Source organism: Aythya marila (assembly GCF_965140915.1).
Source record: "Aythya marila genome assembly, chromosome: 3".
Classification (NCBI taxonomy): domain Eukaryota; kingdom Metazoa; phylum Chordata; class Aves; order Anseriformes; family Anatidae; genus Aythya; species Aythya marila.
In genome coordinates, this window is record NC_139044.1 from 10,893,987 (window position 1) to 10,949,803 (window position 55,817).

General features: G+C 46.9%; 1 protein-coding gene across 1 annotated transcript; it reads right to left on the reverse strand.

The window, feature by feature from the left end:
* Positions 1-5,066: 5,066 nt before the first annotated feature.
* SLC1A4 (solute carrier family 1 member 4) lies at positions 5,067-33,462 on the reverse strand (the record flags this gene model as incomplete). The annotated part of the gene is made up of 8 exons (XM_082756899.1): positions 5,067-9,214; positions 11,676-11,810; positions 13,376-13,570; positions 14,631-14,864; positions 18,112-18,278; positions 23,926-23,988; positions 24,746-24,788; positions 32,912-33,462. 8 exons carry the CDS (start codon positions 33,460-33,462, stop codon positions 8,980-8,982), a joined length of 1,623 nt encoding a protein of 540 aa, XP_082613025.1. The 3' UTR covers positions 5,067-8,979.
* Positions 33,463-55,817: the final 22,355 nt, after the last annotated feature.

Here is a 55,817-nt window from a genome sequence, read left to right on the forward strand (position 1 = left end):
AATTTGGATTGTACTGGAGCAGATGGCAGTGAATTTCAGAGTTCATCCGTGTGTCACTTTATTAAAGTAATTAATCAAATGGCTTAGCATATAAAAATACAAGGATCCTCCCTTCTAATTAGAGCGGTTTGTGTTCATGTAGAAATAAAAGCATACACATACATATGCACATCAGAGGCAGGACTGCTGACAGAAAACTTAGAGGATAAAAGAAACCCACTTTCCCTGTCTTACAGACCAGGCTTTCGTCTCACATCAGGACATCTTGTTCTCCCTCCTGTCTGCAGGGACAATGGAGTCTCTTGCCTTTGGTGCATAGTTTCAATAAAAACCCAAACAAGGCACCTTTAAGGGTAGTAAGGCAGATCGCGTACCTCTGCGGCAGAAGGAGACACCTCGTGTCTTAGTGGTGGTCCTGCTGTCCCTGAATCTAGAGGGCTAATCCAAACCTTCCTCCTCCCTAAGTGTGAGTGAGTCAGTCTCAGTTTACCACAAAGAAGAAGCAATTCCAAAAACGAGGCACATCTCCCCTTAGCAGAGGTACACACGGTTATTTGTACTGCTACTCACAGTCTCCATCCTGCACAGCACACGCTTTGTGCATGACCTTACAGAAGTGCAGCCAGGATAGCAACGGATTTAAGCCTAAATAAGACTACATTCTTCAAAGACTGGAATATTCAGGAATGGCAAACATTACCTCTATGTTGGTGCTCAGGGAAGCAAGGTCAACAGAACATGCATTGTGGGGCAGATCAAGGAGGCAGTAAGGGATAGGTTGGTCACAAGTTTTCGACTTATTAAGTGCAAAATGTCACTAAGGTATTGCCTTCACATAGGGTTGTTTGTTTTTATTTCAGTCCAGCTCCTCCTCTGAAGTTGAATCTCTGTCTGTCCCCTCAATAACAGGATGTGAGATCGTCTACGTCCTCACGTGGAGCTAGAATATCTTTAAGTTTAATCCATGTGTTATAGAAGCCTGGTCCTGCTGGGATCTCAGCAGATTTTAAAGACTGCAGCAGACCCTGCAAGAGGGACACAGAGAAGGAAAACTGATCCGAATATCAGGAAGCCTTGATTCTGCATCAACACTGACCATCTAGAAAACACATTTTTCTTCTGTGAGGCACAAATTCATGAGAGTACTGTGAGCACATAAAATGCCTCTAGGTGTAGCCAGCAAGTATTAAAAATGTTCCTTTATTGGGCACTTTCAAGAACATTATCTTCTTAAGAGGACCAACTCAAACCCCTTTGCTGCTGGGGAGGTATCATCCCCATCAGAAGTCCATAGGCCACTGAAAGCTCATGAAATTACATTAATGCACGCTAGCAAAGGCCCTGGCTCGTGTATTTTGTGGCATTCCTTTGGGTTCTTATAAAGCTGCCATCCGTACCAGTTAATACTTGGGGTATTTTTATGGTTAAGCACTTTTTTTTTTTTTCTTCTATGGGAATGTACAGCAGGGGTTTCAGGCCATGTGCAAACAGTTTCCTTAAGAAAAGATTTCCCTTCTCAATTTCTTTGTGCAACGTGTAACAGAAATCAAGTTGTACCAACACGCCATACACAGTTTAACCTCGGTTACTAAATACATGTCTGCAAAGAAGCTGATTGTTTTTCCCAGTGTTGTTATCAGAAGGACCAAGTGAAAGCCACCTTAAGGAACATCTAATACTGAATTTCTCGGTCTCTGTGGCTTTAAACCACACCGTTAACTTTGCATTACAACAGGGTTGGCTCAAAATTCATTTCCTCGTGCTGGTTCTTGTTGGTATGCCTGCTTGCCTTGCAAACAGCATCTGTGGCCTTGTGGGAACTTGCAGCCTTGGCGAATACAAGTATAAAAGTCTCTCGGGTGGGACGCTGAGTCAGAGCAGCTGGCCTGCTGAAATGTTCAGAGCCATCACCTCCTGCTGCTGCTAAGATCAGTGGTTAAATCCAAATGAGATTTCACAGGTGATGAGGATGATATGTCTGCTGACACTGAGATAGAATCAGGCCCTTAAGGACCATGCTGTGAACTCTTGAATGAAAAAGCTTTTCCTTTCTATATTAAAGAATCCACCCTAGAGAGAAGATAACCCTCCTACTTCACAGAATCACAGAATCACAGTACTTCTACATGTACTTCTACATTTCTTGTCTTTCATCCTCCCTAAAAGATGAGTGATCATGATATCAATACTCAAATGTATTTATAAACCCTCAGATGTTAACTTCTTTAGGGGGGTGAAGTTTGTTAGCTACCAACAGCCCTTCGGGATTCGAGGTCTGCTCCTAGCCCACCTGATGATTCTTCACGTGATTCAAGAAAGCATCCTTTTCCTTTTTTCTGCGCATACTCACTGCTGGAGCTGTGAAATTAACTTGCTAAGATGGTGCTTCAGATGCAAAGAGAGAAAGCTATGGGAGTCCTATAAAGCTCTTGATCACTTTTTGTGCAAGTATTCAGGGGCAACTGTCTCGATGCATTGCCTAATGTTTAGAAAAAGTTTAAGACCATTTGCCCTAACCATTTCCTTCCTCCCTGAAACAGGAGCAGCAAGTGAACATGGCTTTCATCAATACGCTCATGTAGATAACAACAAGCTCGTCTTTGTTCTCAGAGAATAATGGCTACCACGCATTTATCTGAAGAGAATTTGTCTCAGCTACTGTGCGAGGAGGAATGTGGGTCAATCCCTGATCCAGAGCTGTACTGTCATTTCTCTGTGGTCACGGCGAGCAGCCAGGAGCAGCTTATCAGAGCCCCATGCTGCTCTGCTGTATGCTTAGCTGTTGCTCAGTGACAGTGTGCTTCAGAAATATCAGCACTCGGCCTCTGCCTCCCCTTGCAAAGCCTTGCCAGTCAGGGGGCAGGGATGTGCATCGTCTCTCATACATGCTGGACAAATGCCTGCAGTCTTTCTGTTGCCAACCATATCAAAATGCCAAGGAAAAGATGCTTCCTTCAGTGCCATAGCTTCTTTGAACTTTTAACTGCCCTATCCTTTGTGATGCTCTGCCTCCAATCCTCAAGATCTTCTTTTTCTCCACCTTTTCTCCCATACTGCCACTGAGATGACTTGTCTTGTTAGCTGAAAAGCTCTACCACTGAAGCTAGACAAAAACTAAGTTGACAAGGCTCTTAATTTAGGTGTTGAATCCATGGAGAGGCCTGTTGTTTTACCTAAACATGGGCTTTTGTGGCATCCTGGATGGAGATGGAAGAAGGAAGACAAAGCAGAGCAACTTGATCTGACTTCAGCTTCCACGCTTCCCATGAGTTAGCCCAGCAAATGGATCTCCTGTCAGGCAGTCATTCACATTTTAGCACAATGCAACTCTGACTTCATGATGCATACTTTAATTATTTGATTCCTTTCTGATTTTGGATAAATTTATTATTATCCAAGATTTAGTGCTCTGTATCTTAATGGTGCTTTACACTATCCTCCACATTATTGCCTGTGAGAGACTGGTAAGTATCTGTAAAGCTAATTTACACAAAAGGAAGCACAGGCAGAGAATCTGTGTGACCTGCCTAATTCTGTGCTGTTCCATCAGTCACAGGATCAGTCATTACAAGCATGTCTGGAAGTGACTGTAAGCTGCCATGGCCCAGTACAAATTCCTGAAAATGTGACATTTTTCTTTGGTGAGAGCTTGTCTTTTGACCCCTTGACTTCCTACCTCAAGCACATTGCTCATGACCTGTGGAAGGGTCAGGGAAAAAATGACTTCCACCAGAAGGACGTTTTCTAGGGACTGAAAAAATATGTGGTGCTAGCAGAAGATGGGAGTGAAAATTCAGCCCAAATTGTTGACCAACACTACAGATCCGTGCAGAAAGAAGCAATGGCTTTGTACCTTAGGCAAGCCCAAAAGGAGGCAACCTCCAACATATGCAGAGCTGAAAGAGGAAGCTCTCCTTTCAACAACGAATAGTCTCAGCTTTCATTATTTCTACTGTAAAATATTAAAGCACACACAAGAGAAGTAATCTAAGAATGGTTAGCACTGGATCATGTTTAACTCTGGCACTGCCCTTTAGAATTACTGAATCTTGCAGTGCAACTACCAACATGCTAGCAGGGACTCAGCTAAAGCTCAATTCCTGGTGATAATGGGTGTTTACTGAAAATATTCTAACAGCAGCCAAGTGCTGGCACCCTTCAATGCTCACTACTGCCTGTCAGGCAGCCGTATCATAGCACAGAACCTTTCCCAGGGTAAGACAGATGCTGCTCAGCACTCTGAGCAACTCTTAAAGAGTAACTAAGCCTCACAAATCCTTGCTGAGGTAAGGGCAGGAGCAAGGCAGAATGCAAAAGACGTTCCCAAGGACCAGCTGAAAACTACACCCATCACACACAGAAAAGCTTAGGGCATTTCAGAAAATGAAGTGAGATGAAGCAGTGACTGATAAAGCATGGAGTGGAAATTCTGTCCCAGAGAAGAAATAAAAGATGGTCCAAGCCAGTCAAAGGCACTTTACTGAAAAAGCGAAGGTAAAAGGGAAAGAACAGGGCCAGAGTGAAAAAAGCATTGGGTATGCCAAAGACTTGCAGACTTCTCTTCCATATTCCTGTATTCCTGTTCCTAAAAACCAATCATGGCACTAGAGGGTTGGGCATCAGCCATTTATCAGCCTGCTTTCCTAAGATGAAGAGGCTTTTCTGATCACAGGGCTGCTATGTATGTGCATCTTCCCTTTTCTGACCAGTAATACTAGAATTTATTATTATTTTACAGTCCCATTTCAACAACGCAGCATGAAAGCTTCCATCATGGTAATAAATGACGTATATACAAGGAGATGCCTCCAGTACTCCTCTTGAATTGAAAGGATGTGACCGGAGCTCCCCTTGAGAAACAGCTCTTAAAAAGGAAAAATACCAGTAGGAATTCACTGTTGGACCCAAGACACAAACCCATCAGAAACCTAAAAATGAAATGAAAACAAATTGTGGCAGGAAAGGCAATGGCAGCTCCCAGTTGTGAATACCTTGAAGAAAACACCAGAAGGGATGAGAAGGATTTGTACTTTCCAAAAGACTAAAACCAAGCAAGAAAACCAGCATTATCTAGATGGAATTTATTTCCTTTTGAAATAAAAAGCAACTCACTAAGGGATTCACTTTTACAGTCAAGTTGGGAGAATTCATACATCCGCTCAAAAGACACTGAAGTACCATACTTGGGACAGATTTGTGGAGTGCCTGGGTAAGAGCAGAGCAGGTGCCACCAGCTGCACCTGCACTGCTGCTGAGCACCTTCTTAGCCAGCTCACAGCCCCGTGGTATGAGGCCGCATGGGGACCTGAAGTAGGAAGCTCATGGCTTAGCGTTGCGGGTTGAGGACTGCATCTAAAGAGCACAGAAAAATGCACGTCCTCCAACAGCCCTTCCATTTTTCTCCCAGAGACCTTACCTGAAGACCCTGACCACTTAAAGCAAGTGGTGAAGTCTTCCATCTCAGTCAGGACTCACACTGTTACGAGGGCAGCTGTTGGAATGTGTCAATTATTTTTTTTTACAGTCCAAGAGAGTGCAATAACAGATCTTTTACATTTGTACCTTAGGTAAAAATAATCTGAAGCCAAGCAGAGAGCCCTAGGAGATATGACAGGGCCATCACAAGGAATGGTAACATCACAGAAAAATAAGAAATATAATTTCTGACACGGATAATAACAAAAAAGACCAAGAAGATATTTGGAAAAGCAGTCATTACCCAGCATTCACGCTTCCACAGAAAACTCTGGGATCCCTCTTGCTGTGTGCGAACAACAAAAGAACTGGCAGCTTTCTAAATCTAAAGTAGGACTTCTGCAAGATTACAAATTTCTGGCAAGATAAAAGACGGGTCCTAAATACTCAATGGTTCATATAAACCCTATGGCACCTGCTTCCAGGAGGAGGAGTATTAAACTTCCTTTGTTAAATTCCAGCTATAGGAATGATTTGGCCTCATAAAGCTGACTGCTCTACCAAGCTTTACACAGGACTAGACATTCGCCTTGATGCAAAACATGGCAATCTGTTAATGGGGACTCAGAGAGGCATTCTTCAGCAAACACATTTAGCTTGTGCATTGCTAGTGGAAAAGATTAAGACAACTCTGAGATAATTGGCATTAATTTAACCATTTTCTGGGATCTACTGCCAGAAAGAATGCCCCACAGCCTACATCATGCTGCTTAGAGGAACAGGGTACAATCAAGCAGCACCACAGGGAAGGAAAATCAGTAAAGCAGTGGCTAGGTGTTGTCTGTGAGGAAGCCCAGCCTTCACTCACCCCTAAAGTACTTTCATCTGTTGGCAACATTAGCTCTGGGGTGAAAAATCAGAACTGAGCAACTTCCTATTCTCAAATGTTGCTGTGATGCTTTACAGGACTTACTGTTTGGGTGCTGCCTGGTCTCATGTCTTCAGCTGAGCTGAACGTGTCATGGTGAGGGAGAGCATCAAAGGAGCTAAATGTCTGATGGGAGATAGAAATGCATCTACAGAACCCAGCCTGCAGGGAACAGTTTTGATTTCCAGTTCTCCTGAAGCATCCATATACTGTTTCAGGATCAAAATATTTGCAGTTCTGGTGCATTCACATTTTTCCATGAAACATTTAGACTTGTTAAAAAAAAAAAGTGGGGGGGGAGTGTAACAGACAACCATTTTTTCAAACCTCAAACATTTTTTCAAAACACTTCTTATTTGTTGACTTACATTGTCAGCTACAAAGCATGCTTTTAGTTTCCTGAGTTAAAAGGAGTTTGGATGATTCTAATGGGAGGAAATGCAAAGTTTCAGCAGGTCTTGATCTGCTGAAAATGAAATAATAAATATTCGCCAAAGGATGTCCCTAGAGAATTGTGTTTGTCTTCTTCCATTTTTAAATTGAGCCAAGGATTGATCAGATTTTGCAGACATGGCTATAAATAAGCTGGTTAAAAAGAAACTTCACCTGTAGTTTCACAGTGGGCTGACTAATCCTTTCTCACTTTGTTTGCATAGTGCTGCAGCACACGGTTAAACAGCCAGTCGTGACGCACTCACTGTGTTGTCCCTCAGAGGTGGCCACATCTCATTCTGAGCGTCTTTTTGCAAAATTCATTGTGTCCCTTTACCAGGAAAGGTGCTTTGCAAATGAAGGCTGCTGCTGCTCTAAAATTGGAGCTGCCTCTTCCTAGTGCCGTGAACATAAACATCAGCAACTGGGTATCTTTCCAAGATAGCTTCCTCTGAAGCAAGAGAGGAGAAAGAAAAGGGGAGACTTATCATTATTGTACATCAAAGCTAAGTGTAAATATATATTACTGAGTTAACAGTGTGGAGGACTGACCACATGCACTCATCTCGCTAAAGCAGCCAAAGGAAAGTGTCACAAGTCCAGGCAAATCTTGGCGTATGCACAGCCATCATTTTGTAACTACTTGCTGTCCAAAATGCCAAGAGAAATCAACAGGACCTTTGCAATGTTTGCCGGACTTTGATCAGGTTTGGGGTGCAAAATCAGGAAGTTTGTGGTAAAGGAAAAAAGGTGGAGTCAGAATCCAGAAGCATCTGGATCAGCTTCAAGCAAAGTTTACCATCTGCCATTAAGCATTACCCCAGCCCAGCACCACCCAGAAGTAAATGTAAGCTGCTGCTGGAAGTACATTTGTAGCAGGACCGAACTCCTAGCAGGATCGGGTATACAACTGTTCTAATGCTCAAAGATCACTGAACGTTTGTAACAGGACCAAATTCCTGGCAGGATCAGGTATACAACTGTCCTAACACTCAGAGATCACTGAACATTTGTAGCAGGACCAAATTCCTAGCAGGAACAGGTATGCAACTGCTCCAGAGATCACTGAGGTTAGAAACTCACCTCCTTTCTTCCCCTTTCAAGCCAACAATCAGACCTGCCTGTCGTCAGTTCCCACATGTGTTCAGATTTTTTTCTCCCCTGTTCAATTTTGCCGGAAAAGGGATATGGCTTAATTTGTTTGGACTGACCCATTAAACAAACATGAGCAGGACGTGGAGTGCTAGCAAAGGTGCATGTGTGTTTTCATGAAGGGAACTGACTTCTTGCTTTCTTGATGTCACAGGCAAGCCTCTTTTAGACATATTTATGCTGGAATGGACTCCACATTTTTCAAGCCCCAGAGGGATTACTTTAACAAAATTTGTGCTTCCTCTGGACTTTTTTCTCAACAGCTTGCTAAGAGGGGAGGAGAAAACCAGTTCCTGATCTGCTCTAAGATATCCTTCGTTTGGTTCCAAAATGTGGGAATTACTCACCAAAAGGCAAGAAAGCTGCTATGAGCTGCAATGCAGTGGGGGAGTGGAACAAGGTTTGGACCCTTGTGATTAATTCAGATATGACACTTTAAAAAAAAAAAAAAAAAAAAAAAAGCTACTTTCCAGGTTCTATTTGACATTTTCAAGTGACTGGAGAACAGGAGAGGAAGCGGAGTGGGAGAAAAATGTTGCTTCATATTCCGTGTGTAATTGACAGTAAGTGTTTCCAGGCAAGAAACTAAATTAAAGCAACATTCTCACCCACTCTGGAGTTTCTAAACTGCATCTCCATTTGAACAGCAGCACAATAAGCTTACTAATTTCTCCCTACAATAAGCACTTATTGGGATTTGCCTAATTCCCCACCTCCAACTCATTAGGGCCTTTACTAACAGATCTCTTGTAAAAACAGGTCTCAAATGGCATTGCTTTCCCCTACATGTATATGTGTGTGTCCATGCAACACATATATACATGTACACGTGGGAATTATCAGAACACTATTATAAAGCCAGCGTTCTTTCTCGTTGCCCCTTCTCTCCCCAACCCACCTCCCTCCCCTTCCCGTGGTCAGCAAATTTCAAAACAGACTGGAACTGAAAACTTTCAAGAGCCACCCAGCCCTTGTTAGCACTGCAAACGTCTAGGTGCGTTAACAAGTCCCCGGTCCACTTCTAGGACACGTGTTAACAAACGGCCTCTAGTTCACAATACTGATTCCTTGGATTCAGGGTCTGCTGTACTGGTTGCGTTGGAGACTTGGTTTTTGTGGGTTACCAAAGGCGACGTCTCCTCTTCAGACTTGCTGTTAGCAACTGCTTCTACGCTGACTTCTTTTAGCTCCTGCTCTTTTTCTTTCTTGTCTTTTTCATTCAGGTAATTGAGGATACCTGCTCCTAGGGCGTCCCCTTCCACGTTCACAACTGTGGTGGTTCGGTCCCTGGTTAAGATTAAAAACAAGAAAACAAAGCAGTGGCCTTTTAGTTTAAGAGTTACAACACCGTAAGGAGAACCAAATTCATCTCCCCAGATCCACTGACATTAATGGAGCTAGAGATGGGAGATGTTGTTACCGTAGGTATTTTCTACAGAAATATTATCACCATTTCAGAACTAAAAACGTGCACAGGAGAGGGTTCAAGGCAGGCCCAACTGTTACTGTCAACTAGTTCTGGTCTCTCAGCAGGTCGCAGCAATGCTGCTGCTGTTTCTCAGACGTCTTTCTTTTTCCGCCCTTCCCCGGGCCAGCAGGTTTCCAGTGCAAGTTCAGAGCAGGAACTTGATTTAGGCTTATTCAGAAAGTGATTCAGAGCACCCAACTTTGTTTTTAACCATAGAAAGACATCTTAGCCCAAACATGTACATAAGGTGTCCTCCCAAAGGCAGGCAGAATGACTGGGTTCTCTAGGTTTCTTGCTAGCAGCACCTGTCCTAATCTTCAGTCCTACAGCACAAAACCACTGTGTCTCAGGGTCAAACAGAAGATGTTTATGACTCAAAAAAAAAACAATTTCTCCAGTGCCTTTTGAGATTTCCATTAGTAATTCTGCAGCATTACTTCAGCATGTGCTTAACTTGTAACTATGGTCTTCTTTGGTAATTAAACAGCTGGCATTAAAACGAGATCCAGGGCTCTTCCGTCCCTCCTCCCTGCTTTTCTTACCACAAGGCTGAATTCCTCAGCTGGAACAACAGTGTTGACCACAGAGGGATACTACGTATTTTGAAACAAAAGCAGCCAGCGTGACACAGGCTAAGGGTAGCCCAGTGAGAAAGGAACAGCAAGTTTTACGCTCGTGCCTCCAGGCAGTTCCGAGTACAGCTTGTGGAAAGCACAGCTACCACTGTAATCCCTCGGGAGATAAGACACGAAGGGCCAGCCAGTGCTTTGCCTGCCTCTCCTGTCCTTTGGAGGTGGCTGGTCCCCAGGTGGTGACAGCAAGAAGGAGTTCATTAGCCCTAACAAAAATGCTGGAGCAAGATCGAGCTCCATAGATGTGTGTTGGTGTGTGAAAGGAAGAAGGCAATACAGCTGTCTTCTTCCTCAGCCTTGGCAACTCAAGACTGTCCTCAGATATCCAAATTTCCACATCTTCCGTGGAAGCAGGCCATCTGTATAGAGAGGCTGCTGTTTCCAAACTGCAGTGGGGAAAGACTATGTACATCTAAACCAAGAAGTGCCCCCAGACCTGTCAAGTGGAAAAAATCCCAGTGGGATCCAGATTGCTTTACCTTTACTGGCCAGTGGTTCAGCATGACCCGACTTCAACCAGCTGGCTTGAGAGCAGTTCATGCTTTTAAATTATCACGTTGAGCTTATTGCACTAGTATTTAAAGTGCAGGCATGCTGTAAATCATAGGTGCTCAGAGAAGCCCTTGCAGTTTGATTTTCTCTAGTATTCTAAGAACTCTTGATTTTCTAGTATCTCTAATGACTGCAGACAGACGGGCTTGTTTGAGAAGAAAAGCAGGGAAACCCTTTTCCAAGAGCTCATTTAAGCAATAAGAAAACATCTGCATGTGGCATTTACTTTTATCATGTGGCTCGTGGCTGGGTCCCCAGTACTTAAAGCAAATTTTCTAGGCTTAATCTAATTTAGGTGGGACAAAATATAAATTAAGGCTTTAATGAGGACATAACTACATGAGTGGTGAGATAAGCTCTTCCCAACAGAGCTGGGCAAGGAGATCATCTCTCATGTTTCAAGGAGGGAAACAGCTCTTGGAAAGGAGAGAAGGAGCTGAGCAAAGGTCTGACCTCTTAGGTCTTTCACAGAAGATGGAAGGGAAGGGTGATAATACCGTGTGGTAAACTTGTGATTCCCAGCAGCATGTTCCAGCTGTGACACTGCCCACAGTTGTGATGAATGCTGCAAGGCCTCTGTGTGCCTGCCCTGCCAACGGACGGCAGCTCTCTGTGATGCCTGTGTTGGTGTTTTGATCAGTCTTCCTTTTATAGTTCAAACAATAGCTGGCAACAGCTTCTGATGAAGACTGCTGCACACATATGGCTGAGAAAGCTTTCCACCACTGTTCAGATTCAATTTCCTTTTTCCTCCTCCCCTTCCAGTGCCCAACTAATTCCCAGCAGTGTCAATACCTGCTTGAACAAACTTTTAACAATTCTTCTCGGGGGAACTGAAACCAGGACGAAATATGTTTCATTAAGGGCTCAGTAAAAAAGCAGAAGAGGGATTGTAGCATTCTAACTGCTCTAACTGAGAAGGGACTGCCTTTTCCACCATTCTTCATCACCTGTCATGAGTTCCCTGTCCTGTAAACAGCCACATCTTGTCGAGTTTTATTTTATACTGCGCTACTTCGACTACCCTGAGCTGTATTTCCAGCTGAAAACGCTACGTGTCATGCAACAGCACACACATGTGGCCCGAAGTACTTACACAATCCAGTCCACTGCTAATATCAAAGACAGATCGTTGGTCGGAAGTCCAATGGCCTCCAAGATAATAGCGATGGTGAGGACTCCTCCGGCTGGAACCCCGGCTGCACCCACGCTGGACGCAGTTGCTGTCACACTGCAAACCAATTGGTGTTTCTGGTTAGCATTACAGCACACATTTCCCCGCTGCAGCAATTGTAAACAAAGTCTACAGCAAGGACACACAGATCGTTCGCTTCCCAGGCAAACCCCTTCCTGCTTGTTGATGCGTTGTAATGGGGATAGAGTACAGTTGCTCAGCAGGCATCTGCAGCAGCTACCAAGGTAATGGTTCTGTTTTTAACACTATCATTGCCTTTTTTTGGGGGAAAAACAAAACCTGAGCTATTTCCCACTGCCTTACTATTACATCCAAGTCATGTATCGGTTCAAAGATACCAAATACATTTTATCTTCTGGTCCAAAATGCAAAAAGGTAAACTGTGCCATGCACTGAAAAGGGTACGGAGGAAGCTTGCTCCACAACAGGGAGCAGCACCACCGAGGTAGGGCAATGCCGAAGCTAATTAGCTCTGACCAAGACTTCAAAACCCAGCCTGAGTGCTGTGTAGGATTAAAGTGCTTTAAGACTTCATCTCAAAAGTCCGAGTATGCTGTTCATAAACACATGCTAATGGCACTACCCCTGCTCTGTGTTTTGCTTGCATCCAAACAGACCTGAAAGCAGTGCATGTGCTAGTGGACATGGATCCTGCACCTTTTTGTTTGCAGATGTCTACAGCTGTATTTTCCTCGGGCTATTATTGCGTAGTCCTCAGGCCTGTGTTAACACCTGAAAGGCTAATTTTGCCATCTGCAAAGAAAATAATGCCCCAGCCCTGCCTTAAATAGACAAACAATATACTGAGAAATGCAGTAAGGAAGGAAATAAAACCTGGCCAGGAAGGGTAAAAAATGCAAGGTCCTAAGAGGTATCTGGTGGATACAGCTTATGGATTCTTGGCACAGTGAGGGGCTAGAGCTCCTAGGATACTCACTTCAGGGATTTGGGGGAGGGAATTGAAGAGAATGACACTTCACAGGATATGGGACCTGGGAGGCTGTTCTAGGCATGGAGAGGAGAGAGTCCCAGACAAGGAGGCAGGACTGAGGTGGCGGAGTAGATAATGAGGAAAAGCGTATCAGGAGGGGGATGATTATTATCTGACCTGGGAAACCTGTGATGTGATGTTAGGAAGGGCAGAGGTAAACAAGAACAGAGTCTTCAGTATGAAATTGATACGAAAGGAACTGAGAAGCTGGCTGGAGGATTTTCTAGGATATTCAGAGGGTAAATATGCGGTAGCTTTCTGCTTAGAGCAGCATGCCACAGTTATTCAGCTTAACAGCAAATGGAGTTAGAGTTGATCCTTAAAGAAGGAGACAAATTTGATGCGAGGAACAGCTTTAAACAGCTCGAAGTCTGTTTCATAATTCAGTTACTCCTCCCAGGTCCCACCTTTTATTAAATAGAGATTCTAGCCAATCTTCTAAAGCTTGAAAGATTCTGTTCTTTAATGACCCTATAATTATGTTGCATAGCAGTTTGCTAGCTTGAAGTCAGAGATGTGGAATGCAAACTGCTAGCTATTAACAGGGAGACCACAGGCTTTAATGTGTCTGGGGGCCAGAAGGATGTGGTTACAATAGCAAGCAACTTACAGAATAGTGAAGATTTGCCCAGCGTTGAGATCAACATTGTTCAGCTGAGCAATGAACACGGCTGCCATGCACTGAAAAATAGCAGCTCCATCCATGTTCACAGTTGCACCGATAGGAAGGATAAACCTGCTGATCCTGTGGTCGACTCCATTGTTTTCCTCGATACACTTAATCATTGACGGGAGAGTGGCCGAGCTAGAAACATAGAAAAGGGAAAAAAAAAATCAAACACAAAGCATCAGGGTGCACTGAATGGGAAGTCGCTGTCTCATGACTATCATGTTTCTAACACGCTGCAGAACAGACTGTCAAGAAGATGGTGCCATTTTGTAGTCCCTCTCTGTCATGACAGCGATGTCCCTCCTTGTTGGTCTTGAGCTACAATATTTAATAATCTGCTTCCATCCAGAAATAGCTGGTAAGGACTCAACCTCCAAGACGCAAGAACTCATGACCTGACTCAGTATGAGGCGTAATAGTGCAGTGGAATGATAAGGGCTCAAAACCTGCTGCACTATTACTTTCTCAAATGAACCAACACATCAAAAAACACTGCTGGACTTACTTCTTGCATTATAAACTCTAAGGTTTCATTCATAAACTCTCTCCTACTTTGTGTTTAACTGAGCTCCTGTGACAGTCATGCATCTACTCCTTTTGGAGATGACCCGAAGTGGTTTTATTTAGTTATGATCTTTGATCAGGAGCTTGCCCCTTGGGAAAAATGTAAATGACATGCTCAATAAATTGGCAAACGTTGGTTACGACAAATAAAAGCTGTTCAGGCCAGAGCTTTGAAATCAAGAACGCTAAGTCACTTTACTCTAGCTAATAAATCTGCTTTACCCCTGCAAAATCAGTCTACAGTTGTTCTAGATCCTGCTGAACTTGGATAACTAAACATCGCGGGACAAAGTCCCTCACTACTGATGCTCACTTTACCTAAAATTGAAAGGACAGCTGGCAAGATCTTTTTAAGGCAAATACTTTCACCTTTTCCCCCCAGAATTTCCAACTCAGCATAATGTTACATTCCCAGTATCTTGAGGAATTGTTTTCAACAGCTAATTATCAGTATTTCCTGTGCAATGGGCTGCTGACAACAGTGTGACTCCCTGTGCTCAGTAGCCTCTTATTGCAATCTCAGGAGCAGTATTTTCACCCCAAACCCAACACAATTTGGTGTTAGGATATAACCAGCTTGCAGCCACTAACACAATTGGTCTATAGTCCCAGAAGACGCACGGAAACCCACCTAGAGCAAGTGGCAAAGGCAGTGGCAAACGGTGTGATAAGTCCTAAGAGAAAACGGTATGGGTTTTGACGTGTGGATGCAAAATAAATGAGCGGCAGAATGATTCCTCCATGGATGAAGTGGCCCAGAATAGAGGCGAAGATGTATTTTCCCAGGCTGGTCACCAGGAGCACAATATCTTCCATTTCCACAATCTTGCTCCCAACAAGGAACATAATGCCAATAGGGACATACCTGTGTGAAGAAATATGGCCTGCCATTAAGTACAGTAAAAATAAAACACCTTGAAAAACATGCCGTTTTCCCCTCTAGAGATAACGTTCTTCTAAGAATATGCTGCTCCTACTGAAGAGAAGCACCATACCCCACCACATGCTCAGGTTACTCAAATTTGGAAGGCTTCTCTTACACATTTTCTTGGTGGAAGGCAAACAGTCAAACTGGAAAAGCTCTGTTCACTTAGACGCTCAGAGAAATATCCAGGAAAATGCAGAAAGAAAGCCTAGCAAGAAGTAGAAATGCTGGCTGAGGCTGAAGACATCAATGTGACGTTTTAGTGCATCAGGGAGGAAGGCAGGCACAGACCCAGAGCTAAGGTCACTACTGAAGGGAAGGTAGGTGTTCAGAAAGGAGCAGTATCATGTCAATGGAGTGGAGAAAGAACTGGAAGAGTGAGGTGAATTTAAAGTTCATTAAGATGGTGGACACACTGGGTGCCAACACGTTCAGTGTAGGAAAGAAGCAGTTATGCCCATACCAGTGACCCATACTGCAGAGCTCAGCTAAAAGCTGCTGAGGCACTTGCCAAAGCAAGCAATTAACTCTGCTATTTGCCTACCAAAGAAAGGCTAAGTCAAACGACCAGGCTTCCAGAGCCTCCCTCAAGCCAGCAGCCACGTAGGTACATTCCCACCTCTCCTATCTAGAAATGTCGTCGGACGTCAGCGTTTGTTTGAAGTTTCCTTTGTCAGAAAGGCTTGGAACTGTTCCAGGGGAAGGGCCACATGTGGGCCACAGCCACACCTCTGCCCGTAACAGTGCAGCTGAGAACAGCCCTGGAAAGACAGAACTGCTCTTACATCTGCAGCACAACAGCTACCGAGCGAACTTTTGAAATCACTTCAGGCCCAGCCTCATTTCCTCCCAAGCTGTATTTGGCAAGCCTGGGGCTGAGCATCTCTACCTATTCCTGCATCTGAGATTAAATAAAGACTAAAAGGTCACGCAGCTCTTCGAAATGCTGCCCCAGACACACATGACTGCAAAAGATATGCGTGCACATCTCAGGAATAAAGAAAGTTTTTATCCCACTCTTCCCTGCAACCCAGTGCCCGCATTCAGCGAGGCTGATCAGTGGAGTTGGGACAGACTTCAAAAGGTTTGGAAACATGTGCAAGCCTTAAGGCTGCCGAGATCAGCCTCTGCTTCTCCCTCAGCAGTTGTGCAGCTCCTCTGTTCTGCACCTCCTTACGTCCCAGGTCAATGTGAGCATCTTTTCTCTGGCCTCTACTGGCCAAATCTCTGGAGGGGGGTGTTGAACCTTCCCACCTAGCCTCTGCCAGACCAGCCAGGTCTACCTGAGCCCCAGTGCTGCACGAGCTCTGCAAACACAGACACTGGACTTGGACCTGAGACTGGATCCCTCCCTTTGAAGAAGGCTGGAGAGGAAGGAGCTGGAAGTTGAGACTAAAGTGCTGCTAAATACAAGGAAGGCTGATGAATGGGACTGTAAAAGAGCCTTTTCTCTTGGTAACATGATTTGACTCATTCCACAGTGTCCTCTGGAAGCACATGCAGCTCGACAGATTTTGGATAAATACCAGGATGACACAAGAGCCTTAAGGAAGGAAAGAGAAGTAAGGACTGTGGTGCACTACAATGTTAAGAGTCAGCTGTGGTCCCAATAATCCCAGAGTAAAGGATTACATATCATCTGATTAGCTTGAAGTGTTAGCACAGTAATCAGCTGAATACAAGAACTGCCTTTTATCAGTATTCAGTGTCCAAGGAATTACACTCCGGAGCAAAAGACTTAAGCTGCTTTCAAACTTCAAATTTTTCAATCCCTTAGGACAGCAACTAACAGAGAGATCTGCCTGTGTAAATTCAGGTCTTTTCTTAAAACCTTTCTGCTTCTTAGAGGGAGAAAAATAGTAGGAATCAAAAAATGCAGAAAGAGGGGAGAAAACACACCTTTGCTGAGGTAACCTTATAGCTTTTCCAGCATTACTTTAGAAAAGGAGTGAGAAATGCCTTACTGCTAATTTGTTAGCTAGCTGTGCTTATGAATATTTTTATTTTTGCATGTGAGGTATTATAAGTACCATTGGTTTCACAGGAGGAACTCCCAGCTGTACAAAAACAACCACGCTACTGCTCTGAGGCCGAGATTCACACTGCCTGACAGACAAAACCTGGTCAGGAGGCTGCTCCAGAGCTTAGGTGGCCTAAACCTATTGATTTATCTCCTAGTGAGAAAGTTCAGTGTACCCTTGTTCCTAACATACAGGCTTTTACTGGGTGCCAAAAGCTTTGTGAGATCTGTCAGAGCAACATCCACAACATAATTGTGTCTGGACTTCAGGGAATTGAGTGAAGTAATGGATTTGCTCATTAAGAGGCAGGAGACAAACAATCAAACCTTAGGAAACACCTATTCTTTGGCATGGGATAGCGAGAAGCATCCTTGGAGAAGCACAAACAAGTAACAAACTCTCTGCTAGTTACACTGCTTCCTGCCTCACCCAGGAAAATGAACAAAATCTTAGAATATGAACAGAGATTTCAAGATCCACTATTGTCTGCCGATAAAAATAATGGACACTCGATAGCCAGCACTACTGTTTCAGTAGGATGGAGACCATTCCCCTGTTCTATGGAAAGGGACGTAGGTTCTGTCACCCTGTGATCCAAGTGGACACACGGGGCTCTGTATTCCTGCACTCAGCAAGGCTCCTCTCAAACCACACAGCAGCGAGTGGGGCTATCTTCTGATCTCCTTGGGTATCTTTCAGGTCAGTACAAGAAACCACCTGACCATCAGAAAAACCGAGGCATGAAGCTACAAGTATGATTTTGGCACCGCATTTTGCACATTTGCAGGTGCACTCCAAGAACAAACAACCCTGGCTTTTACACGGCCATCTTCCACACTTGCTGACATCTCATTTATTCATTCAAAACCATTGCCTTTAGGCACATGATGGCAGCTAGCCATGGACTTATATTATTTTGAAACAGAGTGTTGAATTAATTGAAATGGAGTTCTGGAGAGGACTTTTAAGCAGCTATCTATCTGATACCTTAGTTATGCACAACAGGTCAAAGGCAAGAAGAAAATACACTACAGAGTAACATCATGACATTGACTCTTGCTGTGGTGAAAGATCTGGTGTGAAAAAGCTGGAGAGATGGATAAATGGTGGGATTCCTGGCTAAGCATAATGATCTAGTGCAGATGTACCTGCAGTCACACACTTACCACATAATCCAGGTGACCAAGACCATAGTTGCCTCATTGAACGAATTAAAGAAGCGGATGAGATCTTCTCCTTCCCGGCCAAGCTTCTTCAGCGCCACTCCTAAAACCAGAGCAAACAGCACGAGGCCCAGGATATTCATCCCTTCAATCTCATTACCAACAGGGATCTGTTGAGGTAAAATAAGGAGACTTATTAGATGTGAGACTGGTGCAAAACCCAACAAAAGGGTCACCTTGTTTTGTTGCTGACCTAAAGTCAACATGCAGAACTTATTTTGGGAAGGGCAGCACTTTACTGGAGACAGCTCAGCATTGCAGAATGGAAACGTGGTACACAGTTGAAAGGAACCAAACAAGATCTGGATTTAGTCCTGATACAAAATTCTTTGGTTCCAGCCAGCGTGGATTTACTGAGGAGGGAAAGGGCTTGCCGCTACCTGCCCTTACACCCTCCAATACACTACAGTATCCAAACACACTGTTATTTCCTGACACTTCTGAGAGGAATCTACTTTCAGAAACTGCTAGCTCCATTGCTTTAGTACAATTTTTATACCGAGGTGAAAACCATGAGAAGACATTCAGTGTTACAAAGTGGAAAGGAGAGAAAAGGCAGAGTAAGGTAGCAAAGTGGGAAAGCCACTCATTTACGTCTCCACGTCAGCCAGGGGAGACGTACAGAAAGCAGAAGAAATACCTGTTCTCCTTCTCAGAAATTGTGTGTCTGTGTGGTACAAGTAAGAGGATGAAAAACAGGATCTGTCTATTCACAAAAACCAACCTACTCACAAGTCTGGTCAGCTGCTCCTTCACGGTTTGCCTCTCAAGAAGAGCAGGGACTTTTTTTGGCAAAGCAGTATCGCATGAACTGAGGGAGTGCTCTTGTGGCTTCGTAAAAATACAATTGTTTTGACAAACATTTTTTTTCCTCCTACTTGGCAGTACAAGTTCTACATGTCATTTTTTTATTTTATTTGGAACGGCTTCGAAAACAAATTAGATTTATGGACAAGCTTTGTCCTTTTGGCTAGTTTAAGTAGACACTAGCTCAACACTAGGAAAGAAAAACATATTCTCAGCTAAAAGCTTAAAATGAATATTGACTAAAGAACTCAGGGTACTGATCTGCTACAGATAAAAGCAGCGTGCCTGAGATGAGACTTGCTCTGGAAATATACTGCTGAGCTGGACTGTCTCTTAGTGACAGGTGGAAACGCAGAGCTGCACAGAAGGGGATGAAATAAATGATACACAATGCAGTGTGAAGGTTAAACTGCTGTTAACAACTGTGTTTATGAGGACAGACACTGGAGGTTCTGGCTTTTTATTTGATAGCTACTAAATAATTAGATATAGGAGCTGCGATTTTTTTACGGTAGTTGCTTGTTCAGGGTGAAGTTGGTATTTATTTGATTTCAGACTGAGAGAAGTGAAAACATGGACAGCATATTAGCACTGGGACTCGGTGTATCTCCAGAGATGTCTGAAGTGTTGTTTTCTGCACACACAGCAACTTTTCTGTCTGCTAGTTTTGTCTACATTCTCTTTTGTGTGTCTGAAAACCCTAAACTCTTCTCAGGCAAGTTGGATGAAAAAAATGAGACCTTCCTAGTAATTCAATAAATGGTCTGTGTACACAGTACGTGCACATTTTCTACTTTTCACTTCTTTTGGTAAAAATAGGATAGGAAATCAGTTCTAGCAGCCTTATAGTAAATCTTAACTAAGTTTCATTGACAGTTCATCGGATCAATGTATGAGTGTTGAATTTATGACAGATTTATTCACAGAAAGTAAATAAATATGCAGTAAAATGATGCTGATTGACTTTTTTTTTTTTCTTGTAGGCCACATCATTTCATAAAAACAAAGCTTGCTCTGAGAAATGTCAACTCAGGCAAAAGGTAGGTGTTTTCACGTCAGAAAACAATTCACATGGAGCGAATGGAATACTTTGCCATTTCAATATGACTTTTCATCCTGGTATTTTAGACTTATTATTTTATTATATAACATCTCATATCAGGTTCATTTGATACAAGGTTAGTATGAAAACCCCTGCTTGGAACAAACTTTTACCATAATGGGCCCCAATTTTTTCCACCCCAAAGAATGTTTTTACAAAAACAAACCGAGACAAACAAACAAAAACAAAAACAAACCCACAACACTGAATGGTCTTTTTGTTTGTTTCAGTTCTCATTCAGGAAAAAAAAAAAAAATCTGTATCAAACTTTGCTATGCAACACACACACGGTGTTTCAAGCTGCTGAAAGTGCCCAGCATCCTGACCTGGATGTTAGCGGGAGGGAGTTTCACGACACTACTTACACCAGTGTTTTGCAAAGTATCTCTCTCCTTTAAACCCCTTCTGCTGGAGAACTGCTTCTCAACTCATTAATGCAGCAGCGTGAGCCTGAAGCCTAGCAACCCGCTGCCGTTTGGGCTTCCCAACGATCTGGTCTCAAGAACGAGGCAGAACTGCGCTGAATCTGCAGGAGGATCACGCAGCTTCCCACCAGCTGTGCAGGGCATCCAGGGACACAGAGCGAGAGCTCCTTGTGCCCAATTTGGAACATCATTTCCCTGATTAGAGTGGGTCAGCGCTCTTCTGGTTCATTCAGACCCCACAAGCATCAGCCGCTCCACCTCATTCAGAGCAACGGGTGTCAAAGGCTTGCCAGATTTTGCTCCTGGAAAGCTAGGAGGGCAAAACGTGCTACTCTCATCTCCAGTTAGCTACAGCCAGGGTACACGCAGCTTCTCACCTCCTGTTAACATTCACAGTGGCCTACTGTGCATAAACTGGCCAATTCTTCTCTAACTCCTTCACCCCATCCCTCTCAAGAGTGGCAATACATGAGGTTTAGTCCTCTTTCATCCTTGGAGATGTCTCTCTCCACCTTGCTCCCAGCTGCTGCTGTTCTCCAGGTGCTCACACTTCAGAGCCCTTTTAAGCCTAGCTCTTGTAATTTGGAGACCCCTGAGCTCCTTGTGGCAAGAGGGAGGGCTCTGTGCACAGCCACTGAGAACTTCTTAGCTGTTTCCCCCTGCCTTCAGGTCTCACTCGCGTTTTCTTCCTTTTCAGCCCATTTCTTTCCAACATTCCCCATCACCTATTATCACTGCGAATTTAGGCAGAAGTTGTCCCCTTGATTTTCAGGGAAGAGTCTGCAATATTCGGGGAATTGCATTTCCTTGCAGCAAAATATGGAAGAAGCCCAGCAGTAAATCCTCAGCGGAAGATCCTCTCAATCCCAGCCTCTAAAACTGGCAGATGCTGAACAGCCTTTTTGTACTCTAACAGAAGAGTCCATCATCCCAAAGGAGCTGTCAAGCCAAGTAGCATTGTGGACACCAAACAAAAACAGCTTTAATGAGAGCTTTGTTCCTGGGTAAACTATGGAGCGCGTTATTGTTTGCCTGAAATTATGTGTCCTAATAGAAAGATGCATAGATCTCTTCTGGTCCTTGAAGCCTCTGAAGATCCTATTGTTTTTTAGCTCTTAAAAACAAAACGTGTATTAAGGAAACAACTGCTGACATTGAGCTATCCCAGTAGTAGGTGGCTGAAAAGAAAATGCAGCCATGTGATGTGAGGAAGAAGAGCAATGAGCAGTTTGTGTATTTTTTCTACGGCCACAGGAGGAACTCGGCATCCCTCACAGCCTCCCCGTGCTGCAGCTGGGGAACTGAGATAGTCTGTGCCCCAGGAAGCCTTGCTGCCAAAGAGACAGAGAGGATGTAGCCATAAAAGCTAGGTAAACACGAGGGAGCATGTGAAACAACACAAAGAATGTGGCTGAGCAGACACCTACGTGCCCCACTACTCATATCAACAGCAAGAGAAGACAGGAATTATTAACCAGTGGAAAAAAAAAATCAATGTAAAATTTTGTTCTACACGGTTCATATGGAAAGAAGAAGGAAAAAAAATTCCCCTCTTCAAATATTCTGCTGATGAAAGAAAATATGAGATAGGAATACCATCTTGGTTCCTGTAACCCAGCTTCTATGGCTGTGATATTTATACTACTCGTTACCCAAAAATCATACTCTTTCTTTCCAAACTTAGTTCTCATCTATCCGTAACTAATGTAGTTAGACCAATACTGAAACTGAGCTAACAACACCGAGATGGTATTTTTTGTTTTTATTATTATCTGGTGCCTTCTTCCCTAGAGACAGGAGGACGTCTTCTGCAATTATAGAAGCTGAGATCTCGTTTAATTTCAAAAACTGAAGGAAGTTGTGGGAAAGTAATAGGAGAAATAACATTTACATCATAACCACTGGCAAAACCAGACACCAGTGACAAATTCAGAATATTTTTTGTGATATTACATCAATCTGGAACCTGCTAAGTGAGAAAAAAAAGACAGAAAACTGAAAAATAACCTCACATTTCAAATCGACTAAGGGTGCATTTTTATCTGTTGAGGAAGCATGATGACTTTTTAAAAAGAATTTTAAAAGTGCTCCATGTCTGAGCCTATGTCTAATGGATATGGTTGCCCCCGATCTGTGCTTGGTTGGCAAGAAGTTTCTCCAATGTTATTCACTGAAGATGAATAAGAGGAATCTTATCCACCTTCCATTTACCCCTGCTTAAATGAATAACTTCACACTCTGCAAGCAAACACACGTGCCTAAGTACACACTGTTACAGCCTTTCATGTTGAAATTGGTTGCAGCAGCACAAGGCTGCACAGGCATGTATTGCCTGAGGATATAATGGCATGAGAAAAGAAAAGTGCTCTTTTGGGGTCACATGGCTCTTCTGCAGTCATTCCCACGCACCCATGTCAGATCGGGTGAGCGCAGATCTGGGCTAATGCGATCTTACAGGCACGGGCAGAGCCCGAGCAGATGGGGCTGCCTTCTTCCCCAGTTAAACTGCTCGCTGCGGGATAAAGGCTTGACTTTTCCCCTGCTCGGCTCTTGTGCCATCGAAGTCACCTGCCACCCTGCCTCCAGGACTGGTGAAAGTTCAGCCCATGAGCCCAAAGCAGGGTTTGAAAACACAGCATTCTGCATCGCCTGCTCACACGCCACGCATGGAGAGGAGAAGGTGATGAGGACAGAGCTTCCTGCACTCGGGATTCGCTTCAGAGCAGAAACTGCCTTCCACACAGATTGGTGGAACTGGTGGGCAAGCCCCACCTGAGCCCTTCCACAGCAACATTACAAAGGTCTTGCCCTAGCGAGACATAAATCATACTGAAAATACAGTAATATGCCTAATAATCATTTCAGACATTCAGAGCAAACCTGAGAAATACAAAATAACTCAAAGTCAGTTCCAGGCTCAGTCCCGTCTCCCCAAAATCCCACAAAAGCACACGGGACGTTTCATTTGGAGTGAGGTGAAATGCTGTAGGGTGAGATGTTTGGTCTGTTTTGTAGCATGCTGTCTGTAAGGCAAATTTAATTACTGCTGGATCTGTAACATGTTGGCTCTGGCCAGTAATGAAGATGTTTGATTTTCTGATTGCTACTTAACTCCAAGGCTACAGAAAATTATTTGGAAATACGAGGCAGAGGGATTAATCAAAATTTAGATCAGGTGAGTCTGGGTCTCAGAAAGCATGTCTTAAAAATAAGGTATCAAGTGTAAGCTTAGTTGAGTCCAACTCTCTTGTCCATCATAGCTTTGTTTTGTGACTGTGATGAACTCATCAGGCTTGTGTGTCTAAGTTCCAGACAAAGAGAAGTATCTTGTTTCTTTCCTGTGAGTGCTGGAAGGGATTAAAGACCGTGAGGCAGTCAAATACTATAAATGGGTGTGTATAAAAACCTAAGAAGTGACCTTACCTTTTCCACCGTGACATTTCCAGAGGTAGTATTTCTGAGCACTGTCTTGTACTCTGTTACATACTGCAGGTAAGGAAAAAGAAAAAAAAAAACAGTTTATGCTGAGCAGATCACCAATACGACTCTTTCAGCCAGTATTCCACAAAAACAAGGCTACTGTCAGGAACTTTCTCTGGAGACCATACTGTGGAGAAAATGAGCCTGCCTTGTGCTGCAAAAGGGGAGCAGCACATGCAGCTCCTTCCCTATGTGGGAACAGAGAGGTGCTATGGGACAACTGAGCTCCCCGATTTGGGTAGCAGCAGAGGAATTCCCCTCTCCTCTACCCTGCTCTTGCTCATGCACCACATGTTTGCACTGGCTCCTGTGGAAGGCAAGTGGTGCTTGCACTGTTTCACCTGTAGAAAATGGTGAGACAGACATTACAATTGTCGGTAAAGCACCTGAAATCAAGGCCAACAGTTTACTTTGATAAAGAAGCTAGACACCTCACAAGAGCAGGGCGCTTCTTTGGGTCTTATTTCTTCAGATAAAGTTTTTGTGCTTGCCAATTACCTGTGCCAATGGCAGCACAGAGGCAACGAGGACCTTAGTTCATCCCTGAACATACAGAGCCCTGCAAAATCACACCGTTTGCCATGGAATTTGTATGTCTGATTACATCAGGCGCTTTTAGAAATTCCACCTACTGCAAGTTATATGACTTCTTTCTGGCTTTTTTTTTTTTGGTTGTTGCTGTTGTTTGGTTTGTTTTTAAATAACAGCAGTCACTTGGTCTGTCTGCAGTGTAATTCATGTCTAAAATCCGCACGTATCTTACCGTTCGGAAAGCCGCAGCAACGAGATTTGCAGGAAACAGGTTTCTGTAAAATACAAGCAAGAAAATGAAATATTTCTTTTAGAACTTCCAAAATAATTGCGTCAAGATGTTTTACTCTCAGAAACCAAATTCCTTTTGCAAAGGCAAGCACAGTGGCATTAGCGAGGAACATACGACAGCAGAAAGTCTGGCAGCATGGAGCAGATGCTTCTCCAGAGATGCGACATCTCCACACCCCCTCCTTTTGCTCACCCAGAAAACCCCTGCTTGCACCCACAGCTGACCATTTGGGTCGGATATCAGAGGCAATCAGACCCGACGCTAGTTAAACACGCCAGCCAGTGGCTACGCAAACTGGCTGCAGCGACAGCTTACGGCCTCCAGGGCTCGGCAGGTTTTTAACATTACTCATGTGATTACAGTTTGCCCACAGCACGAACACGAAGGACAATCCAATCAGCACAATCCACCTCAGCGAGCAGCTTAAGCCTTCGGCACAACAAGGGCGGCTCTCCCGAACGCGAAGCTGAGGCAGAACAATGCCACGGGCCGGAGCTGTCTGCGAGTGCTGGCGCGGTTAAACGGCACGGATGGAAGTCGTGACAAAGGACAAAAAAGCTGCAACACCCGAATCCACGGTGCCTTCACCCAGAAATGCAGATTGAGCAGCACATCTGTGCAGAGAGGATAGTGTGTGAGGAGACGAACGCCCGCATCGGGCACTCGGTGCATCCGTGAAGCAACACGGCCAGGCAAAATGATTAACTGGGGCATGTGCGGAAGAAGTTGCTTCTTGTTGCATTTCAGAGTTCACCGGTTGTTTTTAATGCCACGCTTCCTTTCTTCCCATACACTGGGTAAAGAGCATGAGCTCCCTGAGCCAAGCAGCAGCCTTTTTTTGCTGTGTCAGAAAGCAAAACGGGCAGAGAAGCTGCTCCTCGCCAGGCAGACAGGACCCTAGCTGCTGAGGGCAGGGAGGCAAGGGGGATGAACTGGAAACACTGCCGGCTGAACGCAGCACGGGGGGACGGGAATTCTCATGGCAAGGAAACAAAAGACCTTACCCAGAACCCATTAATTGTGGCAAAAAGAATTGGGGTAGCTTCTCCCCATCCTTTGCTCCTCGCACTGCACGGAAATGGGCTCAAAGCAAGCCACTTTTCTCTTCTATCTCTGCCCTGTTATCCCCCCAGTTTTGCCGCAGTTGTCCTGGCAAACACACTTTCACATCAGGGTTTTGGTTGCGATCATCCCACAGAAGCCCAAATCCAAACCACAGCAAGGAACAGAGCAGCAGAGTCAGATCTTCGAAAGCAAGAGGGAGAGGAGCTCAGGAAAGGTTAAGACACGGCACAGATAAGGCCGTCGGTCCTTTCCATTGCACAGCTGTCGCCCTGCCGCACGACGAAGGTTTTCCCACAGCCCTGGCAGCACCACGAATGCAATTTTTGATCCTTTGCCAATACAGCCGCCTGCCTGAAAGCAGGAGACAGCTCTAACCCTACAAAGATGCTTAAGAACTGGTCGTGTAGTACACACCGGGCTGCTAAAATGCAGAAATGCTTTAGCAGCTGTAACACTCGGGTACAGAGAAAGCTCCCCAAGTCAAAGCACTTATTTCTATCTGGAGTAAAATGCCACATGTATGAATGGGCCGGCTCAGTGCGTGTTTTTAACCAGAAGGAAAAGGAAAACATGCTGTTGGAAAAACCAGAGCACATCATTTCGATTTCTCATATCAGGGCGGTTACTTTCTTTTAAAAAAAAGATTTGACTGGATTTTGAAGAAGCAGAGAGATGAAAAAAGACGGAAAACCACACGAAAATCAAATTACTTTTTTTTTTTTAAATCAGCTTTTCCATCCTGACAAAACCAAACCAAAGGAAGCAACCCCAAAGCCCCAACAATCTGGTTCTCCAGCGTGTAAATGCAGCCGAGGAACCCAAGCCTCCATAATTTACACAGTACGTCAGGCACGGGCCCCAGTAATTAAACACCAAGTTCACTACAAGCATATACTTAGAGCACATACTTGGGTGATGTCAGTAGCCCTACTACATGAAGACAAGGGGCAGGTTCCTGCTTCAGAGGCAAAGCAGCGCGCTGAGCTATTCAAACACCAGCACACTGCAGTCGCTCTGCTTCATCCCTGCAGCACCGCTCACTGGACTCGTTTCTGAGGACAGAGAAGAGTGTTTTTGACAGTCCACCCAGTGGTGAATTTGGCTCTCACTCAGTTCAGCAGCTCAGGAGGACCCGAAGGTTCCCTTGCATCACCTGTTTTGTTCCATCCAACTTTTAAGCACACCTGACTAATTCACAGCACGTTAAAAAATGTTTTGCTCCTCTTTGTTTCAAAGCCTGGAGGTTAAGAAGAGCTCCGAGAGCTCGTAAAAAGCAATCCCCAAATACCCAGCTTATCGCAGAGACACCAGCTCTGCACAGCCCATGCTCATCCCTCACTAAGATCGGGCAGCACGCGAATTAAATTAAGCTTTAATTACGCGTGAGTCAGACCGCAGGTTTTCGGCTCCAGCACGTAAGATGTCTTTGTGCAAAAACACCACCCCAGCACCTAAAAAACAGGGGCCAGGACGCCGGGAGCTTCAGGAAGAGACAAAAGCCTCCTCGTGGCCTGCCTGGGCACAGCTGTGCCCGCAGGCTTCGCTCAGCGTGCGTGGCGAAGCAAAGCTCACCAACTGCAGCGCAGCAGACCCGGGTCTGTCCCCACGAGCCTGCGTCCCCAGGCAAGCACAAACACCCCTCCTGCCCGGGTGAAGCAGCGAACAGAAAAGCTGGCTAATTGGGCGTGCAAATTAAACGAGGGTGCCTGCCAGCTGGTGCTCCTGCACGGCCCGGATCTGCGGGTTTCTCGCTCAGGGTGCCCACACCAGACACGAATTGGGAGTTGAAGGAAATCAGCACGGCTCTGTCACGGGATTGCTGGTTACTGCTGCTCGTTTCTGTCCCCGTCCCTGCCACCGCTGTGCCCTTGCTGAAGAACATGGCCGGCTTTCCACAGCAGGTTATCACAAGAGCGTGCCTGCAAGCAAACCCTGAGTCTGGGTGATAAGGAGCCTGGCGCAGGGCTGTGGGATCAGGCAGGCTGGAGCCCGTGATGCAAAGAGGTGAAACCTTCGTAGTGGTGGAGTATCTGATACAGAGAGACTCTGTGCTCTCCCAGAGCTGCAGGCGGACAAAAAGAACAAAAATCCACAGCTGTCAGGAGGAACAGCTGCACCTTGGGGCCGGAGAGGCAGCTGGGCTGAGCAAGGAAACCCCCACGTACCTGCACACCGCCTGCTGTGAGGAAGCACCAATCTCAAATTCTCTTAAAATAGGAACCAGATGCAGTGACAGCACCGGCAGCAGAAGTTTCAGGGTTTGCATACTTTCTGTTTGGCTACTGTAAAGAGTAGTAGTGCCTGTAAAAGCTAAAGAAAGATGTATTTTGCCATGCCAGAGCTCACACAAAGGGGAAGGGGGTTATCGGAGGTGAGGAAGCACAGTACATCCCAAGTGTGCAACTGCAGCTCCACAGCGGTGCTCTGGAGGCTGTAGCTCCCTCCCTTATCGATTTTGACATTACGGTCAAATTCCTCTCTCCTCCTTACCCTGTGTCTTTCCACCAGTGGGGTATGACTGGCACAGGAACTCCTTTGCTGCATGTGTAAGGGATTATTATTAATCACTGTTTCTAAACGATCCTTTTGCTAGAGCTCTGCAAACTGCTTTGCGCTGGCAGCAAAACCATGAAGGGAAATCCAGGCAAGCAGAACAAAACCCTAAAATAACAAGCATTCCTCTTCTATGGCTTCTTACAAAAAGGTTCCACTTCTGAGGCCAAAAGCCTTGCTGTTGGAAAACATATTTTTCTGAGGACGCCTGGACCAAAGGGGTGAATGTTAGAAAAAAATATTCAGTGTTGTTATCTCCTGTTTTTCAATGAAGTCTTTTCAATGGTAAGACTCCACCGACAGCAACTTCACTGCCATCTGAAAGCCTGCCAGAACACAGCACAGTCTGGACTGCTCTAGTAGCTTTATTTTTCTTTCTGTCTCAGGATTTTCATTCACCATCACACAAGAATTTTTCTTGTCTGCGTTTTTGTAGGTGTGTGGATGCAGAATGCATGTCTTGGATATCTACGTTATCAGTGAGTGCGTGCATCTGCTTTCACTCGCAGAAACTTGAAGATGTTATTTATTTATAGCAGATATTTGATACTTTTTTTGTCTTAATGGTCCAGTCTGTATTTACTTTGCCTGGGAAATAAAGCATAAGTGTGAGGAGTCAGCAGCAAAAGGGAACTAGTTCGGAGAGAAAGGCACACCAATGTTCAGAAGCTCTCTACAAACAATTTAAAAAGTATAGACAGTGCAGGCAGGTGAACAAAAATGCCAAGTGCTTACTACAAAACTCAGTCAGCAACCCCTACGCTTCAAGGGAGGATCCAGGCTGAGGCAATGACACAAGTGAAGTTGGACAAGTGCTCTGAAGCCCACCTTCCCCAAGGTCCATCCTGGCCCTCTGCTCTGCAGCTCAGCTGGCAAAACGCAGCTGCTGCCTTTCCCTGTGCTCAGACTCATGCCTGCCTTCCCTCCGGCTTCGACGGCGCTTGGAGGTAATCCACAGGCTTGCTCACAGCGCCGTGGGTACTCCCTTTGGCAGCCCAGCTGGTAACCTCTGGCAGGGAGACAGAAAGGAGCAATAAAATTTAAACGGCAGCAGGTTTGTCTGTCGGCCCGAGAAACCCTGACCTTACTGCTTGAGGCAAACACCTGGACCTCTGTTACCCTTCCTATAAAAAGCTAATGATGCCACCTCCTTCCCACTCACGACTGCTACAGCTAGGGCTGGATTGAAAGCAAAAACAGAATTCCCGTCCCAAAGCCAACGCCATGGTTTCAAAATATGTTTTCATCCCAAAATAGGGCAAAGAAAACCACCATCTGAGACCTTTTTTTTCCACTAAAAATACTGTAAAATACTTTGTTGAAATGTTCTGTTTTGATGAGAGGGATTTTCTGCTCATGTCTTTTGTTTATAATTACACCAAAACATTGACCTCACGGAAACGAAATGTCAGGACCATCCGCCGTTGGAAATTTCGACCGAATCAATAAGTTCCCGTGAAACTGCTCGATGTTGTTGAATCAACAAATACACATCAGAGCCAACACAAAACTCTGACCTTATTGAAACATGCAGTCTTGACAATTGCCCATCGGAAGCGTTGACAAATCGATAGATTCTTGCAAAACGTTTGATCTTGCTGATTCCACCACCTTCCACTGAGCTACGAGTGGAGCGGGCCGTGTTAGTTGGCGGCTGCCGTCACCTCCTCCTCACCACCCCACCTGTCTCTCCCTGGTCAGGCTCTCTCCTCATCTTCTGCTGCTCTGATGTTTGGCACAGCAGAGCTGCTCTCCACGTCAGATGCTCTGGAGATGTTCACAAGGCCCATCTATAGCTGGGACCAGCAGCCTCTGGTTCACCAGTGAGTCACCATTCATTTATTTCTGAAGCCCAAGCAAGATAAATCTCTTTTCCAGAGGCCACGTCTGCATGCATAGATGTGTATTTATGTGGAAGCTTTAGACTGGGAGACAGAAAACCATGACCAAGTATTAAGATGACCTCCAGACATCGCTGCGACGACAGAAAGCAGCGTCTTTGGTCATTAATTAATAAACTTCCCAAGCGCAGAAAGGATCTGCATCCTGGGAAAGGACACCCTGTGTCATCCCTGCAGAAGCCATGGTAAATATTTGACTCACAACCAGACTTCCTTAGGCCACGTGTCGCATGTTTTCAGTGCTGCTGGGGGACTCAGCCCGGTTGCACCTCGTTTTCACATTTTATCTGAAAATGACTGAGCAGGAAAGCCTTGAGGGACACAGGGACTCTCGTAACACAACCGAAAAACGGAGTTCTCTTTTGTCTAATGGGAAGTTTCATGAACCAAAAACCTGAAAAGCTCAGAGCTGCAAGACCCACCCATGCTGAAGGCAATGGTTTCGGCCCTCCAGAGCTGAGGCCTCCTTAACTGAAGACAAGGCTGGTCTCCTTCTGGAGCCTTCCACCACCACAGGGACCGAGACCAATGCTCAAACCAAAATTCTCACGTTTTCAAGAACAGTTTAAAAAAATAATAATTAAAAGGGAGAGGTAAGTATTATCTCCAGAGAGTCACACAACTCACTCCATCCCCAGGCCTGTCAGGGATCTATGTTAAGACCAGGAGTTTTAGAGGACCATACAGTGATGGCTCTGTGTCCAAACTCCTCTTTTCCTGACTAAATTTCGCTGTCATGGCTCTGGCAACTGGACTGCCCAGCGTGGCCACCAGAGCCCTTGCCTGGAGCTCCAAGAAAAAGTTGATTTCAAAGGGCACCACACGTGTGTTGGGGGAAAGCCCCTGGCACCTCACTACCCAGGGGAAATCACTCTGCAATCGGCACATTTTCCCCAGGTCTCGCCATAATGAGCATAACTTTGGAGTGAAGGTCTCAACCCCATCAGCATTATAGCTTGGAAGATGAACTCCCCACCTGCACTGACAGCCCAGAGCAAGAAGCAGCTTTCTGCTCCCAAGTTCACAGGCAATGTCCACGGTCTCAAGCTCACTGGAGCATCCTTTGGCTACATCCTACTCCTCATGGCATGGCGACACAGCAAAAAAAACACCAGCTGCAGCAGCCACGCTAGGATGCACCCCAGGACAGCCACCACAACAGTCATCTGCTTCCCAGCACCTACTATCGTGCTGACTCCTTCTTTTGTGATTTTCCTTCACAGTGCTTTTATCAACTCCTTGTCACCTTCACAGCCAGGCCACCTACTCCTGCTGTCCTGTTATTACTCCTCAACACAGTCTGTCAAGAATTATCAGGGTTGGCCGTAAGAGGTTACAGATATGAAATATAGGATGGCCAGTGGGCCACTGGACTGGTCCATCCGGAGATGGAGGAGAAGCGGAAAAAAACATGGATTTCTAAATACAGATTTTCTCTTTAGAAACTCTTTTTTATCTTTGCTGTCACATCTGTTTACCCAGATACATCAAAAAGTCTCTCAGTTGAAGAACTGATCTCGAAAAGCAAGGATACAAATTAAGAGTCCTCCCCTCTGCTTTGCCATGACCAGGATACCTGCTAAGCACAGCTCCTCAGCCACTTGGCTGGTACCTTGTGGAACACCTCCCTTACACTTCTGTCTACATCTCGGTGAGCCCTGCCACCTCCAGGGCCCTCCACCTTCCAAAATTTCCACGAACTTCCACACCCCGTCCTCCATCACTTCCCATCACTCAGCTGCATCTGCCAGGGGAGCCCCAGCGGCACTTCCCCGGCTTTACCTTATTCCACCACTTCCCTCGGATGCCCGTGGTACTTCCCCGTGACTGCCCTCGGGTACGAAAAAGTGACAAAAATCTGACCCAGGATAACAAGACCCATCAGTGCTTCGTGCCTCAGGTTCTGCACCGCAAGCCAGCAGAGCGCGAACGCTGCTGCAAGTCTGGGACTCGAGCAGTTTGCCTGGATGCCTGCCCCATTTATGTAATTATTTCTCTTTTATTTAAAGAGCCGGGCAGATCTCGACAAGACGTGGGCTGTGAGGAGAAAGAAAAAAGGTTATGTCTGCAGCTCTTGCCCTTTATGCCGGGTGCCAACATGCCCCGTGATGTGCTGGGTACCTCCTCGATGGCAATACGGGGTTGTGTTTCCACACCTTTACCTGAGGGAGGTGAAGGTGCAACAAGAGGCAAGTTGGGATTCGCGTGAAGAGACCGAACAAAAGCTGGAGGGGAGGAAATATGAAAACACAAAAGAAAAAGGTGTGTGTGAGGGATGAGAAGGGCTCCAGAGACAGCGGGGCAGGAGAAGGTGCCCTGGGCAAACACTCGCCACCCTCACAACCACCAGGCCAAAAAAAAAAATGAGGAGAGCAGGCTGAGGGATGGGAAAAGGCTGAGGGAAGGAGTGCTGAGGGGTGGCAGGAGGCTGAGGGGAGGTGTGCTGAGGCAGCCAGCCCGCAGGAGGGAGGAGGAAGGAGGAAGGAGGGGGGTGCCCGAGCGGCAGCGTGCAACATCGCCGGGTCTGTCATCATCCTCCAGGGCTGGAGGGAGGGGGCAGGGAGGAAAGCATGGAGGGAGGTCCCACCTGACGAGGTCGAGGAAGGAGTCCACCGTCTTCTTGCTGGGGGGCGCAGCGCCCGGCAGCCCCAAGCCGGGCGTGTTGAGGGCGGCAGCCCCGGCGCCGGGGCGGATGATGAAGCCGAGGGCGACGGCGAGGCCGGAGGCCAGCAGCGTGGTGCCTAAGAAGTAGGCGACGGCGATGCCCCCCAGGCGGCCGAGCGAGCGGGTGTCGAGGCTGGCGGCCCCCGACACCAGGCTGCAGACCACCAGCGGCAGGATGACCATGCGCAGCATGCGCAGCAGCAGCTCCCCGGGGAAGGCCAGGTAAGCCACCTGCGCCGGGCTCAGCGCCGCTCCCCGCACCGCGGCGCCCAGCGCCACGCCGGCCACCACCCCCGACACGGTCAGCACCACCAGCGCGTTGCGCCGCAGGAAGCCCCGGCAGCCCCTCAGCCTCCCTCCTCCTCCTCCTCCTCCTCCTCCTGCTGCTCCGCCGCTTTCCTCGGCGCCCTCCGCATGGCCGTTGCCCGCTTTCTCCCCGCCGTCCCCCTTCTCCACACCGCCCGCCGGCTCCATGCTGCTGGCTGCCCGCTCCACGCTCCCTCGCTGCCTGCCGGCCCGCTAGCTGCCCGCCTCCCGCTGCCCGCCCCGGAGGAGGGAGGGACCCGGTATCCGATGGGCGGTGCTGCCCCGGCGCGGCCTGGAGCGGAACGGGGCGGCTCCGAGCGACCCCGGCCCGCGCAGCCCCCGCCGGTTGCCGCCCGCCGCCGCCCGGCCCCTCAGCGCCATGGGCGGCCGAGGGGCGCGCACGGCCCCTCAGAGCCCCCCGAGCGGTGTCCCCGCGGCCCCCAGTGCCCCAACGGCTCTCACATGGCCGCTCGGTGTCCCCCTTGGGGGCCCCACAGGTCGCATGTGTCCCCTCAGTGTCTCCACTGCTCTCACAAGACCCCTTAATGCCCCCATTGTAATCACAGGTCCCTTCAGTGTCGCCCTGTGTCCCCACAGCTTTCGCATTTCCCCTCTGTTTCCCCCTTGGTGGCCCCACAGCTCGCGTATGTCCCCTCAGTGTCTCTCTCAGAGTGTGTCTCTCAGTGTCCCCACAGTGCACTCACTCCATTGTCCCCACAGATCTCACATGTCCCCTCAGTGTCTCCGTAAAGTGTCCCACAGTGACACCACAGAACACACATCTCCCTGTATTGTCCCCACAGCTCTCAAATGTTCCCTCAGCATCCCCACAGTGTCCCCCTTGGTGGCCCACGGCTCCTCTATGTCCCCTCAGTGACCCCACCACACACATCTCCCTTCAATGTCCCCACAGCTCTCACATGTCCCCTCAGTGTATTCCTTGGTGTCCCCCTCACTGTCCCCACAGCTCATACCCCTCAGTGTCCTAGGGCTCACCCTGGCCCCTCCATGCCTACCCCTAGTGTCTCCACAGCACACACTTGCCCCTGGATTTGGAAAGAGACTTCATTTCTGTTAATTTCCTTGACATCAGCAAAACACAGCCTAGCAGAAAACATGCTGTAAAAATAGCCGGCAGCACATTAGCTTTTTGAGTAGCCCAGACTAATTAAACAGGCTGACAGGGTGTGATGGGGCCATAATCCGGATTTAATGAGAGTCTTTTCTACTTTCCAGACTCATGGATACATGTAGACCTACAGATCCTTACCCTGTGGCTGGAGCTCCTGGGAATTGTCACCACAACAGTGTTCACCACCACCTTCCTCAGAGCTCAATGAAGTCTTGACTTGCAGCTTGTTCACACATGTGACTCAAGATACCAGGTATATTTTCCTTGATTTTTTTTTTCCTGATAACTTTTAAGGAACACTTGATTTGTGAAACTATGAGAGAGAATTAATAGGACTAAACAGGAAAGTAAGCATCTGCAGACACTTTCAAAGACATTCAATTCCACCTATCTCAAAAAGAAGTGAAAAGATACCTGGGTGCTTTATTTTATTTTTCTTTTTTTAAAGCTATAAGCTATTTACTTAAATTTAATTTAAGTAATTTAAATTTAAATTTTACTTAAATTAAAATAAATTTTAATTTAATTTAAATTTAAATTTTACTTAAATTTATTTCAAAATACAACCTATTTACAGGGCATTGCAAATGGAAATGTGATTTTGACCTATTGCCATGCAGTCCTCAAATATGTACTTGAGGCCCTGAAGAGAGAGGTTTAACCTGTCTTTTTGCAAAGGTTGCACTATTTTTTATTATAGAGATAGAAGATTAAGTTTATTAGAGACATATCCAGTCCACTTCCTACCCTAGCAGAAAATTAATTCTCCTTACACCCATCATAACAAATGCCGGTCTCACCTGGTTTTAGACTTCTAGTGATGCAGATGCCACAGCCTCGCTAATCCATCCCTTGCAGAAACTCCACCATGACTGTTACAAAACATTTCTTGATGATTTCCCTCATTGCATTCTAAGCCCTCTGTGACTTACTGTACCCACAAGACCACTGAAAATTGTCCTCATGAGTCTACTCCCTGCTGCGTTGCAAAGCCCAATGGAAAAAAAAAATAATGTTACTCCTCTTCTGCCCTTGGCTGTGGCAAAAATCCTATAAGCTTTAGTAATACTCATTAATATCACACATTAATTAATTAGTAATTTTCATGGATTACTTTAATAATATGCAAATGGTGTGTTCCCATATGCAAATTGAAAACCTAGGGGAGAAATTCAGGGATGTGTGAGCAAGAAGAACATATGAAATCGGAAAACTCATTGATAGCAACACAGTGTATGATGCAAGTGCAAGAGTTAAAATCAAGCATTTTCCACATTATCAGTCAATCCCTCCATGGTCTTGCGTGGTTGTCAGGAGAACAGCCAGGTGACCCACAGGTGCACAACCTCACCCCAAAATCCTGGATCCCACTCCATCTTTTTCAACCTGTGCTAAGGCTGGTCAGTCTTTCTGACCAATGCCTATGTCAAACTTCCTTGTCGTGACCTTATGAGGCTTCAGATTTCCAGTATCCTCTCCATTTTATTCTCTTCATTTTCTGATCCAAACACCATTCTAAACAGTTATGCTACTCTTCATATTTCTTCTGGTGAACCATATGAATGACCATCATCCCCAAAAAAGTTCTAGGCAGAACTGTTTTTCTTCACCCTGTGAGAGTTCATGGATGGCTGCGGTGATTAACATTGAAGCCTGCTGACTTATTCAGTAGTAAGTGTTGACTGATCTATTGTGTCATGTTTTCATTTCAGCACTTGTAGATCTTGGTAGCTTTCCAGTGAATGAGCCTGCATGTTTCCAATGTCCACTCCCCTGGTGCTTCTAAATTAGGGTTTTTGACTTCCCCTATTGCAACGTTAAGATTTTGGTTTTGTCTTGGCTTTCACCTGCACTAGACTAGAGTCCTTCCTCCAGAAAACATCAGAGAGATCATAAGCAGGCAAAAACAAATAGACAAACAAACTGTTCCTTTCAAATGAAACCAAATTTCCTTTTGCTTTGAATGAGGTGAGAGTAAACATAGTTTTCACCACTGGCCCAGGAATTAAGAGGTCCAGCTGATTTTCAGTCAAATTCTGTTTGATACCTCTATTTCATGGTGGGTACTTGAAATTCCAGCCTCAGTGAAGGGAATGAAAAAACCCTGAAAACTCTAGTGGAATCAGGTCCTTCCCCTCTGTTTTTCAGCACCAAGCAAGCAGAGTACAGGACTTATTTTGAGCCATTTCCCTCAAAGAAAAAAATCCTACTTTGTTTAAGGAAGTTGATACAGAAACTTCCTCAGAGAAAAACCTCTGAGGAAAGGTTTCCAATTCCTTTTTCCTACTGCTCATCTATTCCCATTATTAATGTTTACCATGATTTTGCTGAAAAACAGTGGGGTGGACACTTAGGATGGGAATTATGTAATTTAACTAATTTACCTAGAAGTTTTATTTCTAGTCTAGGCAAATCTTGTTTTTTCCATAGTCAACAGAGATACAGGTAAGGTCACCCCCATCTAAGAGAGGCAGATGAGATGAAATTCCCATGGGGGTATCTACCACACTCCACTGCATATAGAGAAGACCTAGATGATAAGTATTTTCTGTCAGGTGAACCCCCCAATTCACAATGCAGATGTCACCATAAAAAGGACTGTACAACAGTACGGCAAAAAATCATTATTTACCTCCTGGTGTGACTTCTGTATATATTACACACATCCCACAAAGCAGAAAAGCCATGTTCTGCTTTGTGATTTTGTTTCTGGGGGTGGAAAAATGTGGAATCCACTCTGCATTTCCATGGATTTAGTACACAGAATCTGTCTGTCCTACTGAATATGTTAGGTGTCATTATATACTACCACAAAGCACACACACAATGCACTGTATGTAACAGATACTTTTGAAAGAGCAAAAGTACATGAAGTGAAGTAGTGATTGCTACACCCCTAGGTTTCCCAGAGGAGAAACTTCTTTTTACCTGGGCAAGGTCAACAAAATGTCTAAAAGAAACCATATTTGAGTTTCTTTGCTAAGGGAGGAAGCAGATGAAAGAAGAAGAAGGGTTGTTTTCAGCATCTTGAGTCTCACTCTTGATTCCTGCCCTTTTGACGCAGATTATGGCAGCCCTTGGACCTTATTTCCTACAAAACCTCTTCCCAATTGTATACAGCAAACACTAGTCATGCCACCTCTGCTTCCCTCTTTCCTCCTGCTGGTAGGTATCGCCCTCTTTGTACGACCAGCAAGTTCTTTTGCAGCTTTCAGGAGCTTCCTTGGGTGGGAGAAATTTTCTTCTGCAGAGATCTGGTTGCTGTTTAGCCTCTGTTCTTCTGAGACCTAACAGGAATGTTCCTCTGTAGGTTTAGAAATAGATCATCTGCCCATTTCCTGTGACTGCTTTAATTTGAAGTAGTTTGAAGACTGACGCCTGAAAGTCATGGTGGGTGGAGAAAGGAGTGAGATGAAAGGGAAGAGGGCAGGAAGGGTTTGGTTGTATATTTTTGTTTTTCAATTGAAGTTTGAATAAAGGTGCCCCAAAACATCTCAGCTGAGATGTTCTGGGCAGCTTGCAGTGTCCCTAGGGGCCATGTGACAGAGTGGCCTTGTTTCCTGAGGAGAAGGCATGAAAAGCATGTGGGAGAGAGCTTGTTTTCCACAAGGCAAATTGAAGTCCTCAGAGGAGCCACATCATGCTGGCTGAGGCAGGAAGGCCTAGAGCACTGCCTCGGTATGCAGACTTTAGCTTGGCAAGAAGACTTTGTTGGGCCTGGGATGCCAAGCGATTTGGACAGACTCCAGCCACATCACAGAAATGCAGTCTGCTGGCCTCTGGCAGGAAGGAGAAGTGTGCTGGAGGTACCACCATCATGCTCATCCCACCGCTGGCCGACTGCAGGGTCCAGCCACCTGCACGAAGCGACCTGGACCATCTGACTAAACCTGATTTTGAGACATCTGAAATCACAGAAACAAGTCCCAAGACTATTCCCCATAGAGATTCCTGGCCAGCACCCAAAATTAGCCAGCCCCAGACCTAATCCTATCACACTGTCACATCTGGATTCACCGTCTTTCCAGGCCTCGTAGGTTCTCATGCCTGACTGAAAATATTCTGAGTGTAAAAGAAAATCGGCCTTTGTGAGCATATTTTATAATAAGAGAGGCAGGCAGGCAATTTTGCAAATACCACTTGTGTGCCCAAACTCCAACAAAACATAAACTCTGCAGACAGGGATGGTTGATCTGGGGTAAATATTTAACTTTATTCTCCAAAGGCACATGCAGTTTTACCAACAAGAAAATAAAAAATATAGAATAATACCCTCCCAGACACACGACCTTGTTTACTGTTAGGCTCCTTTGAGTGACTTTGGAAACAAGGTTATATTGAACCAGGAGTAAATTTAAAACTGGGTGTGTTGCCTACTTCTTCAAAATCAGAATGGTTTAGAGGCCTAAATATAACGGAGCATACAGACATGAAGAAAAACAAATCTCCATGTGCTGAAAAAGAAGGTCCTCAACTCGTAATGGCATTTCCTCCTTTGTAGGGTCTCCATCAGGTTGTTTTTTGAGGGTGGAGAGGGAGAAGGGCAGGAAAAAAAAAGAGCAAGAACAAGCACAGCTGTTCAGGACTTGGACGCGTGACATCCTGTCGTAGCAGGGGACGTCACCGCTAGCTCACTGGGAAATGTGGGGTCAAGCTTTTCAAAACAAGCGGGTCTGATCTGAAAACAAGCTGTGTGATCTCTCACAGGGAAGCTTTGCTACTTGAGAAGAATGGGAAATGCTCAGAGGTGGCCTTTCAGCTAGGGGAAACGTGGTCGAATGAAGAGCTGGTGAGTGGTGGAAGTGGAAGTGCTGATGGTTTCTCCTGTGCTTGGAGGTAGGAGGCTGGTAGGCCGGGCAGCTGAGGGTTTCCCCGGCATTCAGGATCAAAACACTCCTTGATTTACAGCAGCTGTAAGGAATATGCTATAAAAAGCTACCCTACGGAAAGAAAAAAAAAAAAAAAAAAGAGTAATTTCTGAACACGGGTTGTGATTTAGTCACTCAGAGCACCACAGGGAATATCTGTTCTTACGTATTTTATCCCTACTGTGGTATGACAGTGAATAGTTTCCCTGATGATGAGTGACAGCAGACCAGGATGACAGTGAACGGGAGCAGTAACGCTGACACCACAGGACATGGGCCGCTGTGCAGCTGCCCTTTGCCCGCTGGAGAACATCTTCCCATGCACCCAGCTTGCTGTGGGATCGTGACAGTGGCCGCACCAAGGGGCTGTTCGTGGTCCAAACAGGTCTCTGAAAAATAACTACAGGCTCAGAGTGAGCAGAAAAGAAAAATATAAAAGCAAGGTAAGAACATGGGATATCTTCTGAGAATACTTTCCACGTGTCCCACAACCTGCAGCTCAGGTGTTTCCCATGAAACCTGTTTCAGAGGCAGCAGGCAGGAGCTAACGAAGGCAGCCCTTTACAGCCACAGATACTGTTCCCCTGCGTCCAGCTGCACTTCAGCAGTCACCCTGCGAGCGCACTGCTGCCAAGCCCCGTGGCTGCTGACTCAACCACCACCAACAGCTACAAGGCCCCTGACGGCTATGCATGGATTAAGCAGGAAAGTAACCAGACAAGAGCAAAGAGCAACTTCTCGGTGCGTGTTGGTGTTGCTGCACTGCTGTAGCAGGAGTAAAAGTGCCGAGGAGAAGCAGGCATTTCCATTTTTCAGGCTGCTTTATCCTCGTTTTGCCTGAGATTGCCAGAAGTGGTGTTGCTATAACAACTACACCCCTTCTTCGTGGGCATCCAAAATAACATTTCTGTCAGGGGTTGGAGTAGAGCCTTCTCCCTGAAAAATTAGGTTTACACCTGGCTGGTAGAAAGAAGCAGAGGCTGTTGAAGATAAATACTTGGTTATTTATGGCAAGACCCCAGGACTGTATAAATGTCTTTCAAACCAGACAACAAGAGATGGGGAGCTACCGGGACTGCATCTTACCTGCAGATGCAGGCACCTGGGCAGCGATGTGTTCTGGCTTGGTTGATTCACCAAGTGGGTGGATTAACCACCCGTGAGAAGTATCAAACCACGAGATCTTACCATGTTTGCTACAGCTGTGGAATACCTATTTAGGAAAAAAGTTACAGCTTCTTTGCCTCTGTCTTCCAAGACAAGTCCCCCAGTATAACTGCTCCCTTTGTAACAAAGGGCATCTGACATTTAGGCCTAGGAGATGCACTTTTCCAACCCATTTATGAGGTCCTCCTGCTTACTTTAGTCCCTGCTGCTCATGTCACCACAGAGCCATCTTGGTGCCATCAGAACAGCTTCCAGCACCATTCAGGTGCAACATCTTCACCTCCTAGGTGCCCTATCCCTGAGCTGAGGTCCTTCGTGTCCCTATATTTGCAGAAGTCTGTAGCAAGAGAATTAAATCCAGCTTTCCTCCCTGTGAGAGTCTCTGGGTATGGCTGCAGACCCCCCCTGTGCACCCTTTAACTGCCTACAAGCAGGGAAACTCAGCCCTGTGTTCTCCAAGTGAGAAGCAAAGAGAAATGGGAGATGTCAGTTTTCCCTTTTACACTGTAAAGATACATGGGAATCGGAGGAGATTTGGGAAGTGACACATGAAAAGGGTAAATGGTAAACACATGCTGTTTTCCTGGGCAGCAAAATCAAAGAGCCAAATACAAGAAAAAAAGGAAACACAGCAACTCATGTGATATGACTGCAGGTTAGAGTGAAAATAACTTCAAATGGTTGAGAAGTCGCAGCTCTGTGTTGTGTTGCTGCTCTCTCCCTATCTTCCCATCACATTTGCATCATAGGAAATGAGCTTTTTGCTCCTAAGTCCACAGTTTCAGAAGTGTTTCTTAGCCAGATCTGTACAGGCACCTAATGTGGGTTGTAATTTTCATTGATCTCAAAGCCTTTGAGAATCTGAGCTTATATTATCTATCCTTCCACTTTCAAAGCTGTTTAGGATACTGACTAATGTGGGCATCTGGGAGAACTGCTGGGATGTCAAAAGGCTCTTTTACTAACCTGCATTAAAGCAAGTTGGACTACCTAGTTCAGCAGCATCGTTATCAAATCCAGAGGAAAAAAAGCCAACAGCAAACCCACACAGAGTATATTACACACTACCTTGGCCGTGTAAGAGTCGGTCAGTGCAGATTTTAGAGTATCAGCCCTACTGGGACACAGGGAGAGGAAAACAAGGCAGGAGAAGCATATCGCCTGCCTTACAGCAGAGCCAAGACCTCCTGCATCGGGGAGTGTGAGCGCAGCCCTGTGCCCCAGGCTGAAGCCCCCTGGTCCTGCTGACTTGTGGGGCACGTGTGGTGCTTCTCGGGGGGGTAAGGAGGTCCAGCCTCTGCCTTGTAACCCCCAGCTTGCAAAGGAGCTTTGAGAAAATAAACGAGCAGCCCCATTAGCAGCAGAGGATATGTCGAGCAGAGCCACCGCATCTTGCTGGTGGACACGGCGAGGCAGAGGAGGCAGCAGCAGGAGCGGGCTGAAAGCTTTTTCCGAGTGCCACAGGAAAAGCAACCATTATGAGAGTGCACTAAAAGCCCATTCATTGCTAAGGAAAGGGCTACTGAAGAATGCAGGACCCGTGCCGAACGCTGCCAGCCAGAGCAACAGGAAGATTGTTAAGGCCTTTGCAAAGCGCCCCGGCTCCTTCCTTTGGCAGTGGTGATCCTGGACATGGAGTCGTTTCAGACCTCCCCATTGAAATCCTGTCAATAGCTGTCTGCAGGGAGGGAGAAGCTGGGTTACAGCAAAGGGTGTTCCTTCTTGTGGGAACCGTAGGTAAAACCCCCCTAGCAGGGCCAGATCTGGTCGGGAAGGGGAGCGAATGCACACCCTGGACAAGATCTTCTTGGGGTTTTGGGTGTTGCAGTGACCTGAACCCCCAGAGGAAGCAAACGTGGCTGTTTTCTGCTGTGCTCCTCAGCAGCAGGCAGTGATGTCCTAATCCTCGCTGGCTGCTTGCGTGGGGTCTGTGCACGCTGGAGGCTGGGACTGGGGAAGCTTTCCAGTCTTCAGACGGGAATATTTCACCTCGAGTCCGCACCTACCTGTTCTGACCGATGAGAGAGCCATCTTTTGCTTTCTGCCTTCCTTCTCCTCTTGCTCTTCTATTCCCTTCCTTTTCCCCACCTCAGTTTTCATCTCCTTGGAGCTGTTTGCGAAAAGTGCCTGCCAGGCAAATCCTAGCCAAGGGGCACCCGTCCAAGGAACAAAGCCCCCGAGAAATGCCTCCTACAAGCCAGGCTCTCTCTGTGCTCTCTACGGTGATGCTGATCCCGAGGCCCTTGAAGGAGATCGTTTTGCTCACAGCCATTACTGAAAGCAAGGCACAGCCTGTAGGGGTAGGTGCTGCACAAACAATGGAGAAAATTCCTGCTATTTCTGAGCTTTTTCCCCCACAGCCACAATATCTAGATATACATACCTCTCCTGCCCTTTAGTTAGAAAACACAGAACGTCTTCCCTGCCTGCTCACTCACAGATATTCACAGACCTGAAGTCTTCTAGCCCTCCAACTCTCTGTCCATCTCCATTAATGTTGGCCAACGGCTTCAAGCTAAGAAAGAAGCAGCAGGCAGAAAGAAAGACATGTATGTACCACACACACCACCACTAAAAGCACCTTGCATCCTGAGAAACTGGGACAGAAGAAGAGATGTAAAAGGTTACTGCAACTTTTTTGAAGGATAAAACTGGATCTTGTCAAAGTGGAGGGGAGGAAAGCCATGGAAACGTGATGTGTTGGAAAAACAGCCTGGGGTATGGATCAGGAGTCTCTCTGGAAAGAAGAGAGGACATTCGATAACCAAGCTCAGCTGAAGCAAAACCCTAGAAAACAAACTGCCTGTGCCAGGAATTTAGGGAAAGGGCCAGTACTGGGAGAAGGAGAGAAAAGAGCACAAAGAAATATTTAGCTCAAGTAAAAACAGAGCCGAACATCTAAAGAACATAACAGGGATGTGCATGTTACAACCGGCCGGGATGAAAAGAAAAAAAAAAAAAAAGAAAAAAAAGAAAGAAAGGAGAGGCTTTAGAAATAATGAACGAGAAATCAGATTTTCAGGCAGAGCTCAGACATGTCAGCTAAGTGGAGCCTTGTGAGCGCTGCATGATGCTTAATCCGAAAGGAATCCCAAATTCCAGTAACGATACCCACCTCAAGCCAGCAGATGCATGGTCTCACCCACACCCTTGGGGCACAGAAAAACACTGGTGTTTGGTGGTTTGCCCTTCCCTGCATCCACCCCAAATGCTGGCTTAGCTGTGCAGAGGCCAGAGATCCTAATGAGGCAGGAAAGGAGATGGGCAGCCGGGCCCAGCTAATGAAGGGGTCGGAGATGTGCCTGCAACACCCTCATGGTGCTTCCACCCCAGCGTGGATGGGGTGCTTGTGCCTGGAGGGGATGGGATTGCAGGTCGCTTTGGTCTCCCTGACTTCTCTCCCCAAACTTAAATGATTCAGTTCTTAGTGCAGGGAGCACTCAGAGACTTCCAGCACTGCAAGAAATGATGGAAGTGGTGGCTGGCTGGGGTACCAGAGCATGGTACCAACTCATCCCAATGAGCTGGTGCTGAGCAGAAGGAAAGGGGAGCAGCCCTGGGACCTGCAGGGGGACAAACCACGGCCACCAGCCCTGGGAACGGACACTGGCCTTGCCCCCAGCTGGAGACAGAGAAAGGTTCAGGGCAAATTGCAAGACCCAGCCTGAGCTGGAAGCTGATGGGGACAGGAGGTTGGTAACAAGGTAGGAAGTTCCTCCGTGGTGAAACACCGCTGCTTCTGCTCCATCCCTAGTGAGGAGTGGGCACAGCCGTGTCCTACCCTCGGCGGCACGCACACCGCTCCTGTTGATTCAGTTCATTCCCCCTTGGGGCAGGATGGGGCAGGGTTTGGCCCTCGGGAGGCTTGCAAGCAATGAACTGTAAAAAATGAAGAGTCGACAATTAAATGTTCAAAATCGGCGAGGACTTTGTCCAGAGTGGGCTAAGCAAACAAGTACATTGGAGTGACCTCTGATCCGCACAGTTAAGGGTGTACTCTACACTGCTTCATTTGTTTTAATCATATTAATTTACGACCCGGGTTTCTTGCTTAATTAGCCAAATGAAGAACGAAGAGTGAATGCGTAGCAGTAAGCCTCGACTTGTTCAGCTGGCTTCTAACCTCCTTTCCTGAGCCGGGAGAGTCGTGGTGCTTTGGTGCCTCCGAGGTTGAAGGTGCCTGCTCACAGGGTGAAGAAAATGGCCAAGAACCAAACTCAGATTAAGGGACTGAGATGTTGAGTAGTGCTCAACCTCAGGTCCTCTTGCTGAAAACCGAGGCAGTGACCACGGGGTGTTCTTGGAGGGATTATTTTGAGTAAGGTGGGATGCAAACCTTCCAGATACTGCTGCTCACGGCACAGCATTTGACCGTAGAGCTGGAGCAAGGCTCCCTCTTCACCCCCAAATGATTGCCCCAGGAGCACGAGGCAGATCACAGGGACCAGAGAGCACCACCAGCCAGTTCCAGCAGGCTCTGGACACATTTTTCTCCGCGGGACATTGATCACTGTTGATTCCACTCATGTGGAACAAAACCACACCATCTCCTGTGTGCCTTCAGGTGAATAAAGAGGAGCACATGGAAAATGGCAGAAAATCTTCCCTGGGTCAGCATTTTCAGACAGAAAGCTGTTTTCAGGGAGTGAATTCTGATGATACGGCAGAAAGGGTTTTTTTTTGTATTTTTTTTTTTTTCACAAGGAAAACAATCTTCTTGCTTCAGAGGTTTTTTTCTCCATTATGTCAAATAGGAAAAATAATCCAAAAAAAAATCTGTTGCAAATGCCTCAGATTTCTTTTTATCATTATTATTATTTTATTTTTAATTTTTTTCCTCTTCTTTCTGCTGGTTTAATTTTTGGACCAGCTCTATTATTGGATAATTACATCGGCTAATCGCATTTAAACAGTTTTAGCAAGATCGGATAATTGCATTCAGAGCAATTGGGCTGAAAACACACAGAAGCTGGTAGGAGCATTTCACAAGAAACTGAACTGGGTAAACACGACGGGATGTGTTGGTTGATGTGAGGGTACACACACTCTTAGGGTGCACGGCTCTGGCTCTAAACCAGGGCAATATTCTGACCCCAAGCCGCTCCCCAGGGCTGGGGCTCTGTGGAAAGCAATTCTGAAGGGCAGTAGGGAAATTCCTAAATATATGACTGGAATTTAATTAACACACGATAAATCAATTTGAAAAAAAAAAAATAAATACAAATCTCAGGAGCTTCTCCCAATGCACTTGCCATCACATTAGCAAACACAACTTTTATTTCTAAATAATTTCAGTGAAGTTCACGTTTCTAATGAACTGTTGCCATCCGGTGTCTAGCTGTAGTCTTGGTTCTCTTCTAGCCAGCAGGAATATAGAGACTGCCTTTTAGCTTTGTGCATATTCAGAAATAATTTTCTGGGAGCTTATAGCCTACTTTCTCAACTGAGTAGCCAGCGTGATGGGGACTGGGACAGTTTTACCTGATTTCTTGTTGCTGGCTCCTTCCTAAGCCCTCCCTGCAGCTGGCTGCTGCACGCAGAGCTTCCTGCAGATGGAAAGGGTGGTGGAAAAAAGTCCTCTCATTTTCTGCTCCCAGGGAAGGGTTAACTGAAGAGTAGGCAAGAGCTGCGTGGCAATAGACCACTAACACCATCTCCAATTTAACTAAAGCAATTTGCAGAGCCTGGGATGAAACCTGCACCGGGCTGCCTCCTTACCCATCCTTCCTCTATCTCTCTGCCCGATCTGAAAGGAAGGCACAAGGTTGTGAGTCAGAAACAGCCTAACTTGAGAAAAGCCAAAGCCTCTCCTGAGAGCCTCTGGCTCATGGAGACCTCCAGCCAGTCCCACCAAGGCGTCCAGCTCAGAAAAAAAGCATGTGCCATGCAGCCAGGGCAAAGCACTTGTCATTAAATGACCCTGGCAGAAATAATTTAATGAAGGGCATCTTGTGGATGCTCCTTTGGGCCGGGGCTGTGACTCCGGCACGTTAACTTTAATGTCCACACTTGGCATGAAGAGGGGCGATGGGCAGCAAAGCCAGGTGGATGGGCCTGAGCCAAGGGCTTCATCCTCGGGGATTTCTGAGCCTTGCAGCCTGTGTGGGCGCTGGACAGGCACGAGTCTGGGCAAATCTTGCCATCATGCAGCTGCAGAAGCAGAATTTAATGTTGCCACCCAAAAGGCAAGGCACTGGGACATGTGGGGAAGGAACAGTGGGGCAATGAGCCTGCTACTCCTGTTAGAGGAAGAAAGATGGGGAGCAGTGGGGCTAATCTCAGGAGAAACTGGCTCCCAAGCTCCAACACAGGTGACAGAATTACAGTTGCCTTGCTTCATTTTCCATAAAACCTCACAGATTTCACCTCGAGGGCAAAGTTTGGCTTTTCTACCAGCAAATACAAAACCTGCACCGTTCTGGTAGCAAATCCCACGGAAGTGGACGTTGCCACTTGGCGCTCCCTTGCTGCTGAGCACCGTTCACCCAAGCAGAGCAGATGCTGTACAGAAGAGGGTGAAGGTCCAGCCTGCGTGGTTTTCATAGCCCTGTGCCCCAGGGCCTCCACAGAAGGGGGCACGGAGGCTGATGTTGCAATGAAGTCTTTGCTGGGGTGCATAAAGGCAGCGTGTCTGGGGGAAACTGGTGTTTTCTCACACCCAGAAATCTCCCCCGGGACAGGAGCCCCTTGTTGCCTCCATCTCGTCCCAGTAAAACAAACCTAGCTGGAGCTACACGGAGGCATGTGGCATCGCTGCCAGCAAGCAGACCAAGCCAGCCCCTAGCTAGCGTGAGCAAACGTGCACCCACTGGTCTCTGAGGCTGAGCTGATTTAAGCAGACCAGAGAATATAAAGGGCTGGCATAAAATCCACGGAGTTGTTTGCTTTAAAATAAAGAAGAGCAGGGCAAATGCTGGCACAGCCTTGTCCTTTGGTCATTCTCCCATAAGCGTTTTCCAAACATCTTCTAGAAGAACAAATAGTTCCTGCATCACCCCAGGGTGAACGACAGGTTTCTGTGGTCCCAGTGACACGGTGTCTGCTGAGGAAAGCCTGGTCCCACGTCCCCATCACAGGCAGGGCCACCACAAGCCCTTGGTTGCCCACCCTAGTGCAGACCCCATCGTGTGCCACTGAGCATTTGCAGCTCACAGACTCACTTTGTTTGCTTTCTGTTTCCCAGGCATGACTTACATCCTTGCTGATGGCGGTGTCCACGCAGCCAGCGTGCCAGGCTGGGCACAGCCCGTCCCCTGTTCGTGCTCCAGTTTCCTCGCTTGGACCTTCGTCTGCCTCGGGGAACCTGAACTGGGCAAGATGTGTCAGAGAGCAGAGGGCCCTTGGATAAAAAGCCCTCTAGGGAGACGAGGTATTGTTGTTTTACAGCCCCTCCATTAGCCTGGCTGCAGCAGGGTCCCACATTATTCAGGCTGCCTGAGCAATGTGTGAGCACGCAGTGTTTTGCTCCTAGCAGCATCATTAAGGGGCATTTTCACTGCGGGTAAAAGCAGGACTTGCCCGAATGGCTGTAACCCTGTCCTGTTTGAAGAAGCAAACAGAGCTGGTAACTCCCCTCCTCACCTCTATATACTCGTGGTTTGCTCCATGGATTTGAAAGCTGCTCCCATTCCTTAAAGCAGGGACAACTTTCCAGCCAACTGAGCACCACTGCAAGCCTAAACCGGGTTGCCTGCGAGGCCTGAGCAGCTCCTACCTTAAACCTCTGACAAGCACCCAGAGCAGAGGCAGGAGACACTGACACCTCCTGGTGTAATGCATCACTTGGAAATGATTCACCAGACCTGGAACTGCTCTGGGACATACCCAGTACAGCACAATATTTCTGCTCCGGTGCATGGGCCACCTTGAAACATGTTGATGCTTTGAAATGCCAGGAGATCCTCTAGTTTTATTTACTCACTGTCAGTTCACATTAGCAGAAGTTTTGCAACAGGAGCTAATTAGGGCGAGTCTCCTGTAAAAAAGCCCTACAGCAGATGAAAGGCAGACCCAAGTATCTCTAGTAGAAGAGAAATGCAAAGGAAAATTATTGCAACAGATGTAAATCCACCTCCATATCTCTTGTTATTAAGACTGAGCCACAACACCAAGCCCCAGGCACTACAGGTATTTAAAAGTTGTTTGTAGGAGAGAGAGTGTCACAAATTAGTACAACCCTCAAAAAGTGGGCAAACAATTAGTCTGTTTTACAAGACAAATGGACAACAAAGTAGGAGCCATCCCAACTTTTCCTAATTGGTGCTTCTTGGTCCTTAAAACAAACAAAAGGCTGAGAAGAGCACAGCACAAAGCAGGCTCAGCCTTCAGAGTAACTTCACCGTTTCTGATTTTCCTAGAAAAACATCCTCGAGGCAGCCCGAAGCTGGCAGCGCGAATCCCCCTGCGCTTAACCTTGCTTTCGAGACGAAAAAGCGAAGATCGGAGCAGTGGAAGCGGAGCTATTTCGGTGACATAGTGCCACCCACTGTCGGAGGGACAGACAGCACCCTGTCAAGAGCCAAGATGTGTCAGCAGCAATATTCAGGTATTCTAAGGCATCCATAAGGTGGCTATATACGTGCAGTGGGATATTTACATGTAGCTGTGCGTATACTGATGGCTAAGGCAGCTGTGTTGTCCTGCCGGAGATGCTCATGCTTATGAGTAATTCCAGTCAGAGTGTAGCCAGGGGCTGTGCTCAGAGGAAAAATTTGGGGCAAGTGACGGTGAAAACACGTCATGTAGGTGGCAGTCCCCCTCGGTGTCCTCAGACGTGGAAGGGATGGGTGAGAGGGGTGGAGATGTGGAGGTACGGGGACACACGGCCCCATGCGTGCATTTCTGCCACACTTGATTTTGTGTGGGTTTGATGTGCCCTTGGATTATCAATTGCTCGTGCATGTTGGGATGGGGGAAGCAATCTGATGGAAAAACTGACCCAAAGAACCACGCCACGCCTGGGGCTATGCCGTTGTATGTTCACAGTAGGGCAGATATTTCCACCTGTCTTACGAGAAGCTCAGACCAGAGCATCCCAAGGCATCTCCAAGCCAATAAAACACCGCGTCATGGGAAAAGATGGAGTGGCGTTGCTCCGTACGCCCACCAAAGGCAAGCCAAGAAGTCTTTTCCAAACCAGAGAGCAGGGTGTGCCCTGGTGAGCAGCGAGCTCCCGCAGGACGGTGTGTGCTCCTCCGCAGAGATGCCCTCGGAGAAGAGATCTTTCATTAAGATTGTCATTCCCTACGATTTCCATCCCCGCGGAGGCTGCCTCCTCGGCAGGCGCTGTCTCCAGGGGAAGGAGGGGTTGTGAAATATTCATACATCACAAGAATTGCATTTGTGAGCATGGACCGCAGAGCCACAACTGGCTGGAGAGGCGTGCGGGGGAAAACAATAGCACCGAAGGAGGGAATGAAAAATAAAAAGGCAGAATCCAGGATGTGAAAGGTGAGCTTGCCCCTTGTCCCAATGCTCGCTGAGCCCCCCACCAGGCTGGTGATGGTGAGGAGCATCCCAGGGTTGGGTTTCTGGTGGCTGCACACCTGCTTGAGCCCACTTTGGGGTAGGAGAATTGGCTGGCTCTGAGCATGTTCCTAATTGATTTTCTCCTCGTGCAGCAATGGCTAAGCAGCTTTTGCATCCATGGTTCTGCGAGTCTGAGGAATAACCTCAGCAGAGCACGCACGAGAGACCAAACGGCCCCCGAACCAGCTCTGTGTCACAGGCTCGATGCCTCAGGCATCTCTTCAGGGGCTCCCTCCTCTGGGCTACCACAGTTTCAAATAACTTTAAGAAAAAACACACATTTAGGCATCTTTGGTCAACTTGGATTGAATTAAGAGTGACACGTACACATGCTCACATGGGGCAGCTGTGTATGTGTCCTTTCCACAGGATGCTGGTGTAAAGCATGGCATGGGTAAGGGTCAGACAACCCCGATGTCCTGGGATTTGAGAAAAAGGCCAGTGGAGAACAGAGAGGTGCCACGCTCTGGGAGAAAAGCTGAAGCAGCTGATTTGGGTTGGAAAGCCATGCAAGGACATTTCCACAGGGATATACACCAGTCCAGCCCTCAGGTGCCTCAGCACACAGCTGCAAATCCTTTACATCATGGTGGGCCAACCTTACCCCACAAGCCTGGTTCAAGACCTCCCTACAAGATGCACATTGCCTCCTAAACCATCCAATTTCCTTCCGATGCTCTCTGTGCCTCACACAGAGGATTCGATTCCTCCTCGGGTTCCACAGGCTATCTCTATAACAGCGAGAAAAATAGTAAACCCAAGAATAATAAGTGTTTTTCTTAATGCTTTAGAGTGATTATTAGGACCTGCTGCTCTCTGTTGCCCACCATTGCTTTTAATTTGCCGAGATGCCTACAGGGAAGCCGTCCCTGCACATGCTTTCTCGAGGGGGTCGTTTTTTCCCCCGCGAAGGAAGGATGCTCACGGCCTCCCGACGCCAAGCTGCGTCCGACCAGCTCGCTCCTCACCTCCCTCTCGGGAAGCAGACGCACGCTCGCACGCCGCAGGAGCAAGTTTTGACTATTTTAGGGCCTGAAATTTCCCGGTCGGCATGGCAACTTCCGACTCCGCACCTCTGACGGAAGAGGCTTAAAATAGAAAATCCAGAAAAGCGGCAGCAAGCCTGGCTCCAGCACCACCGGCAAGAAGCCCGAGGTGCTGCAGGCAGGATCTGGCCTCTCGGGGTCGATGAGGACAACCCGTGGGGCCGCCACCTCAATGACCACGTTTCTTAAAACCTCACACAAACCTTTTTGGTTGGAAGGTATCCACTCCTGTCACCCCTTCTTTGCTCAGCCACGGTCTATCCATGGCCACCAAACCTCCACGGATGCTGGCTCCATCCCAGATATATTTCCCAGTAGACCTTCCAGGGCTGTCCAGTGTCACAGGACTGCAATTTCGAGGAAGTCTCCCCAGTGTGAGGTTCCTTTTTGTGATTCCTTTTGTTCAGGTTGGAAAACCCGTTTATTTTTACAAACGTTTTTCCCCAAACCATTTTTTTCCAGCTCACACATAAACAACCACGATGGCGCAGGGCGAAGCAGGCATGTGGTGCGTCTCCTCTAATCCCCGCTTAACCTAATTCATTTTCCGTCTACGAACCAAACTCCACGAGATTCATTGAAGGAGCCTGGATTATGTCTCTGTCAGCCCACAATGCTCGCGTAGGATTAGTGAATAAAAGACCTAGAAGTTCTCTGCAAGCCACTGAACCTGCAGCAACCCAAACACCTAGAAAATCCCCTTCCAGTCATGGAAACATCACCGGCAGTGCAGATCCCAGTCCTCAGAGCTATTTCATGTCTTTGAGGATCTGGACCTCGCTGTTTTGTTTTGTTTCTGTTGTTTTTCATTTGTTTGTTTTGTTTTGTTTTCCCCTTTTCTCCTCTTTTTGGCCCAAAGCTTTCTGGAGAGTTCAATGGGCGAGCCTGGATGGGTGTGGGTTTTATTTGGCTGCCTGGTGGGAAAGGTAGGTGAGCTGCAATCAGCCAGCTGAAGCTGGAAAAATAAAAACAAACTTCTGCGCAGCAAAGAAGGGCCCGCTATGTACAAGCACAATCACTGCTGCTTGTTGTTGCTTCTCGGAGAGCTAGCTGACATTTTTTCAATCAAAATGCTTTCCACTTTCCCTTCAGTTGATCCTTTCTTTTTCTTTTTTTTTTTTTTTTTTTTTTTTTTCATCAAGTTTTGGCAGGAAAACATTATTTAATGCACGTTGTTGTTTTTTTTTTAAAACAATTTATGCGCTCTCACTTCGATGTGTTTTTGGAAGTGCAATCAAATGTCCAAACATTTTATTTCTCCTTTATGCAACCGTGCAATGTATTGATATAAAATCAATATTCTTTGATATTCTCTTTGCCCTGGCTCTGTTTTACTCTTTCCCATCCCTTTAACAAGGCATCTCAGGCCAGAGCTTGCTGCAAGCTCTTGGCTCCAGGGGGAAGAAGGAGAGAGCTGGGTGGAGAAGCCCTTCCCAAACACAGGAGAGAAAGCTGAGCTTCCCTTGCAGCTGTTTCCAAGCTTTTTAGGGTACACAAACTCCCCTAAAAGCTGCCAGTGGAAATGGGGACCAATGTATCGTACCAAGCCTGGTAAGCTCCCAGTGGCAGAGGAGCTGCTGTGGCCTCAAAGAAGACCGAGAGGTGGCTGGAATATAGGAAGCAGCATTTAATAGGGTGGCCTCCAACCTTTGGGGACAGTGAGGCAACACTTCCCCAGAAGAGTGAAACAGGAGAGGAAAGGCAAGTGACAACTGGACCCAGCTATCACTTAATCAAGATTTTATTTCTAATGAAAATTCCCCGGTAGGTTGTCCAGGCTGCTCGAAGCGCACTCCATACCTCAGGGTTAGTCTGATTATTCCAAATCCCCTCTCTCCCCTCCCCAAACACACATCTGATGCTGCGTGTGGGACATCTGCCAGGGAAGGATGATGTGACAAAGGCAGCGAACATAAATCACAGCTGCTCGTTGCAAAGCTGCGTGTATCCGTCCTTGCCCTTTTGTGCCTCCACCTTCAGTCCGTGCCTTGCCCGTTCGATCCATCTCCCTGTCGTTGCTGCTCTTTTCCCCTCTCTCCGTAGTGCTCCCCTTTTTGCTGCCTGGAAGCACGCCCTCTTCTTCCCCATCATCAGCCTGGCTTCTTGTGTCTCTGTCCTTGAGCATCTCTGGCCTTCATCTTTGCCATCCTTTTATATTCCTCCTCTTCTCCCTCCAGCATCGCCGCCCTCCTTACCTCTGCCTTTGTCTCTAAGAGCAGACACACAGGAAATATTTCACTGTCACCGTGCTTTTCAGATGTAAACTAATTACAGTCCAGGAGCCAGCGGGTCAAAGGTATTATCCTCATTTTTTGCAGCCGGCAGCCTGCAGCTCTCCATCCCGCTGTGTCAATGCACACACACAGAAAGGGTGCCGTGGGGACGTGGGTCGGACCCATCACGCTGAGGACCCACAGCCCAAAGTTTTGTCCCCTTTGCAAGAAGTCTGCTCAAGAGAAAACCCTCCCCAGCTGCAGCTTAACATCAAGAAATACCCAGGAAATAAAGCTGCCAACCGTAGGGTCATCTCCTCAACCCTTAACACATCGACCAGCCCTGTACGTGGCAGCAGATCTTTTTTTTTTTTTTTTGCCATTTCTGGATGGTGGAAAACATCTGGAGTGTGGGATCTCAGTGCCAGCAGATCTTGTTAACAAGCTACTCAAGTGCTCGTGTGAAGCACCAGGAGAGTGGGTTACGTGTCTTATTGATCTAACGTCTGCCATCACCCCCAGGAATTGATGTTTTCAATAGAGAAAGCAGATTAGCAATAGGCTCCTGGATGTTTGGCCAGTTCAGGAGATGGTAGGGTACAAATGGCTTCCCCTAATGAGATAAAACTCACAGGCAGGATCTAGCAGAGGAGGACCCTTCTGTGATCAAGGTGCTATGACACAGCCGTGGTTTACTGGATTAAAAAATCCCACTGTTGCTAATTATTCCCGAACATTAACACTGAACATTACGACCATGACACTGTCCCTTTGGGGAGGAGCAGTGAAACACCTGGGGAACGGCAGTGCGCGTTGCTGAGGATCTTCGAAACTCTGGGCATAGGATTCACTATCCCTGACTGAAAATCTTGGCATCTCTGTGGATGGAAACAGCGAGCTAAAAACAGCACCTGGAAAAAATACAGGCAATGTGAGGCAGAGAGGGCTTCCTCAGCTGAAAGGAAAAAAAAATAATAAAAGACAAGAAGCCAGAAAGGGTATTGGAGAATCACAGAAAGGCTGAGGTGGGAAGGGACCTCTGGAGGACATCTGGTCCAACTCCCTGCTCAGGCAGGGCCACCCAGAGCTGCTGGCTCTGGGTCCGGGTGGCTTCTGAAGATCTGCAGAGCTCTCTCCAGCAAGCCCAGGTCCCTCCTGTGCTGGGGAGCCCAGTCCTGGACCCAGCACTCCAGGTGTGGCCTCACCAGTGCGGAGCAGAGGGGAAGGATCAGCTCCCTCCATCTGATGGCAGCACTTGCAGTGCCGCCCAAGAGACTGTTAGCTTTCTTTGGTGCAAAGATGCCTTGCTGGGCCATGTTCAATCTGGTGTCCACCAGGACCTCCAGGTTCTTCTCTGCAGAGCCACTTTCCAGCCTGTTGGCCCCCAGCACACACAGGATCTTGCATTTCCCTGTGCTAAACGTCACGAGAGCCCAGCTGTCCGGCCTGGCCAGGTCCCTTTGGATGGCAGCCAGGTCCCATCTGGTGTTCCAGCCGCTCCTCCCGCTTTTGTATGACCTGCACGTTCACTGTGGATGCACCCTGCGCCGTCATTCAAGTGGCACGGGGGAGATGTTGAAGAGCTTTGGCCCCAGTACCAGCCCCTGGGCACACCCAGGTGGACTTCATGCCACTGATCACAACCTTCTGGACCACTCAGATGGTTTTCAACCCACCTCACCATCCTCTCCTCTAACCTGTACTATGTCACCTTGCCTACGGGGACATTAGGGGAGACAGAGCCAAAATCCACACCAAAAGCAAGGTGAGACAACACCCAGTGCTCCCCAGCCACTGCCCAGCCACCTCTCTGCAGAAGGCGATCGGGTTGGGTAAGCACCAAGTTTCCCCTCCGTGTTTCCCCTTGTGCTGAAACAGCAGCAGAGCACCAGGACGTGATATTTTAAGAAAACAATGAGATTAAGAGACAGGCACTAAGTGTTCGCAGCGCTTCTGACAGAGATAAACTGCGGTATCGGTTTCTATCAGATTGAGAGCACGCGGCCTGCACTTCAGGGGGGAGGCTTAATGATTTAACAGGGCTTTCCCATCTCTCGCTAGCAAGCTCCAGCAGCACAGATAGGCGAGCATCAAGCGGAGACAATTGCAGCTGTAAATAAATAATGAACCCGCTGCACGCGGCAGCCCTCATCCAGGAGCCAAATCCTGAGGATGCTGCTCGGGCATCTTTCACACGAGACACAAGCCAGGTTTCCCCGTGCCCAATTATGTTCCACATCTCCCGGAGGAGGGATATTGTTTGTCTCTCTGCTTTCTTTCTACCACCCCTGGGGCTACAGCGTGCGTTTAATTTTTTATTTATTTATTTATTTTCAGGCTGTTTCACCAGCCCTTAATGTTCATGGGAGGGTACAGTGCTCACGCACATAGTGCGAGGGGGCCAAAGAGGAGGGGTTTGGCTTCTGCATCATTTCTTTCTTCTTTTTATTGCCTGCCTCCTTCCACACCTTTCCCACAGTTTCTGTTTCCCCGCTAAGCTACTTTATGTCACCCTGCTAAGCAAGGACATCCCGCAGCATGCCTCTGTGGCATCACTGCTCTGTCGCCT